This window comes from the organism of the source record quoted next, unplaced genomic scaffold, assembly GCF_019419815.1.
Source record: "Pyrus x bretschneideri cultivar Hongxiangsu unplaced genomic scaffold, Pyrus_bretschneideri_v1 Contig5, whole genome shotgun sequence".
Classification (NCBI taxonomy): domain Eukaryota; kingdom Viridiplantae; phylum Streptophyta; class Magnoliopsida; order Rosales; family Rosaceae; genus Pyrus; species Pyrus x bretschneideri.
In genome coordinates, this window is record NW_025999787.1 from 2177289 (window position 1) to 2249377 (window position 72089).

Consider the following 72089-nt stretch of genomic DNA (forward strand, 5'->3'; position numbering starts at 1 on the left):
AGTGATACTAGAGAGACCATCTTTTTAGATCATATATTATATAAACTACGTGACGTGGCGGTTGATAGTTGGATTCTTTTTTAAATCATTAAAAATGAAATCCAACCATCACCACCACATCATGTGGCTTACAAAATGTGGTTTTAAAAGATAATCTCCCTAGTTTTTTCTATGTAGAATAGTTGCAAACAACAAAAGTGAGAACCAAGATAGTTCGAATACTGCAGTAACAGTTACTGCATTGCAAAAGCAAGATTCAGTGTATTTTCTTTGAAACGATTATTTTAACTTTTGGATTTTATCCGTATGAACATCAATTATCTAAGGATAACTAGGTAATCTGGTCATATTCATGCCTATAAATAAGAAAGCTGGTAGTTTCATGCACACACAGAAGAAAACATCTTAGTGATTCTTAGATTTGGTTCAAATCTTGTTTTATCAAAATAAGACAGATTTTATTTATATGACCTTGTAAATCCTTATCAGTCAATCTCTTATATATTAGTCTCCCCTTCAGTAACTAGTGTAATCCTAGTCAGTAATACTTCTCATATGCATTTGCATATTAATAAGATCTACTTATAACTCTTTTGTTTCAAGATCTGGTAGCAAACTGTAAAACATAAATTTTAGCTCTAAAGTAAGCTTTCAGAAACATTTCAATAACGTGATTATTTCAGGCAAGGTATGGGAAAACTGCATATTCAAGGCACATAGCCTCAAATTTAAAATTCTACTCAGATTTTAGCTTTGAGTTAGCAAAAGTTATACTAATTGGGCACTATCAGAACCAATAATAGCATGTTTACGAGTATCAAAATCTCAAAATTTGTTAATCCAATCACGGCTGGAAAGGAGACGATCTAAGTCTTATGTTTTTCTTGTTTTTGCTAGTCTTATATTTGACTGGGCCTCAACTTTTCAGGACAAATACTGATGAATTCTTTTTATTTATTTATATAATATTCTAGAAATAGTTGATCATAATGAGAAGCTTTTGGAGCATCCATTACGATTTACTACCAGTATCAAATAAAATCTGGAATATTAGGAATCCAACTAACATTTGAAGCCTAAGCGTGTTCTAGTTTAGCAGCAGCATTAAGGGTAAAATGTTAATAGAACTATTCACATGAACACATTTAGACATACTTCACAATCTACGACATTAACTTATTTAAGAGACCAAGAGGGGACATGGTCCAACAAACTCACAAGAGATCCTAGATAAAATGAAAATCAACTAACAAAAGATCCTAGAGTAACAGTTACATCACTATAAAAGTTAGACAGAACCGCATATAGCTCACGGGAAAACTGCAAAAATGAATACGTCACTATAAAATTGTCGGAACCATATACATAGTTCTTGAGAGCAATTCATCAACAATTACATCACTACAAAAGTTAGGACGGTTACATTACTGCAAAAGCTAAACAAAGACACAATAGTTCACGAGACATTACAGCAACAGTTGCATCACAATAAAAGCATGACATAACTAAGACAGTTCACGCGAATACTGTTGTAACGATCTCTGTATTACGAAAGTAAGATTCTCTATATTTTGTTGGTATTGATTATTTTTTAAGCCTTGTCAACATCAATTATGGAGGATAACTTAGGTGATTTGACCATATGTTCTATGCCTATTAATAAGAGAAGAGCTTGTAGTTTCATGCATGCATAGAAGAAAACATCTCAATGATTATTATATTGTGTTCATATCTTGATTTATTAGAAGAGACGTATTTTATTTGTATGTCCTAGTATTCCCTTATAGAGATCAGGCAGAAACAAGAACAGATTAAAAAATCTAGAAAGGATCATATGAATCCATAAAAATTAGAACAATCTCTACAGCATTTATGCATAGTAAATACCCCCAAAGGAAACGGATATCCATGATACTACTCAGAGTTTGATAATGAAATACATCCATAGAAAATAAACAAACAGATTTTATTTAGTTTTCACAGTTTAATGATGGCAGGTGCTGATGCTTTCACAACATTTGGTTTTCTTTCTGAGCTAGTTTGGTGATGGTAGATCGGTTGCTTTTGAGAAGTATGTGTAGTAAGACGGTTTTCTTATTTTCACTAGGGTTTTGTTAGACTGGGTTGGTCTCTGCGGCCCTCAACTTGTTAGGATCCAATACGAACAACGTGGTCGAAGATCTTAAATATCGATAATCTATATATATATATATATATATAACGGTTTAATACGAAAAACAACATAACAAGGTAGAGAAAAATTCTTACAAGGACGATTACATCACTACAAAATTAAGCATAGAGAACTATTGAATGTTGTAAGGATGATGCTTGAAAGTTTATCTTTTTAGACCACATTTTATATAAACTACATGACGTGGCAGTTGATAATTAGATTTATTTTTTAAATCATTAAAATGGAATCCAACCATCAACTGCGGTTTACAAAATATGGTTTGAAAAAATGATTTCCCTAATTTTTTTTCTCTGTAGATTAAATGCAAACAACAAAAGCGAGACAGAACCAAAGATGATCTACTCTTCATTAACTAGTACAAACCATTACATCACTACAAATTAAGCAGAGAGAACTATGGATAGTTCACGAGAACTAATGTAGTAAGGATGATGCTGGAAAAGTCATATTCTTAGACCATATTTTATATAAACTACATGACGTGGCGGTTAATAATTAGATTCATTTTTTAAATCACTAAAAAAGGAATCTAACCATTAACTGTCAATCATGTGGTTTACAAAATATAGTTTGAAAAGATACTTTTCCTAATATTTTTTTTTTCTCTGTAGAGTAGTTGCAAACAATAAAAGCCGAGACAGAATCAAATCTAATCTCCTCTTCATTAACTAGTAACAAGGTGTAATCCTAGTCAGTATTATTCCTCATATTCATTTGCATATTCATAAGATCTGCATATAACTCTCTTGTTTGAAGATCTGTAGCAAACTGTAAAACATAAATTTTAGCTCTAAAATAAGCTTTCAGAAGCATTTCGATAACATGATTATTTCAGACAAGGTACGGGAAAACTGCATGTTCAAGTCAAATACCATTCACGGTTAAAATTCTTCTCAGATTTTAGCTTTGAGTTAGCAAAATTTATACCAATTGGGCATATTATCAGAACCAATAATAACATGTTTATGAGTATCAAAACCTCAAAATTTGTTAATCCAATCACTGCTGGAATGGAAATAATCTAAGTCTATGTTTTTCTTGTTTTTGCTAGCCTTATGTTTGACTGGGCTGGTCTCTGCGGTCCTCAACTTTTCAGCCCAAGATAAATACTGATGAATTCTTTTTATTTATTTATTATATATAATATACTAGAAATAGTTAATCACAATGAGAAGCTCTTAGAGCATCCATTCTATTTACAATTAGTATCAAATAAAATCTGGAATATTATGAATCCAACTAACATTTGAAGCCTAAGCGTGTTCTAGTTTGGCAGCCGCAATAAGGGGAAAATGATAATAAAACTACTCACAATAACACATTTAGACATCTTTACAATAAGGATGGTTCGGTATGCGATCCTAAATTGAAAATGGGATCCCGGATTCCAGAACGAAAATTTTCGAGACTGGAATTTGAAGACCAATCCCAAATCAAAATTTCGGTATTCCTAATTTTCAAGATTCCCGAAATGGTTTCAATATTTCAAGATGGATCAAGATTGGATTTTTGGTATTGGGCTTTTGGGTTAAATTTTGGAATATTTGGGTTGTGGGCTAAAATTTAGGCGTTTGGCCTAAAATTTTGTTCCCCAATTTCATATCAATTGAAATTTAGGCTTTTTACTTTATACCAATTTGAAATTTCATACTAATTCATTCATACCAAGTCAAATTGATGTTTCAAAGTTCCAAACAACTTAATTTCATACATCTATTTCTAATATAGTCTATTATCAGACTACTTAAATTCAACATTCAACATGTATGCAACCAATATATATATATATATATATATATACACACACACACACACACACATGTATGCAACCAATATATATATATATATATATATATATATATATATATATTTTTTTTTTTTTTCTGTTTTGTTCGGGATTCCCGAACCCCTGAATATGTAATCTCGATTCTCGTATCGAAAGGTGTTGGATTGGCTCGGTATGAATCCCAAAAATTTCGACATTAACTTATTTAAGAGACCAAGACGGGACATAGTCCAACAAACTCACAAGAGATCCTAGATTAACGGTTACATCACTGTAAAAGCCAGACAGGACCACATATGGTTCACGGGAAAACTGCAACAACGCTTACATCAATATGAAAGTTAGCCAAAGCTGCAGATATTTAACAAGAGTTGTGCAGCTACGGTTACATTATTATAGAAACTAGAATGGTTACATCATTGCAAAAGCTATACATAAGCACAAATAGTTCACGAGACATTACAGCAATAGTTGTATCACAACAAAAGAATGACGTGACTAAAGACAGTCACGTGAATACTATAGTAACGTTCTCTGCATTACGAGTGTAAAATTCTCTATATTCGTTGGTTTTGATTATTTTTTTAAGCCTTGTCAACATCAATTATGGAGGATAACTTAATTTGACCATATTTCCCATGCCTATCAATAAGAGAGGAGCTTGTAGTTTCATTCATGGATGGAAGAAAACATCTCAATGATTATTAAATTTTTTTCATATGTTGGTTTATTAGAAGAGACATATTTTATTTGTATGTCCTAGTATTCCCTCATACAGGCAGAAACAAAAACAGATTAAAAAAATCTAAAAAAGGATCATATGAATCCATAAAAATTAGAACAATTTCTGCAGCATTTATGCATATTAAATAGCCCCATAAGGAAACAGATAGCCATAGTACCATTCAGAGTTTGATGATTGATGACATACTTCTATGGTAAATAAACAAACAAATCAGTTTGATGATAGCAGGTGCTGATGCTGGTGCATGCATTTGGTTTTCTTTTGAGTTTGGTGATGGTAGTGATAAAATTGAGGTTTCACCATAAAAAAAATTGGCAATATGAGGAGTAACCCAAGATCATATAAGCACATAACAAACATTGCCCCTCACCAATGTGGGACAACTTTCAACACGCCTCCGCACGTGTGGCGGATTTTCAAGCATACACGTGAGCAACAACTGGATGATGTGGAGCGCATGTAACTATTGGGCTTCACACGTGAGACAACCTACTCTGATACCATGATGAAATTGAGGTTCCACCATAAAACCAATTGGCAATATGGGGAGTAGCCTAAGATCATATAAGCACATAGCAAACCTTGTCCCTTACCAATGTGAGACAACTCTCAACTGGTAGATCGGTTGCTTTGGAGAAGTATGTGACGTAAGACGTTTTTCTTGTTTTCACTAGGGTTTTGTTAGACTGGTTTGGTCTCTGCGGCCCTCAACTTCTTAGGGTCGAAGGTATTAAATATGATAATCTTTACATATATAAACGGTCTAATACAAGAAACAACATGACATGGTAGAGCAAAAATTCTAATAGCAACGATTACATCACTGCAAAAATTAAGTATAGAGAACTATACTTAGTTCACGAGAACCAATGTGGTAAGGCCATAAGGGTGATGTTAGAAATGTCATCTTTTTAGATCATATTGTATATAAATTACATGATGTGTCAGCTGATAGTTGAATTCTTTTTGCCATTTAATGATTTGTGATTATAAAGTGAATGACTTGTGAGGGTGAATTTGCCTTTCTACTTGAGATAGGTGGGATTATGCAAATACTAGTTACCTCGACGCACTAAAGCACCTTACAGATTTGAAAGAAGAAGGTTGTTGTATTACTGTTGTAACTTGAACTTAAACGTCGACTATCATTTCAAGGTTTGATTGCATTACTTCAGCTACTGGTTCGCAGGTAAAATTAAGACGGTCGCCTTAGAAAATGAGATTCCTGTCGTAAGCAATCAGGTATATTTGTTTGGAATCTTGATTGTTCTCATGGAAGTATGCTGTGCATCTCCTTGTGCTTTATAATCACGTTCATACAATGTAATCAGGTCCAACATTCTATTGTCGACATGCGACCTCAACAGAAAATGGTGGAGCTTTGTCAGCTTACGGGAGTCAAACTTATAACGTCTCACTCTCTCTCTCTCCCCCTCTCTCTCAGCCAATTTTGTTATTCTAGTACGTTCCTCAATACCAACGTATTATCGGAAAAGTTCCTCAATACCAACGTGAACATTCCTTTTGCCAGGCCTCCGTTAAATACTCCCTCCCTCTAAAAGTATAAACGGGTATGGAGTCTTGAACTCGATCAATATGTTATGCGCATTTTATCTGTTTCGATCCATTCTTACTCCATTTGTAATGTGTGACAGATGGTCGATGCCTGGGGAGGTTGGAGCCTTTTCCAAGCTCTTCTTCAGACAATCAAGGCCATTGCTACTAAACACGGGGTCTCGATCGCCAACGTTACTGTGAAATACGTTCTAGATCGGGTAAAGTTCGCCTACTAAATCAGAAGTTTTCGGGTTCTGTTTAACCTCAAAAATTGTTTTACATCAGTTGCAGTTTAAGTCATGATTTGTGTGTGTTTGGCTTGTTAAAATTGCAGCAGGCAGTGGCAGGATCAATGGTAGGTGTTAGACTCGGGTTGTCGGAACACATCCAGGACTGCAACGCATGTGTTTTCGCTTACTCTTGACGAGGAAGATAGAAGCAGCATAAAGGAAGTCACAAAGAAAGGGAAGAATCTCCTTCAAGTGATAGGCGACTGTGGAGATGAATACAGGCGTCGATGAAATTTATCAAAGTATACTCCAATCATACTGTCATACTTTACATTGTGAAAGTGGGAGTACGACGACATTTTTCGTTTGTTTGAAGAGTATCACAACGTAAATATTGAATTTCCATAAAAAAAAAAACAGACTTCTCTTAATGAACATTGATTGCAATTATGGGATTTATCCAGAGTATCTGGTTTGAAAATTCAGTACACGATTAGGTTCTGGATTGTAAGAGAAAACATTCACCCATACAAACAAAATACTCAAAAAATACCGGGAACTTGGATTTGGCTAAATCTAACGTCTTGTCAAACTCTAGGACGGTCATCAAAATTTTCACCTGCCAGAAAAAATGAAGGAGAGATTATAGTTCTAAATGTCAGAATGGTTCGTATTTGTCTCGAAAATGCTTTGGGACTTCAAAACTTACATTTAGGAGTCTTGTGTTGGCAAAGGGTTTAGGGAAAAAGGTGAACTATGGAGTATTCGAACCAACTTCTAAAAAAGAGCTAATCGTAGTTGAAGAAAGGAAACATAATAGCAGTTGGAATGAACAATACCTTAGGAATTAGACTGAATTGAAGCTGAAGGTGAATCTGATGGTACAGGAGGCTGGTAGATGCGTGCTTTGGTGAGGATTTCAGCCACAACCCAATGCTTGCGCTTGCTCAGAGGCCTCGAGGGATCCAATCGAACCTGATGAAATAGTTTGCTTATGATGAAATTAATAAGAATTAAATAATTAGAGAGACAGAGACAGGGACAGGGACATACTCGGTCGCCAATGTTGCAGTGATTGTGCTCGTCATGGGCCATGAACTTGGAGGTCCTCTTCACATATCGGTTGTAGAGCTTGTGATGGAACAGCCTGTCCACTGCCACCACCACTGATTTCTGCATCTTATTGGAAACCACCATCCCCACCACCGTTTTCATCTCTGTCAAACTCTAACAAGCAACGCTTACCGCTGACCTCTTGAGGACCTTCCTGAGCATCTCAAAACCAACATAGAATCAAACTCCAAACCAGGTCAAATCACGCATAACCCTAAACTCTACAGTCCGACTAGCATACAAGTGAACTAAAATGGTCATTACTTCTGTATCGTACTTCTCAGCATTATTCCAGAAGTCGATTCAAGTCCATGTAGTTACTTGGATGATATGTTTTACGGAACAGATGAAAATGAAGATCAAAGATATTCAAATCTAATTCACAGCGATCAAAAAATCGAACAACAATGCCGTGATCCATCCTTAAAATGGCCCATTTTAAGAAATACTTCAAGAACAAATATCCATCCCTAAATATTCATGCCAAGCCAATCCATTGAAAAAGCATGAAGCCACACCTATGAAAGAGTGGATTCTCACTTCTCTAACCCTAACCGAGATTCGAATCGCAAATGATGCTTTCCTATACAATGAGAAAGTGAAACTATGCAAACAAAAATTACAAAATTCATTGGGAAGAAATAATTCATTTATGCAAATTATAAAAACCCAGAAAGATTTTACTACAGTTTTGTATAGCACAGACATCAAATCGCCAGTGAATGCTTATAATTACAAGATTTCAGAAATATTTTGTGTTTGTCGCCAAATTTAAACCAAAGAAAAATAGAAAATTTCAAGAAATCTAAACTGTACCTGCAAAACGGCCGGAAAAGTAATGCAGCGGTGGCTCGACAGTGAAAGACGACGGAGAGAAGAGTGAAGTCGGGCTGTCGACGGCGACTTGAATGGATCGAAATTTGATAGAAATCTTTAGGGGCCGACGGAGAAAATAGAGATGAAATGAAAGAGACGGCGGGTGTCTAAAACCTTCGGCGACAAAACGATGGGTGTGTGTATGCATATTCTCTTATATATTTTATCGTTTACTTCCATTTTTTATACATGAATGGGTGAGACCTTTGGACTAAAAGCCAAATTTTTTAGTCTGAAAAATTTAACTTGTAGCTCAGAAACAGTTTTTTTACTTCAACTTTTTTGGCCTAAAATTTTAGGCCGGGATTATTAAAAAATGAACTTAGGTTAACTTTTTTCTTAAATTTTTTTTTTAAATATATAGACTATCGTAAATTAATTTTATGAACATTTTAATTTAAAAAAAATTAATTCCGATAAGTATTGAAAAATCATAAACTTAATACGACCGATAATTCATAAACCACATAATTAATAAATTACATAAACTTAATACAAACGACAATTAATAAATTTAATTAATATAGCACATAATTCATACACTACATAAACTTAATAATGATATCCATCATCTTCACTTGGTGAAGGACTTCGTGACTGAATTGGGATATAGGGTTCAGAGGATTCATCATCTTGAAACATACTCCTTGAGGTAGACTTTTGCAAAATTTCATTTTGCTTATCACGTAAGAACTTCTTCCTCTCTAGTGTGTATTTGCTGAGGTCCTCCATTATCAAATTAATTTCAAACCTATCTTGCTACCTATCTGAGATTTCCTTCATTTGCAAACGCATTCAGGGTCTTTTCTTCTTGGCGAGTGCTATGGGTTTAATTCAATTTTGCAATTCTGGTAGTAAAGTGTCCACTCATCGGATCTTGGGACTTTCCTTTTCTCTTTGCTTCCTTTTGCTTATCTCTTCCTGGAGGCCTTGCAAAAGAAGGAGATGGGGTCATTTCATCGACACCTTCATCTCCAACAATTGTCTGTGCGGCTTCACGTTGAAATAATCTTCTGCATTACTGGTCCGCATCAATTCCCCACCTCAGACAATCCTTAAAGACGTCCCAAGCATGTTGCAACTTAAAAACTTGATTTTTTTGGTGTTACTCTTATCTTGTAAATTTCCAGTGTTTTGTCACCCTATGCAAAAAATACATAAAAATAATTAGTTGCAAACTAATATTATGTACATGACAAATAAAATATCAAGAACAAAACTCACAATTTCTATGACGCTCCTTCCACTAGGCATGCCAACTACGGCTCTCTCCAAGCTTCCATTCCATAAAGTGCATACTTTGTTGATAGTCTTCTACCGATCATAAACACCACCACCATCCCGCCCATCGCCGTTGCAGTTTTCTTGAAACTTTGCAATGATTTTATCCCACAAAACTTTTTTATTTTGATCTGTGCCAACTGTATCATCTTTGCTAACAGAAACTCATGCCAAGCATAAAAGCAACATCTTCCTCACAGCTCCAATTATGACCTCTAATATGCTCTCTTGCCATGTTAAACAATTTGGAAATGGAAAGAAATGGTAGAAAGATAGATTGGAAGAATTGTAGAGAAAATTGAGTTTTGTTTGGATGTTTGAACAAATACATAGGTATTTATAGAGTTTTTGGGTGAATTTTGAGTTAAATAATTTCTTTTAATTATTTTAGTCGTTGGATTTAAATATGGGCCATTAGATCTTTTTTTTTTTACCGTTAGATTTGATTATATTCGATCTCAGCCGTTGGATTCAATAATATATAAATATAAAAACAAAAAAAAATGAATCTAGGCTATTGGATTAACCAACAGCATGTAGATCATGACCATCGGATGGAAGTACCCGTTGGAGGTGCTGCGAGACGTGGCCGACAGGCCCACATGGGCGGGGCCCTCACTGTCTGAGGGGTTGCGCATCGTGCGAGTTGGGCAATTGGGTGGGTTGCGTTTGGCGCACAAACGCCCTTTTCACTTGGTTCAATAGAGCCCACACCGATTTCTTGTGGCTAAATTTTGGGCAGAATCTAGCCTTGGTTTAGCATTTAGCATTTAGCCCAAAATTTCCCCTTGAATTGTGTTGGGTTTGGGAGAGGGTAATTTGGCTTTTAGCTCACTATTGGAGTTGGTCTTAAATACACTAATTTTTTTTTTTTTAAATTTATAGGCATTCAATATTGAAATTGTGTAAAAATAAAGTGAAAAATAAGTTTTTTGGGTGTGTAGAGTAATTTCAATGGAACAAGAGGTTAATTAACTGCACCAAGACATATGCGTTACAACAAGAAGATTAAAGTGAGACTAAAGAACAGATTAAGGGGCAAATCAGTAATAACCCATGAACAGAGAGCAAAACCCTACGAAAATTTAAAAAAAAAAAAAATTAAAGGTAAAAACCCCAAAAGCCCTCTCCTCACAGCTCTCAGCAGGCAGCATCTCTCTTCTCTGAGAAATGAATTTGCGGCACTTGATTTCCAGGCAAGCAGTAACCAATGCTTCAGTTATCAGGGGAAGGTTGCGATCGCTCTATGCTTTCACAACCATAGCAGCAGACCCAGTTCCTCTGACGTTTCGTCCACCGAGCTATGGCGGCTCTAAACCCATCAAGAACCCTAATTTCCCTAAACCCTTTTCTCCATTTCACCGATTCATACACTCTGCTCAAGCTCAGGTGGTTGATTCCGAGGATTCCGAGCAGGAGGAAGACGGAGCCGTTAACGATTTCTTGTCCCGGTTCGTGTGGATCATGCGGCAGAAGCTCTCCGAATCGTACCCGGGTTCCGATAAGGCTACCGTCGACGGCATGCTGTTGATTATTGTGGAGAGAGTTGTGGCGGAGATGGAGAAGGGCGGCATTGAGCAGATGCTGGGCACGTCAGGGTCGACGCCATTGGGTGATTTTAGTGACGATTTGTGGAAGACGGTGTGGGAGGTGAGCAATATGGTGTTGGAGGACATGAAGAGGGAAGCGAAGAAGGAGAAAATGAAGGGGTTTTTGCAGGAAGAGGAGGTGAAGGAGATGTGTAGATTCGCCGGTGAAGTCGGAATTCGAGGGGATATGCTTAGGGAGCTGAGGTTCAAGTGGGCTCAGGAGAAGATGGAGGAGGCTGAGTTTTATCAGAGCTTGGAGCGGCTTCGAGAGGAGGACAAGAAGGCGGAGGAAGCAGGGGAGCAAGTAGAGGGAATGCATGGTGAAACCACAGGGGAAGAGGTGAAGTCTGAGGTTGTTTCGCTTCCCAAGAGGCGAGGGAAGATCAAGTACAACATTTATGGTCTTGATCTGTCTGACCCCAAGTGGGTTGATGTGGCTAATAGAATCCATGAGGCTGAAGAGATCACTTGGCCTCAGGAACCGAAACCCATATCCGGAAAATGCAAATTGGTTACTGAGAATATTATTCAATCGAATGTGGCGGATGACCAGTCTCCGCTTTTAGCTGAATGGGTAGAGCTACTTCATCCTAGTCGGGTTGATTGGCTCAATTTGCTTAACAGGTTGAAAGAGCAAAACACTGCATTATACTTCAAGGTACACACTACACTCGTTTTTTGTTCTCCTTCGTTGGATATTATTTGCTATATCCGTTGCATTCGTTATCAAAATGTAGGATTTGTTATCTGCTGCTATTTTATGAAAATAATGTAAGAGGTTATATACTGTTTTGATGAAAATATTCTAGGGATATGGTGGGGTGAGTTGAGTTTATGCATGTACATGGCTTGATAAGATATATGTATTTCATTTTTAGGTGTTGAGTATATGGGAATTGTTTTGTAGGTAGCAGAACTTGTATTGGATGAGAAATCCTTCCAGACAAACATTCGTGATTACTCAATGCTCATTGATGCCCATGCAAAAGAGAACCATCTCGAAGATGCTGAGAGAATTTTGAAGAAGATGAATCAAAATGGTATCATACCTGATATTTTAACTGCCACTAGTTTGGTTCACATGTACAGCAAGGTAGGCAATCTTGACGGTGCCAAACGAGCATTCGAAAGCTTAAGGAGCCAGGGCTTCAAACCTGATGTCAAGGTCTACAATTCGATGATCATGGCATATGTAAATGCTGGCCAACCAAAATTAGGGGAGTCGTTGATGAGAGAGATGGAAGCAAGAGATATCCAACCCACAAAAGAAATCTTCATGGCATTGCTTCGGTCATTTGCACAACGTGGTGATATTGGTGGAGCTGGACGAATTGCCAATATTATGCAGTTTGCAGGGTTCCAGCCAACATTGGAGTCTTGTACACTGCTTGTCGAAGCATACGGGAAAGCTGGTGACCCTGACCAGGCAAGGAGCAACTTTGATTACATGATGAAAGTTGGGCACAGGCCTGATGACAGATGCACTGCAAGCATGCTTGCTGCTTACGAAAGAAAGAATTTACTGGATAAAGCGCTGAATCTGTTAATGCAGCTTGAAAAGGATGGATTTGAGCCTGGAGTTGCCACTTACTCCGTTCTTATAGATTGGTTGGGTAAATTGCAGCTAGTTGGTGAGGCTGAGCAGCTATTGGGAAAAATTGCCGAGCAGGGTGAGGCTCCTCCTCTGAAAGTTCATATAGGCCTTTTTGATATGTATGCTAAAGCTGGAGTCGAGAAAAAGGCACTCCAAGCTTTGGGAGTATTGGAGGCTAAGAAGGATCAATTGGGTTCAGAGGAGTTTGAGAGGATCATAAACGGGCTTATAGCTGGTGGGTTTGTGCAGGATGCTCATAGGGTACACGACCTGATGGTGGCTCAGGGTTTTACTGCGTCAGAGCCACTTAAGGTGGCACTAATGGCATCTCAAGCTTTTGGGCGCAAAAGGCCCTCAATGAGAAGATAGTTTGATGGCCATCAACAGATGCTTCACAGTATTTTGGCTGCAAGACCGCTGTTAAGATGTTTTGTAGCTTTAGGAATTCATAGCTGTTTGGCCACATTTAGTAAGATAAAAGGAGTTAGCGTATTCTGTTCGGTGCATTACAATATTATGATATTTACCTTGTTTCCCATGCTCATATGGACAGAATGCAAGTCGGGTTTTGGAGCCAGAATTGGTAATAAATTGTTTTGATGTGCTAAATGACATAAGGTGATTCAGTCTTGCAATCATCTTTATTCATCAGGTTCACCTTCACGTTCAGCTCACTAGGTTCACTATTGGGGCATTGAATAAGCATAACATTGGGTTGTTGCCGATGCATCTATCGGCCCTATCTACTATCAGGTTCACCTTCATCTTCAACTCACTACGTGATTATAACTAATGTAAAACTCATTTTCCAAATACAGATTATTATTCTAGATTTCGACTGATAGGTTTTGTTGGAACAATTATTATACACAGCATCACAACTTCTGTAAGAAGTTTAGGGTTCACAGGCTCTAGTCGTGCACTTTTTCTGCTCGACTTATTTTTCGATTTTTTTCCCTTTTACATGATCTTGTTTGTGTTTACTTTGTTGTTTATTGCAACGACAAGTTTAGCACCAGTAATTTAATCTGTTTCAGTGCTCTTACTGCAAGAAAATGTCACTGAACTTGACATAGTTCCAAGCGGTTCTAGTATTTGTGTTGGGACAGTATATCGGCTGCCATGCTCAACTTTCAAATAGTTTGGGGGTGTCCAATTGAGGGCTTGGGGTAACTTGGTTTTTGCAACGAAGGTTCCAATGTCTCAGAGATTGCTGAATTTCAGACTTCAAATACCGTTTTAAACACATATCACACACGTATTCGAGTACCTTTATAATCTTAGAAGAATGTATTGCTACAGTACAACGCTAGTATTAACCGATGATCCTAAAAAAACCTTGAGTATTGCTTGATTTGTACGCTTTAGAAGAATGTCTAACTGTTGTTACTCTCAACCAGTCTATGTTATGAAGTGTTGAGATAAACAAAGTGTGGTGCTTGTAAAATGTGTCACCTTGCTTGGAATACTAACCTGAATCCATCCGATTCTTATGTGAAATATTGGAGAAACTTAAATGCAATATTTTATCTTACGTACTAACACAGATTCCTTATATTTTATCAGCACACTTCTGTCGTAATTGATTCGTGCACCATTAGGATTAGTCTTGTCAGAAAGAGTGCCACCATTATCATGGAGAAAATCTTCTGGACAAGGCTCATAGCCATCAACAAGTCAAAGCACTCGATACTCTCGTACAAGAGAAATGAACAGAGATTTAGAGAAGACAATTCACCATGTTGAAACCATGCTATACAACTTCGGATCTGTGATTTGATTGATATTTGGATCATTATCACGATAAAGTGACGCAAGTTTTAATGAAGTAAACGAAAATGATCATAGTTGCATGTTTTGATGAGTTAAGAGACCAATGAGCACTGATCTTTAGTTGAGAGATCATTACTCCAATTGAATTAAAGTTGAGAAATCATTACTACAATTTCCTCGAAAGAATACTTGAAAGAAACTTCTCCCTTCTAGTCCACGAATAACTTTTCTTTGGTAAATAATTGCTTTTCCATTTCAATTGAATTCTTTATACCCAACGAAGCCTATCTGTTTTGGTTCATTGACGAGTATCGACAATGCGTCATGCAAAAGAAAACTTACGTTAAGAAAACAGATTGTCCTTCCCTTAGTCCCCCACTAGTCAAGAATTCATGATTATCTATCTTTAAATTTGATATCAAAGATGAAAATTAAAACATTAAAAATATATTTATTTACTTTTTTACTGTTAATATATATATTTTTAACAAACGATATTATCTTCATCGTAAAACGAGCGACGGTGGAATATTAGTTTACCAACTTTTCGTAGTGGTGCAAACCACATTTTCACGATCTTAACGGCTCTCTCCCTCCATAATATATACCAGTCTCTGGTGATTGAAGTCGCTTCACCTCCACGAGTAGCTTGATCAATCTTTGCTGTCATTTCCGCTACAACCTTCCGGTTCGTTCTTCTCTTCACATTTTCTCTACCATCTGCCTTGATTGGTTTTGGACATGACTCACAATGCCCGCAAGGTGTTTGATGAAATGCCCCACCCACGCTTCCAACAGGTATACTTTACTCAATTTTCTTTCATCTCGTTGAATTCCAGGTTGGCTGACTTGAGGCACTTAAGTCTGTATTGGGTTTCGGGTTTTGGTCGGCGAAAGTCAAAAACAAGAAAGCAGCCATGGATGGTATGTGTAAAAACTGCTACCTTGCTCTCTAGCTTATGTGTGTTCGTTGTGACAATTTTTACTTCTCATAAGCGTTAGTTTGATGAAAATTAAAACCTATTAGTGTTCTGCGGTAGCGGTCTGATTTTCCCGCATTGTCTAAAATTCCTTACACTCAAGATGATTTCTTTCTCTATTATACTTGCCTATATGTAGCAATATGCTGAAACATCAGTTTCCATAGGCTATTTGATGCTTTGAGATTTTTTGTTCCAGTGGCTTGGAAATGGAAATGGAAATTGAAAAAAGGGAACTCTTTCTTCGACAAGGGCTCGTTCCATCTTACTTTACTAATTTTTCTAATTTATTGATGGATGGTTTATAAGGGGTTGTTCCACATTATTGAATTCATTAAGAGTTAAAGAATAACCATTTCTTATAAACAGCTACTTGATGATGTTTTTTTCGAGTATCATATTATTTATTTATTGCCTGTACAATTTACAACGAGCTCTTGCTTTGAGTATCTACCTCAATCGAAACACTTCATGTCCTGAAATATCTCTTTATTTTTTGTTATTTCCTTTTTGTATTGTTTAAACGATGGTAAATTTTCAAGGCAATGATTATTGTGACTGACTTATAATCAGGATTTTGTTGTTACCTTTTTGGGCTTCAGTTGATTCACAGCCAAGTATGGAGGAAACTATTTTGGTCGGCTGATGACCTGATGACAGGCCCACCATCACCAATTATTCCACCAGAAATTGCTTCTCATGTGCTGGAAGGTGTTGACTCGTGTGATGGGGTTTTGAGGAATCTATTTTTGTGTAAGTTCTGGGTTTTTATTTCTGTTGTGAGATTGAGGAAACTGTTTTTTCCAAAATTCAGAATGAAAGTATTTCAAATTCCTAGTCTGTAGCCATCTCCATGTTAAGCATTTAAAATAATTGGAGTTGGGGATATCCATACTCCTTGTCAATAACCCCTAAATTCAGTATGTATAAGTCAACAACTTCTTCCAGTCTATGCCAATGGTGGATCTACGCATGCACATGCTAAAAGTTGATTGAATTTTTGGTGCATTTTCCCTTTTTACATCCTAAAAATTAACATAGGCTGAATCAGTTTCTTGAATGTTGGAAAAATTGACACATAGATACCTATGATGATATGGTACTTTCTTGTTGGAAATTGGAACAACTCCGCCGTAACTTGTAGATCTTATCTTGTTGACTTGGACCATAAAGTTTTGTTGGTACGTAGTATATTGTAGTGATTATGCTTCATACTGCAGGTCTGCAAATCAATGATATTGAGCCTTTCTGTCAAGATGAGCTTGTTATGTATAAACAGTGCGCTGAAAAAAGGGTGAGATATTTACTATGATTTTTATCTTCTGCATCTCTCCAATGTTCATTTCTTGTATTGAGGTAGGATTGAGAATTTGATTTTCTGCTGTTTCATTTTTGTTTGTACTGAATTGCAGGATAAAGAACTACGAAGACAACTTCAGGACAGTGAGTGCAAATTAGGGTTATCAATGCCTTTAAATGAAGCAAAGGAAGAGCTTCTCAGCTCGAAAAAGAGGTCACATCATTAGATAGGTATGTTCTCAAATGGTTAGTCAAGGGGTCCTTGCTTGGTAATCGTACTATCATGTAGTTTTTTAAACTCTAAGCAATGAGTTGTAGGCCTCACCAGTCAGCCTAGCTTCCACCTTATTTGCTTTGTTGTTAGTACTCTTACAGCCCTGTTCTGTCTTCCCCTTCTTGAAATATCGTCCCTTAGTTACATTCTAACTTCTTAATGCCTCCAAATTCTAGAGTGCATGCATAAGGTCATCTTTCGGTCCGTAGGCCCTATGACAAGATAATGGTTCCTTGATTTATTTGCATTTACACATTCATGTGCGCTGTGCATCTGCCGATGGGAATGGTTAGTTTGACTTGCTGCACTGTTTTTGCTTTAGTTATGTTTCAGGGGTTACAAAAATTTCAAATTTCCAGAGTTGTGTACAAGCTTTAGCTCCAAGTAAGATTTTCCTGGTTGTCTGCCTAAGCTATACCCTTTTTGAAGTTCTATGGACAAGCTTTGTAGAGAGCTAACTGATCTAAAAGTTGCATGTTCCGGTGTTATATTTGAAATCTTAAACAGTCTTCTGGTTACCCAGTTCCATGGGTGACACTGGTATTGTTGTCTTTTTAGCTTTAAAGAACCATAATTGTTTTAGTATGTCTTGCTTTCTCCCCAATATTTATATGAAGCTTAAGCATCAATTGACTTTCGAACTCATTGTGTTTCTATAGGCGCTTGATTCTTGCTAGTGGACTTGAAGGCATAGACGGATTTAGCCAGAGATGGAGTTTGCATGGTCGCCTTGCAGATACCAAGTAAGTTATCTTGCAAATAACTGCATTTTTGTGAGTACTCTTGAAAGGAGTTTTTGTTGACAACCAATACTTGATTGCTCTCTACTGCACATGTATCTACTGGTAAAAGATGACATTTTCTAGATTTCCTTTTTCTTTTTTTGAATGTGTAAATAATCGATTGATAGATTCGGTATTTGATGAATTATAATCCATTACTCGTTCAGTTTTGTTTTTGTTTTCATTGTAGTTAAATCTGTGTATTATCCACACGACCATGCCTATTGATTCATATTTGATGAGCCGTCACCTGTCATCATACAGTCTAACTAATGTATAGACCTCTATCCTCAATAGCATTGCAATAACTGTGCAGGAAAAGGTTGGAGTCCTTGAAGCAGGGAATGGAGACCAGGAAAACGAACTAAGCTAGCGGGGCATTTGACTATGGTAATATGGGTTTTCCGGTCAAGTTTCATGCTGCATTTGTGGAAATCGACCTGTAGATATGCTTGATGTGGGTCTGGCTAATATTTTTATCATGTACTCAGTTTCTAAGGATTCGTATTTGTCAGAAACTCTTGTGCTCTTGAATGATTGTGCAATAATGTACTTCGAAAAACCATAATGAAGATGTGAATGGCCAGCGGCCGAGCGTAGATTAGCGAGCATCTTGAATGTTACATGAAATTAATTGTTAGATTGTGACATAAAAGTTAGGCTTAATTGTTTTGCTCACTGGAGGGGCTATCATTTGAACCTCACCTTCCCACCGAGACTTACTCAACTCCACGAACTTAACTTCCGAGCCTAACATTACCAACATACGTAAAGTTTGCTGACGCGGCGCGAGAGGCCCCCTTTTTGCTTACGTGTGATCTTAGTTGGCGACACAATAGACAAACGAGTATTGAAAAATTCTCTACACAAAACTGGAATGCTAGATTTACCAACAAAGGAAAAGAAGTTTGCAGCAAGCTAAAGAAAGCCTCAGGAAGGGAGGAGGTAAATTCCCAGCTGTGCCCACTAGAAATCCATTGGTGAAAAGGCTGATTAGAGCATGTCCACGGACCTCCAAACCCGAGGGTAGCTAGTAGGATCAATGGATGGGAAGAACCAACGGAGGGAATTGTTAGTTCTAAGTCGGACATCTGAAGCATGCAGTAACGTAGAGAAATTAGCTTGAATGAAGGCTAGGCATGGATTAAGAAAGATGTATAGTGATTAGTGAGTGAGAACTATATTTGAAATTTAACATTATTTTGCCCATGTACAGTGTAATCAATTGCACATTTTATGTACAAGTGCAAGGGTAGTGTTCCCTTCCTCCTATTGGTTGTGGCATTTGACCTTAACATAAATTACTTGCACATATTGCAGTACAAATCGATAGCTTTAGTACCTCGCTGAATGCCGATCATTTCTGCGTCACACATTTCTGATCATCTTCAAACTATAAGAAATATTGGCTGCCCTCTTAAGAGTTATTTACTTCTAAAATCCATTCAGTGCACTCTTGGAGAAGTTGAAATTTCTGATGAATGGCAATCTTCCAAATTAACTCCATCTGGGTACGAAATTCAGTTGCGTTTTGCCTGCACTTATATGAGCCAGAGCATACACATTGCTCTGCTAAGCGTGCAGCTTTCACTTGGTGACACCTGAGGCATTCGAGATCTTGTAGGTGGTAAAGACGCTCTCTCTGCCGCACAATCTGAAGAAGGGCGTTCTCCATTACCTCTTTGTCATAAAGCTGCCCGCATTGTGGTACACAGCAACGCCATTCCCCAGCTAGAAGAGCTGAGTCACGGCACAAGTCCAGGTCTCTACAATCGTTGCAGTAGCTGCCAATAAGGAAAAAAGAAGGATAGATATCAAGCAGCTTGAAAATTTTGATGTTAACTAGATCCAAGAAATTAAAGCAAACTCAGAAAGATGTTAAAAGTCTCGAATTTATAAATGGGGGACAAAGTCGAGAATCACCATCTAACTGGATGTGTTTCCTCAAAACAATACCACCAAAAAACAAAATGGCAACTACCAATACCATTTGACTCAAGACATCATCACATTCATGCAATCCTCTGTGGCTCGAAAATGCATGATCCCTAAGAAACCTTATTGAGTGCAATCTGTAAATAACAATAGGCCATTGCTTTTTTACTTTTATACCTGCAAATGACATTTGGTAAAGTGAAGGTTGGGCCGGGATCATGAAACTCTGCTTCGGGGGCAAACTCCCTCACACGTACAATCTTCAACAGATTCTTTCTCATTACCTGAAGAGAAAGGACACAAAGTGAATGTTACTTCACTTGCACAGACGATTTAAAGATCAAAAGGAAATCTACAACAACAGACGAAAAAAAATTGCTTCCCTCACATGTTCAGATATACATTTGGGTCTAAGTGAGACTGCAACGTGTGACTTAGTAGCTAAATGGATGGCAAACTAATCAGTGAAAGGGGGTGCGAATAGAGTTTCCCTATAATTAAAGCATCCAATTTTGTGCAAATATGATTAAGACTACATAGCATATGATTCAGTAGAGCAGATAATACCAAAACATCATGGACAACATTTTGGTCAATGGAGAAAACACCGCAGACGTGCTTGATGAACTCCAGTGCTGCATCCCCTCGGTGGATATTACCAGCAATTTGTGGCAGCTCAAGAGATGTATCATGGTCATTCTCTGATTTTTTCAGTTCCTTCATATGAAGCATGGTATCATGAACAATTCCCAGAAGTTTATCTGTAAAATATGAGCCGATCTGTGGAACATAAATCGGAACTAATCAGACCTTAGACAGTAAACCAATAAGCTGCACAACTTTTTCAAAATAATGTCATCATTCATACCTGTCCTTTAAGGAAATCTATCATATGAGACTCAAAAGTCTCAGCATCTGCTACAGTGATTGATGGCGTGCAAATGCTGTCACTCTGTAAAGATGTTCTAACTGCTGCCTGCTTCTGTGCATAATCCCAGGGAATATACAGATACTGAGAGACAATATAAACAAAGTGGTCCTGCAAAATGAAACCTGGATATTAACCAACCACAATCTCAAGATATACTGCTTGAATTGAAACCTGGAGTATGATTATAACAATTTTTTGGTCGGTCAGCATGTATTAGGGCAAACTAATTATTTCAGTAACCAACCTGAATTTTCTTGGGCAAGTATTCAGCGATATTCCAGCTTGATACAATATCCAATTGAGCTTCACCATGCATGCTTCCTTCAGCTCTAACCGGAATTCCACCATAGTTAAACTATCATAGAAAGCCATGATGACTCAGACCAAAATGAAAGGACAAAGAAAGGCATGGTGAACACAAGAAGGTTCCAACTTATTAGTTCAACCAGTAAATGCATAAATGTCACACTTTAAAATCCACTAGTATCTTTATGCTTTCCTAGTAATTTATTCAATATTTATCTTCCAAAATGACACAATTTATGAGGTGTTAGCAGACCCCGCAAAAATTAAGTGACATTCATGGCGGAATTGAAAATCATCTATTAGTGTATCATTAAAAACTTATGTACATTAAGGAAGAATATGTCCTTATTCAAAAAATGAAGGGAGCATCTCCTGTAGCAGTAGCCCCACAATGCATTTCAAAAATTTAAATCGCCTTTATTTAGGTCCTTCAAGAGCCATCCAAGCAAAATACCAGCCATATCAGAAATTTCTTGGTCATATAATATTGTGCTGACAAAGACAGTCTGTCATGATGCTAACCAAATGATTAAACAATTTCTGGTTCATAATATTTTTCACATGGACCATCCTTGAAGGAGAATCTAAAAGTCGGATAGGTTTGCCCATTTGATTGCATGATAGAGATATGATGTTTTTTATTTTTCTAAAATGCAAACAATGTCACTCGAATCTTCCTTGTACAAAACAAAAATTGACAGTTTTGCTCTTAATGTGAGAGAGAGAGAGAGAGAGAGAGAGAGAGAGAGAGAGAGAACCTGATCCATGAAAAGCAAAGAATGCCAGAAGTGTAGTGGTTCAAGCTCTATCCACTCAAATAGTTCTCTACATTTCAATCACAAGGAATTACAACAAGAAAGATGAAGCATACCAAGAAATGTTTACTTGGCAGACAATCTGACAACATAAATTGCTTATGCTGCTAGATTGTGAATCTAAAGTCTGGACCATCGAATTGGTTGATTCTTAATTAAATCTGTGCTCTAGATTCACATTTGTCAAGAAAACATTACCCGACATAAAAACCTGAGAAAACAACTCCAAACTAATGTCTAATACCAACCTCGTTTGCAGAGTTTTAAGCAAGCTATCACAGTACGCTTTGGCAGCTGAAAGATCAAGTTTTCCTGTGTCTATAATAACCTTGTAGAAATTTGCGAATATGATCTTGGCACCCAATTTGCGGAACTCAGTCATTAAAATTGCAAGCACCTTTTTCATGACCTATTAAAATTTAACAGCAAAACCAAACCATAAACCCACTGATTAGGTCCTTTTTAAAACACAGACGGACTTGTATTCATTAAATCACCCAGCTTTAAGAAGAATAATAACTTTGACAAGGCTTCTTAACTTTTGTGAAAAGGCATACAATATTTTGTAAACATTATCTAAACCATTACACCCTAATTCATACTATAACTTCTGTACAATGTAGCAAGGTTTGTAGCTCAAGTGGTTAAAAGAAATTACCCTTGCACCCAAGGTCTGAGCTAAGTGTAACTTCCCTTTCCCCCATTTTTGCATGTTTAAAGGAAAAATATAATGTTGTAAAAAGTGGAAGTAATTTTAAAAACGATTTACCTTATGAAGTATGCGGTGAAGAGATGGATCATGAAGCTTAGACTGGGGGCTGCATTATGAAGGAACCAGCACGTATATGAGTCAGAAATAAAGGAACAAGTAAACTAAGATGAGAACAATCCTTTTTTTTTTTTTTTTTTAATTTTATTTTAATTTAAGAACAAACGATATTATCTATACTAATGGGGTGGGGGAGTGGGCTAAGCCTCACAATGGGCTAGTAATAATGTGGTAAAATGGGAACAATCCTACATATTGAAAAAAGAAAATTGAAAGCAATAATAATTATATTATTTTGATAGGAGGGGAAGTAGTAAATACATGAGACAGAAAAGAGCTATACTAAACAAGAGATGGAAACCTGCAAAGCCATCGATATAAATGTTGCAACAGTGCATCAGCGTACACATTTCCAGATGTAACTGCGTTTGAAAGACACCTCTGAATCAACTGTTTCAGGACACGGAATGTAGGAGCACATGAGGTAGCTTCATCAAAGCCAACATTTGCATCAAAAGTATGTACTCTGGAGTTCACGTCTGATTCAAATCCTAGCAAAGAACCTCCTTCCATTTCATTCACCTGGTTGCTTTTTAAAAGAGCATTTACAGCTAGATGATGTATCTACATGGAAACATCATGTGCTTTTTAGTACAACTGACTCGAATTACACAAACTTGGGATATAACGGATTGACAATATTTTAGAACCTTTAGCTCCACAGTGACCTTCCTATATGCTCCAGGGTAAGAAAAATTAAGTTCACAGACCTGTTTCATGAAAGCCACAAATAAGTAAAGAACACGGAATCAAAATATTTGCTTCCGGAGAGACATTTAGTACTTGAATATTAGTTATAGACAATATTAGAAGGGATGGATCCCATTTTCTTTTCTTAACACCTTAATGCCCTTTTATATCTATTTTGAGACTAACCTCATCAGCAAAACATGAATCTTCTTCATTAATGCCTCCTAGATCTGGAATACCATCATCAGACATCCAAAGCACCTGTAAACTCAATATTCAAGATTCTACAGATGAGGAAAAGTTTCAAAGAACAAAGAAAGCAGTTCAAAGACATGCATTATATAACCAAAATCCTCACGCTAGCATGTATTAGACAACCACTAGACTCCAAAAACTAACTAGCACTTTATCAACGGGGAATATATGTTAAACTAACACTCTCAAAGTCGCACATGGAGAGACAGGTGCAACCACAGCCTGCACCTTAAAGTTCAAAAGAAAAAAGAAAAATGGAAAGTGGAATTGGACATTTGAATCCAGAACCTCCGGCAAACCAAAGGTTTGATAGTATGTTACGATGGGATACCACAATATTAATTGCTTGAGAATAAATCAGTAACTTATATCAAACTGTCAAAGGATTTAAACCAATGATCTCATATTGGATACATCTACAGTATAATGTTCCAGTGGAGAAGAATACAGCCCAAGTTTATTAGACCATCCAAATAACTTTAAAGAGCTTCAGTCTTACTGCTACGAAATCAAGTAGTACGTTTGAAAACTTCAAGATAATGTATAAGATATTGGATTAAAAAAATACCTGTTGTTGATCACGTAGTGCTCTTGAAAAGAAGATATCTGCTGTATGTAAAAGCCAGTCAACTTCGAAATTTCCCAATGGAACCTGCCAAAATAAGTTTGAGAAATTTATTTATCCACTATAAACAAAGAAGTTAAGAGAAAACTAATTTCCTTTTTTACAGAACTATAGTTATTACATGGGCATATCTTGAGAGTGAAATTCTCTCATTCAACCACTGAGGTGATGCAGCACAACGCTGCATTCCAATTTTTGCAGCCACTTGCTGCCACCCAAGAACCTGTATGAAGCAATAAAATGCTTTCAGTCCAATGCATATAAAAAATGCACTTGAAGAGTGAATCTCTTTAGATCGAATAAATTACCTGATAGAGACTATCACGAGCATTAGAGGGAATGCTCACACACGGAAAATCATCAAGAGCTCCTATACCTGACTTCATCATTTGAAAATTTGGGCATTCGATAACAGCAATTGTAGGTCCAGGATATTCATGTCTGCCAGACATCAAATCCACATAAGGAATTAACCGAGCTTCTATATAAAATTCCAGAATGCAATGCAAGAAAATTGGCAACCTACTCAGTCGAATGGCATATCAATAAAGCTCCAAGTAGAAATCATAAAATATAACGTCTAAACAGTAGGTGAAAGATAATTAACATATGCTTCAAACAATGAGAACTAACATACATTCTCTGACCAAGGAGCTTGCATGCAACTTGAATTGTAGTTCACCAATGTCTTATGGAATCATGGATACATTTTTTTTTTTTGGGTCAACTATGAAGACATGTTTACACCCACATATATTGGTAAATTAGCAAGATTGTAACTGTAATTGAGAAATATTATTATCCATTTACTTCGAGCCCAATAAGAGCATCTCACAAATCTATAGATGCTGGAAAATCTATCCTTATGATCAGGCAGAAACTCTGATAGGATGCGATTATCGTGGAAAACAATAAGAATTCTCCCTTCCCTTTAGATAGCCTCCTTGCAACAATGAAAATTCGTATGGAGTCAAACCTGTACTCATTAATTGAACGGTGCAAAACTGTTTCAGCATCCTTGACGAATCCAACATAGTCCACCTAAAATTAGCTCACAAGATAAAGAGGACAAATATAAGAGCCATTGAAAGTTAAAAATAATAATAACAATAATACAAAAACCAAGAAACCTTCACCTGAAGAAATCAGCAAGTTTACCTTTATAATGATACCATTCCTAGGAGGTGGCTGAACTGATACTGCTTGGCAAGCATCACGAAATAATTTTTCCAGAAAAGATGGTGACAAATCTTTATTTTGATAAGGATTTACCACCACAACCTTTATTGTTGTTGATGCAGGAAAATAGGCAATATATATAGCTCGCCCTTCAGATGTGCTGACATTAATAAGATTAACATTAATTGCTATATATTTCTCAAAAGAAGATGAAAGCACAGAATAGATATGGATTTGGAAGAGCAGACAAATTATGATCAAAAGGTATCAAGTCTGATTAGTAAAGAATGTAAATGGTCAACATAGAAGATAACAAAGCAAGTTGTTCATGATATGAGAAAACAAATGCAAGGGAAGCCGGAGTGCAACTAATAAAATAAAGGACTTCTGTAGTCTGACTAAAGAGACATTGACTTCTAATACTAGAAATTAATCCTATATGATACATGGGATGTCAATTATTGATGCATCTTTGAAAGCAGTAAAAAGAACTAAACAAAATCCTCCAATGTATATCATATTATTATTAATACTAACATTTTCTTCAATGTATTTCTATTAAAAAAAAAAAAATCCAAATCCACAGGAGAATTGGCTACTGTCTAAGGACCCTAGGATGGTCGCTGGAATTTTCCAAAACTTACGCAAGTTCTGCCTCTGATATGATACAGCAAATTAAGGCTATTAATGCACCACTGATTCCAATATCAGATACATTTGTGTGGGAAAACCTCCATGAGATGTTTTTACAGTCACCTGGAACCAGTTCCCTCAAGTGGATAAAACACCCAAGGCAATGGCTCCATTTATTTGTTTAAGAATGGAAAACATAATCATTATTATTTTTTTTGAACTGACATAATGATTATGCGTACAAAGGAAGCATAATCAAATGTGGACCAGCAATCCACAAAAAACTACAAACTACAAACAGTCAGCCTAAAGAAAGAAAAACCACTACAACCAGGGTAAACGACAAATAAGCATGTCTAAGAAACAGCTGAAAACAAAAAATGGTCCCGAACTTAAAACAAAACAGTCCCCCAATCTACATAAATCAAATTAACTGTGAAGCTCCGAAAGTATGTTTGGTCGAAGACTCCCACAAAGGATTGAAATAAATTTTATAAAAGATAAAAACCTTGCTGTCCTTGAAGGTATAACTGCACAGCAAATAATAAATAACTCATATCAAATATCTAGAGCATATTAAATATAGATAAATTAAGAATAAAATGTATAAGAGAATTTTATTCCGGTAAGAGAGAGAGAGAGAGAGAGAGAGAGAGAGAGAGAGAGTAAAACTAAATAAATGAGATCAAATAAAAATGCCTCCCATATTTAAAATAAATAACAAACACTAATGGAAAAAACAAGGGATAATATCAAGTGAAATATAAACACAGAAAAAATTATAGAAGTCCTTATTTCCAAAATGTAACATGCATTGCATTGGATGAGTGAAGTGGAATTTCTCTTTCTGAATTGAGAATGACACTTAATACAATTTTAACTAGAACTGTTATAATTTTACAATTCAGGTCTTGAAAGACTTAATTCAACCTCTCAGATGAGATATAGCAAACGATGACCCTTTTATTTTATTGTTTTGAACTGTATAATCAATATGGAAAATAAACTCTCCTGGCCCCCTCCAACAAAAAATTGATAAGGAGGGAGTGGTAAGATGAGCTGCCTTGTTAGTGATATAGAAAGTATGTTATGGTACCAAGTGAAATCAGAATTTCAACATGGAAACATTGCTTCACAATATCATATAATCAAGAAACTAACTTACAATTAACCTATAAAAACCCACCTCTGATACAGGTAAAAGAAAGAGATGGATTGATCCAGATATGAGCACTCTGTAGTTGTCTTCATGTGCAGTTCACTCACACTCCAACCATCTTGGACATTTCTTTTCTTAGCAGTTTTATCCACTTTGCAAACACAACCAATCTGAATGATTGCATTGAACTCCAAGGGTACCCTTGTTTCATATATTCCCTGGACAAAAAATTGAATTTCAATCAAACTGAAATCTATCAAGGGATATCACTATGACAGCTACCTCAAATGAATAGCCTTGAGTGTCATTGGTTGCCAAGAAGAGAGAATTCTAATTCAGAACTACAGAAGATAATCTTAACAAACTTAGAAGGCAAAATCATAAAACTATTCAGAATTATAGAAGAGAAATCTTGACCAAATTTGGTTTTAATCAGACTGAAAGAAAATTGAGAACTTGAAGTCAATAACAAAGTAATCCATCACCGATCCCAAAATCATAAGCTTAAGAAAAGTGAGAAGGGGATAGTTGATATGAAAATCATGTACTGACCTCAACTTCTGGATCGCCAAGAAGAGCTGCAAGCTTTTTTCTAATTGTCCTAAACTGACCCTCATCAATTGTAGCCTATTAATATTCGTACCGGAAAAAACGGATATTAAACCTCAGTAGAAAACAAGTAAAGAACCGCATTTTAGCAACCAGAAGTACCTCATATAGGTTGTAGATATGCCTTCCATGAGGAAGAGCCTTTTTGACATCCTTTACTGGAGGTATTTCTTCAGATATTTTATTAAATATTTTTTCAATAGGTGCTTTAGAATTAATGTAAAAAACTCTTGGAACAGTAACAGGGATCTTAAGCATGATTCCTTCAATAACCACCCAAGCGTAAAATTGGTCACCCTGAGAACCGGGCACTAGTTGTAGTATCTGAAGCACAGAAATTAAGCAGTGATTAGGTAATTATTCAGGGATTTCCAGCCAAACTGATGAATCAAATGAGAAATACCTGCCAATGACAGCGTGTTAGGGCTTCTTCATGCCTCCTAAAATATGAATTCACACCTATTTTTCCCTGAGTTCCTTTCTTATTTCTACCACCACCAAGCAGCTCATTATTATCATGGTGAGCAGACCTTGCATCATTCAATCTGTCAAATTGGATGGCAATTTTCCTAAATGTTACTTCGTCAACACCATTAAGAAAATATGATCTAAGCTCAATGTAAGTACAGCTCACACCTATGAACGCAAAATAACACATGATGTTTTCATTGGAAGATCTGGATCAAGTTGGAAGAGTTAGGGCTGACAAGTACCTATCACATTACCAAGGGTGATAATAGAGATGGCGACGGTTAAAGCTACCTTAAACTGAAATCAAGACAGAAATCATCTAACGGGTTGAAATTATAGTATCTGGTTCCAATCGAATTTTGAATGGTGGCATTCATACTTAAATCACACACTCATCGTCTTAAATGAGGCAACCAAGTGTAGTTTTTCTGAACCTCTTAGATCTTTGATGGACTGTGAGATATGCAAACCTAGGAAGCTAATATGCAATAATATGATGGAAAAAAAAAACACACACACACAAAAAACACAAAGAACTGTTATCGAGGGTCGGCTAGCATTGCTTGCGTCTCTGTTTGATCCTTGGGAAATCCAAAGCACTATGTAGAATCGCACAGATTACATGAACTTGTTGAAACCCTGGATAAAACTCCAAAATCCTGCTTAAGATTTTTCTCTCAAACTTTAGCTCTCAAACCCATGTATGACTAGGATTATTAAACCTAGTAGAACTGGGGTAGTACTCCTTTCCTAAGTCGACTCCTAAACCAACTAGAAAATCAAAAGAACATAGGCTCGTAAAACCAATAGAAACGTTAGGCGCCAATTGTTTTTCCTGTTAGATTTTTTCTAATAAATGATTTTAATGAGCGAATCACAACACCAATTCCAAGTATCTCCATAAATGATTGAATAGCATGTACAATGAAACAGGTCTGACTTGGTTTCCATTGGTGAGCCACCTCAGAGCCAATGGAATTCTGAGGGTCCTTTGTATGACAAGTATCCCCTATAGCAACCCCTCAAGACTGACAAACAGGATTTAACATTATGAGATCCAACAAATAATGATAAAATGAGGGAGCCCAAGTAAAGTAGTGATCAACATGCTAGATATAACTCAAAGCCTTAATGAACTATAGGATGCATTCATATATGTAAAAATCATCATGGTTTGCACCTGAAAATAAGATAATTGACTTTACCTTTCTACTGTTAAGAAGATGCGTCTCATTCCAGGGAGGCATTAAGAAAATTTCTAGATGTTTGTGAACCTTTAGCAGATGTCGATTTGCACTTGTAATCTCCCTAGGCTTTATACATATCTAATATGTAGGTAAAGACAAGAAAGTACCTTTGCTTTTTCCTCCTGTCAAGAGTATCTTTCCATTTTCTCTTCTTCGTTTCAAGCCAACCATGATAATCCATATTTCTATCAATGCACTGTAAAGGGACACCATTTTGCTCTTGACGCTCATTTTCATTATTATTAGTTTGTTGTTGCTGTGAATCTATTTGGCAAGTTGTTTCAATTGAATTTTTCTTGTGATTGACTTCATAACAGCGAACAATTGGTCTGGGTCCATTTATGGAACTGTTTTTTTTGTTGAAGTCTTCCAAATCATCAACAATCTCTTGATCAAGCACATGACTAGAGTCAATAGCATCACTGCTCTTTTCTAGCATATGATCCCTGTTCAATGACTTGAAGATATCAACCAACTTGCGCTGGCGAAATTTGTCCTCCTTCTCACGAACCTTCTTATGCAGCCAATCAGGATGAGCTACTCTAGGAACTGGATTTGCAACCTGAAGAAAATTCAATTGATTCAAGTAAAGTTACAGAGAGAGAGAGAGAGAGAGAGAGAGAGAGAGAGAGGTTCAGAAGCAATAACCTTTTGCATTGCAGCCGGAATAGTGACAATTTTCTGAATTGCTGAACCAAGGCGTTGTTTGTAATAGGACCAGTCAATAATGGATCGAATGCCAACATCTGATGAAACCTTGCACCACCTCCGTACATAAAACTTCATAATTTCTGATAAGTTGAAATACAATCTCTCTTTAGAATATTAACAAAAAAAAAAATGCAATAAAAGAAATAATAGCAGAAGTTTTACCGGCATCTGTTTCAAATATTGCAACTGGAACAGCACGCTCACTAACAGGTGTGCCCTATTCAAGTTAACATCACAAAAAACTTTTAGATTTGCATGACCAAGAGTTGAAAAGAGATTCAAAAACCAGTATAATCGTAATACCATTTGCTTTCTCCAAGTCATTAGAGAGATCTATCTACAATGGGAAAGAGAACCATACAACCCCGAGTAAACTAAATTGCAAAGATAGTAAAAATTTCAATGTTGCAAGAAAGCAAGTACAAACTGAAGAGTCCATAAAACCCTTGACTGAAAAAAATCAAAATTACAATCAATTCAAAACTTTCACCAAATTAAAATGAGTCACTCTAAAAGGATATAAAAATGCTCACTCTCTCTCTCCATCTTCTCTTATTAAGATATTTGGGTAGTTGAATTTGATGAAATTACCGTTCCAGGTTGCCAATGTGCCACGAATTGGTATGTGTGACCCGGTTCGGAATTCGGAGGAGGTGAGCAAATTGAGTAATTCAATAAGATATAAGTAATCTTAGATAATATTGAATTCCTATCATTCATATTCCTTGTAAAGGTTAAGCTCCAAGAATTCAGGTGAGGAATGAGGATAAGGAAGTTAAGGAGACACGTCCTGACCCAATTGCATTCTCTTTCTTTCTTTCTTTCTTTTTGGTTCTCCTTTTTTATTTTTTGTTAAACAATACCTGAACTGAGGGCGTACCAATGCATTAATAGCAGTTCTCTCAATTTCATGAAGATGATTATCCAATGAAAGAAGTTTCCAACTTATGTACCTTTGGTTCACATGCAACTATATACTGGCAACGCAGTCCTTTCTCTTTGACCATCGTATCACCAAGAAAATCAGCAAGGCGTCTTGCAGTGGTCACTGCACATGACTTTTGCTCTCCATAGTCTACTAAAGACTTGCTCATGGTGCTTGACTCTGATATATAATCCAGCAATTCACTGTCTGCAATATCCTTTCCTTGATTCTGAGAGAATGGAGGATTAAAAACTTCACTTTAAACTACACATTTTTTCAATCTTGAATTAATCAAACTATTAGCATCCTTGAGTAATACAATATAAAAAAAAGAAAGTCCCTCAGCACATGCTGGGGAATGTTTCGACTTTTAAACAAAACTTTGAAGATTAAAGACAAAACACTAAGAGTTTACATACATCAAGGAGATCAAGCCAACGGTTGGCAACAGAAGCAACTGCAGAATAGCATTCCTCTAAAGTAGAACCGTGAAGGAACTTATCAAAAAGCTCAGCCTGAAAACAAGAAAGGTATTTTACATGTTGGCAATTACTAGCCTCATGAATTTTTAAAAGAACAAATATGTAATACTAAGAAATTAAGCAATAGGAACGTCCAAGCTATTACTTAAGTTCCACCATAGAAGAGGTTTAACAATAAAGGCGTCAGTTTGATGACAGGTTAAGAATAGAAATGCTATCTGTTGCAGCTTTATCAGATGGCTCATTTGAAGACCTTTTTTTTTTTTTTTTTTTTTTTTTTTTTCTGTTTTTAATCGTCTCCTACGTATTCATAGAATGTTACAAGTAAAAGAGATACCTGGAAAACTTTGATGAGCTTCAGCTCACCCCTACGCTTGATCTCAAAACCTTTAAGTTCAGCAAGGGTCCCATCATCATTAAAAACAGCATATCGCTTCTTAATTAGAATGCCTTCTTCTTTAGAAGCAGGAAGAATCATTGCCTGCATGAGAGCAATAGTTTAGATTCAAATTACATGAACAGGAAAAGTCAAAACAAAATAAAAACATACTATTCTGTGTTACCTTGTATGGTCCATCCACTTCAAATTCAATTGAACACTCACTATGAGTTGTGTAAGTATTCTTATAAGGATCTGTAAGAGTCTGGTAAAAATGGTGGTAAGAAATTGGAAGAAATGTTATAGTTAAGCAAACAAGAGAAACCAAATTACATATTCTAAACATTTTGGCAGTGTCATTCACAACACAGTAAATATAATCAACATAGAACCATGTTCCAAGCTGACCTGGTATTGGTCATTTGTATTGTTTCTTGCCACATCAACGTTAAGCATTACACAGGGATATGAGATAGTCAGCTTCTTCTTTGTGTCTCTGAATATGAATTTCCCATATTAGTGAGCAAAGTTGGAGGAACAATATAAACACTTACCTAGTAGAAAGGAAACTAGCATCACAAATGAAATGACCAGAGAACACCAAAACTATTTTTTTTTTAGTGAAATCAATGGTTATACACATACCAAAGATGGGTGCCATTATGGTATCCATATAACCAAGTGAATTAAGAAGAGAAAAATCATACTTTGTTTTGAATATAAAGTTCTCCGGAAAAGATCCAGGAAGCGCACACCAGATACCATCTGTGTCTAACTCAAGAGGTTTTCCAATTTTCTCAACCAGCAAGCGAGCATTTTGAATAATTTTGGCTCCGGTATATGTAACTACTCCAGCCATTTCCATAGAATACCATCTCGCACCCCTGAATTAACATACAAAAGCATCAGCAAATGATAACTAGAAGAGAAAACCAAGTTAAAAACAAATATGTCCTAAAAGAATACAAAATAGAAAAAGATATTCAACTCACTTGCGCATGACATATCCATAAAAGGAATTAAGTATACACTTATGTGCAAGTTGTAATGAATCGTAAAGCACTACCATATCCTGCCAATAGAAACATGGGATCAGTTTAAATAAAATAAGCTTTTTTTTTAACGTAAAATTTCAAAAACAGAAAAGGACAGAGGGGAGAGAGAGAGAGATAGGCTTAAGAATTTCATACTTGTGCTTCCTGGATTTTTATAGAATTTCCACTAGCCTTGGCTTCAGAAAGCTTCCCCTTCCAAACCTTATTAAGTCCTTTGTACTCATACCTTCTATCTCGAAAGCTTGAAGAAGATCAAAAGAGCATAAAATTCAGCACAAAAGAGAAAAGAGACATTTATAAAATCAATTATGTTTCAAAATTTGAGTAGATTCGATATATTTCTGAAGGAGTTTTCTTCCTTTTTGTTAGTATTTGAAGACGAAAATGGTTGCCCTTCATAAGATACAAATAGAGTATTTAAAATACAACAAAATCAAGCTGCTCACCTACGAACTGTATCAACATAAAATGAATTTTCCCTCATGCAGATCCCTGCTTCCCGAACTTCACTGACTGGCTTGTCCACTACTCGTCTATACGCCTATCCAAAATTAAAATGTTAGGTATTACTTGGGAAAATATTGTGCAGTGTAAAGAATATACCTTCTGACAGTATTTTTTAAGGCGCTCTTTGAGCCTTGATTGTTGTTCCATTTTAGGCAACTCAAGAAAAGATTTTGACGGCTTGGAATTGCCACCATCAACAAACTCAGACTCAATTTGCTTCTTCAAATGATAATAGTCACTGCAATTGTTCAAAATGATTTTCATACACAATAATTAGTAACTCAGTTAAAAACCCAAAAGTATAGACAGAGGGAGAAGAAAAATAGAAGGAAAATATTAAAAGAAAATACCTTTTCTTTGCCATGAATATTTCTCCACGCCAAACCCATTCAAGCTTGCGAAGACATGTTTTACCGGACGATTGAAATCACAAGCAGTGCAAATCTCGTCTGTAACTATTGATGATGGCTGGAAATAAACAACTGTCGTTACTATTTTACATTTATGGAATCTTCAAACATGCAAAAGGAACAGCTACAACAACAATCTGACAATGCAAATGGGAGAGAGTGCAATCTTGCTGACAATATTGGTGATGATCATCAGAGCTGGACTACTAAAAAAGGAACTTTCTATACAGAAACAAGATAACCAGATATGAACAACCTAAATCAATGACCCTTCTAGTGGACGCTTTCCTACCGATGTTAAACTGAACAAAGATAGAAAGGCATGAATCATATAAATGAGATATGAAATTGCTGAAAGTAATTTATTAACCAGCACACCTGAAGTCTGTTTGTCAAAATGATATTGGGATACATTGCAGCAACATCCAGATGATAAATAAGGGGGCACTCTTCACGTATAGGTTCATCTCGCAACCCCACAAGCTACAAATAAGGAAAGGAAGTCATTGATGAGAAATTATTGAAAAGATATATTACGACCGTAAGCATACCTCAATGAACATTCACTCTTGAAAACTAGGTGAACGACTGATTAGTAAAGGATTCAAATTCAGGGCAATAAAAAGCTAGGGGTATTCAATATCAAATCCAATCAAATTTGATCCATTTCAATGAATTTCACAGATTGGATTGGATCCCTGAAATGAAAACTTAACATGATTGCATTGGATGACGGATTTCCCTATGAAATCCAACTCAATATAGTCTGCTACTTCTTTGGTCTTATAGCTTTTGAAACTAAGAAATGATGAAGGTTTTGAGCCATATGATGGAATACAACATCTGCTTAGAGAAAAAAAAAATTGAACAGTACCTTTTCCAATATAGAACTCTTTACTTCTTCATAATTGGATACTGAATCAACGTCCATCTTACCCTCTACTCTTATAGCATATTGAAGATCTCGATCAAGATTGTTGATCAATTGCTGTAAACCAGAATTCCCAAACCGTATATTAAATACAAATGTATAACGCATTTTTTAGCATTTGTAGTTAATACCCTTTCTAGCATTACAAATAGCAATGGAAATCAAGAAAAAGCTATCCTACAAATAACTGTAGAAACAATCAATGACATTTCCTTACAAACTTTTTGCAAAAAAAAAAAATTGAGATTCAGACCATGATACACTCATATAAGCCAAAATTACATGCGGAACCCACAGATTATGCACACTACAACCACCGAAAAACTGTTTGAATTATATACAATCCTTTGGAAAAATACAGAACACTTCATACGGATGTGATTGCTTCCATAAACAATGTACCTAGAATTCCACAAGTTTTCAAATGGAAATTAAACATTAAAATAGTTTGCCACACACATTGATACATGGATTCTAAATGTAGTGCATCTAGGGTTTATTTACTCTTTTTTTTCTCATAAATTTCTCTTCCCTTAACATTTTCAGTTTAAAACGAAAGACTGTTTAGACTGATAGGTGATACTGAAATATGATTAGTGCAAAACATTCTAAGTTCCACACGAGGCAAAAAGGGATAATGCAGTGAAGACTTAGCATGTGTTTCCACATTTTCCACCCCAGACGTAGTTCAGAATAGATTGGTTCTAAGAAGTATATTGTATGCTAAATGTGTCGAGATATTCTGCCGTTCACCCCAATTGGGTTTTGATTATCATCTTGATAGTTTAACAAATTCTTTACTAGTGAGTAAATAATGTATAGCCACCTGTTTCCTGGAGAAAAATAGAAAATTCAATTTCAATAAAGAGATACATTTGATTATTGTGCTCTGTAGACAAATCCAATATGGCTTCACAGAAAATGGCCAGTTTTTAGCACATAGCTGTTTCCGGTTCCGAAAATTGAGTCAATGAAAATAAATCAAATTCAGTAGATGTCAATGTGGTTATGAATGTTATATAGAGCATAACAAACATAACAAAGACGTGCTTCTAGTCATGTAATGCATCAATATGCAAAGATGATGCATCAATCGTTAATACGAAATGATGTCAAACAAATGATAGTGCACAATGAAAATTAGAAATGATGGCAAACCAATCAATGAAACCAGAACTTACAAAACAATGGAAAGAAATTTTTGTACTGAATGATGAAACATACCTCATAGGCAGAGCCATCAAGCTTAAAGCTAGTTGGAATATCAGATCTAAAAACACCACTTTCAAGGCATTCAACATGGCCACCTATATAAGTCTCACTCTCTAAAAGGTGATTTTTATAGAACTTTTCGGGATCAGATTGATGTTTGTTAGGGCAGATAACATTTGCCTTGTATGCCTGCATAAAATGCAAAAAAATTTTGTCGAAGAGAGATAAAGATAATAGCTGAAATATCAAAGATTATTTTTTTTTGGGTAGAGAACTATAGAAAGTTTGCTTGAAAAGGACATAGAGTAGCACACCTGGACCATGAGAAGCATTTCACAAAGAGTTCCACTACCCTTGCGCAAAACCTCGTCCGGAGACATTGGAATAATAGTTGCGAGAGAGAAAATGAATGGATGCACATAAGTCATATACAAGTAATAAGTCGCAACAGCATCAGAAACAGAATAGGATGCCATCATCTGTGATTACATGTTCAACCAAATAGAAAAAGATTATCAGAAATATTCCTGTTACAAGAATGTGCAAAGGAAACACACTTCAATTGAGTATGTACATACACACACATATCCACCAGCATGTAATGGAAGGAAAAGATGAATACAAACTGGAAACCTAAAACAATCCCAAATCTTGCAGAAAATAATCAATCGACCCGGTATAGGAGCCAGATACCATCATACCAATGTTCAAGCACGAGGGAATTTGATAATTTATCAACCAGAAACTAAGAGTATGTCCATACAGAATTACAGATGCACACACCAACAATTTGATTAATCAACAAATTTTGTTCAGTGAGCTTTTTTACACTTGTCCAGTCATCAGTATGCAACCATTGACTGAGGACTGAATCTACAAAGAAACAAAAGAAGAACAATGCCAAGGTAATCAAAGGACATTATCATGCAAGCTGCAATATCATCTAGGGGACTTAATTTATTTCTTCCAGCTCATATACACGTCACCATTGCCAATTATTCAACCTTTCCTATCTCAAATACACCATGCCAAAACATTCCTGAAAACCAAAACAAACAAACAAACAAAATCATTTGCACTCATCCACACCTGAGGTTTCTCCTTTGCAAAGCGAACCATATCCTCAGGATTCACCTCCAGGGGATGATAACCTAACTTTGCCTTTGTAACAGCCTGAAATAAAATTTAAATTATACACAATCAAACTTTCAAGCCACAAAACAAATACTTGGAAACAAATGAACATACTACTTTTTCATCTGGTTTACACAAGCATAATTGAAGTTCAAAGATTAATTCTTTTTATATCCTACAGAGTTATTATTTGTACTGGGCGGGAGCTGATTTCCAAATCCAAAGAAGATGGGGGACTGGGAATTGGAAATTTTCTGGTCAGAAACAGTGATCTTTTAGCTCAGGGGTTGTGTAGGTTCCTCCGAGAGAGGAGTTTTTAATGGCATTCAGTAATTTTTAGCAAACAGAGGTTCACCAATGGGTGGGACTCCAAGACTGTTGTGAGGGGCTCCAGCCGGTTCTCCTGGAATGATATTTCTGGAAGTTACAAGTTACAACTCTTTCTTGAGCTGCTGCGTATTTGTGTTGGGGAATGGTGAGGATATTAAATTTTGAAAGGACAAATGGAGGGGGGAGAATATCTTCGTGGCCTTGTTTCCTAGACCATATAATTTGTCCAGACATAGGAATCGGTTCACCTCAAGCATTGTTGTCTCTAAGAATGGTGTGCAGAAATGGGATCTGGAATTTAGGAGAAATTTGAATGATGCTAAAGCGGATGATTTGTCCTCAATGCTTTCTATCTTGAAGAAGAAAACAATGAGGTCAAATTGGACAATCATACCTTAAGGCCCTGGCTCCCCTGAGGAAGATAACTATCACGTTTGACCCATGCAAAACAGTCAAGATGGCAAGCAAATTTAGCTCGGCACTCCCCCTGATTCTTGTCACATTGAAATCCAACCTCCTGCAAGCACAAGGGCAGGGGAGAGGTAAAATAGAAGAAATAATTAGTGGAAATCTGAAATCACAATACATAGGAAACACGAGAAAAATGATAATATCAATGTCACACAAGCCTTTATGCTGTGAAATTTGTCAATTGTAAAAAGCACAAGTATCTTAGATAATGAGGTTTTTGAGAGTTAATTCAAGATTTTCATTTCAGCATGATACCTGAAATAATTTAAACTGAGTGATGTTTAATTGTTTATACACTCTGTCCCTGAAATTTCATACAGAAAGCTTCTACCAAACCGTACCAATCTGATTGTGGTTCATGTATATACTTTTACATTAAAAGCACTGATAAATGAAAATAAATCAATCAGTATGATATTCATGTCCATAAGTTTTCTGATTGGGCAGTAAAGGAGTTTTGCTAAAAGTTACAAGCCATAGCCCACTCCATTCTTTACATAATATCAAAGAATAAGCAACTTCTGCAAGCACTGAAGATGAAAAATTTAAGTTCTAATCTCCTTGGTAATTATTTCAAATTTTCAGTCTAGAAGTTTTGAATTCTATTGTTGTTTTGTTTAAGAAAGTAACTCAAAAAGTAGCAACATACATCATTCAGTTTAAACCCATGATACGCGGCTCTGGTTTCCAGGAAAGGCCAGTCGAAAAAATCACCATTGTATGTGACATAAATTCCAGGCTTCACCTCCCGCATATGGCAAAACCATTTTCTTAGAAGTTCTAACTGCAACAATGACCATACCATTTACAATCATATCAATTGCAAAAATTACATGTAATTAGAATTGTAAAACCCCTTATACAAACCAAACTAATTAAAATGACATTTAAGGGAAGGTAGGTGGGTGTTTCCATGGATACCAATACCTCATTCTTCACATTTGTCACCTTGAAAAACCCTTCAAATTCTGGTTTTGGAGTGTACTCCAAATCCTCTATATCATCCCCAACACACTGCAGATAACAAAGAAATTCAACCTATCATTACATACATCTAATGATATTTTTATTGGAAACTTAAACCTATCAACCTTCAAAGTTAAATCTTAATATCCCAACAGATTGCAGATAACAAGAAAATTAAGCGTATAACTACATACATATTAATTCTTTTTCCTTTTATAGGAAACTTAAACCTATCAACCCTTTAAAGTTCAAGCTTATTGCACCCATTTAAATTACAAGAACACGAAAAGAATAATGGTGCCTATGGTAGGAAAAGACAAGAGTGAAATTTTTTAATTAAAAAAATGCAAAACCTTGATGGAACTCTTTTTAAAGAAGGATTTCTAATATTATTACATATCCTTGGCAAATGGGAACACAAACTGTTTGTTGAATAAAGTCGAAGATAATTAATTAAGCAGCTCCAAAACCGAGGATGTTAAAATGGAGTATTTAAACAGAAAAATATAGCGGCTGCAAACATTCCTTATGACTATGCACTCTTATTTGTGGCCACATACAAGAGGCATCCCAAATGCTAAACATGGACAAGGGAAGAAATTACCTATAAGGATGTGAATCTTACCTCTCTGTTAATAATCAAGTAACCTTGTCCGTCAACCATGTATGAAATCATCATTATTAAATCATATTCAGCATCTGGAAATTTCAAAGGTAGCTTCGTCGTCTCAATATCAAATGCACAGACATGAACTTCAGCACGCTGGAGAAGATCTGTCCTCATCTTAAGCACAGAACCACTACTGGATACACTAACATCGTACCACTGCCCACATCGTACATCTGAGTGGCAAGAAATTTGAAAAGGGATGAACTTCAGAAACTAAAGCAAACAAAAAAGTCAAGAAAGCAGCAGGATGTAGTGTAAATCACCATTGTCAATGGCAAAGCGGACATGGTAAGGAACATCATATTCACGAAGATCAACAATACAATCTAAAAAATCTTGAGTCCTTTGTTCTCTACAAAACCAGCACCAAGAGGATCAGAAAACAAAACAAGCAGTTCAATTGAGCAGCAAACCGAAAGCTACCAAAAGAAAATGGCAAGGTACCATTCTGACCAAATAAGGTATCTAAACAAAGTGAGCTCCACATCCAAAAGGAACAAGAATCAAGACAACGTCACCTCACCGTTTCCCAATCAATATTGACTCATAAGCTTCTGCAGCATCAAATTTGGCGCGGTTTCGTTCGACGACATGTAGCAAGTCACTCTTGATGTTCATTAGTTGTTGAACATTATCAAACGATAGCTTTAGGTAGGACTTGCGAAGGCCAGACAAATGATTTTTCTGTGAAGTACAGAAACATATTAGACTACACACATTTGGAGATATATAAGTGAAAGAAATAATGAAGCGCAATGAGCTCTACAATAGCAGCATATATAGAAAAATTTGAATATCCAATCTATGTTTTTGTATGCTGCATGCCTCAAATAAGTTAATGTTACAATGCACAAGAGGAGCCATATCATAGAAATTGTCTGTAAGTGTAGAAAACTCCTAACATATTGAAGACCGGAATTAAACAATTATCCATTTACCTTGAAATACTTGCATGCAATGCCATAGCAAAACAAAAGAACCAACCCAATACAACTAAATCAATCAGCTGTAATCTCTTAGATGAGATAAAAAAATTAAAAAAAATAAAAAAAATAAATCCTCTTTCAGAAACAAGAAGATTTATGCCCGAGGGCTTGAGGAGAGTGTTTGGAATTACTTCAAAAGGTGAAGTTGTTGAAAGATTAAGCCACCTAGGCATATCAAGAAAGGAAGAAGTAAGACAGGGACATGTCAGCTTGGAAGTTTTAGAGTCCATGGTTTCCACATATGAATTGATTGCAAAAGCTTTGTTGAAAAAGAAAACAAATCGATCGTGTACATCAATCACCATAAAATGGAAAATTTTTACAGAAAAGACAGACACTTATCATGAATACATAGTACTTCCAACTAGATAATGAATAGAAAATGATTTCAAAGTAGACAGAATGTCAAAATCAAACTCAAACTTGCCTAAGCAAAACATGCCTAGGGTCTACCAGGCATAGGTCAATTCAACTCAAACTAGTCATAATTGAATGTCAAAATAGTTATAAAAAGGGAAAATAAGTACCAAAGACTAATAAACTTGGTCAAGTTTTATAAGGTTACTTACGAGATCAAGATCTTCTTTCTGCACTATTTGAACATTAGCAATTTGATTTTGATAACGCCGTCTCAAATATGCTTCAACGTCCATTTCCATTTTCTCCTAAAATGAAAAGGTCATCATCATTGTCAAGATAACTAATGATCGAAGAAACTTTGCAGAATCAAACATATAAGTTTGGTAGAAACCTTTGTGGCTGCATAGAAATAAGGGCGAAACTTGTATTTTGACTTAAAAGTAGAACCATCCTGCAATTAAGTTAGAAAGCAGCTAAGTGATTCGCCAAAACAATTAACCACCATAAAACATAACAAATTATACCAAAACTTCTTTACAGAATGTCTTACCTGAGAAACGAAATACAAATCGACACAACTATATACTTTACGGGTGTCTTGATCCTCCCAAGATGACTGCAAAATTACAAGGAAGCATCTATAATTCCCAAATGACAATACTTTAAGATAATTGAACTCAAATATCCATCATGTGGTTGCACCAAATTACAATAAATAAGTAAAAACCGAGTAATTGTAAACGAGCTTTTCAATTCATCCCATTTCCATAATCAAATCACTTCGAAACAGAGCTTAAACCTTAAAAATCTCAAATTGACACTTTCCCATTTGCTATTTCAGCAACCAAACAGACCCAAATGAAAAAAACAGATTTCTGAAATGGAAGATCAAATGGGGCAAAATTCGACTGGTAGAGAATCAGCTTACGGTGGCGAAATTGAGCAACCAGCCGAGCCTGGTATCGCCTTCGGAGAACAGATCGAACCCTAGCTTGGACTCCAGCTCCTCCTCGGCGGTCCGCATGACCTTCTGCTTCCTGGGGACCCATGAGTCGCCACGGTCCCGCTTTCTGCTCTGGTAGCCACTCATTGCTTTGGGCTGTTGTAATGGATATCCGTCTGAGATTTTGGGGTTCAGACTTCTGAGAGACAAAGCTGAGAGAGAGAGAGAGAGAGAGAGAGAGAGAGAGAGGAGGAGGGTTTTGGAGGGATGAAAGCGTTTTCCCGCCCTTTGTACCTACTGTATTTATTTTTATTTTATTTCGGTTCAATGACGTAAGTAACCCTTAAGATAAGAAAATTTATGAACAGTGCCACTCTTTGATATTACCCTCGTATATAAGTCGTAGGCCAATACCCCGTTTACACATCAGTCCATTTTTTCTACAAGACGTAGAAGATAGATAATTCAGATCGTTAAATTGGATATAGAGTGAGTGTCATAACTATTCTCCATTTACATTCAAAGTGCATATTTAAATTACACATCTAAATTAGATTTGTTAGATCTTGTTATGGTAAATTATTTAACGACTTTTGTTAAGTGAAATTCAATCGTGTACATTTGATGTGCACAAGAGAAAGCCTCATATTTCTTGAGAGAATGGGCCTGAATAAAAGAATTGATAAATGAGGAGTGGAGTTATTTAGTACTATATTGGTTCATTATGGCTCGCCAATTGTGTAATTTAATGAAAAACTAAGATACATGTGGTGCAAGTAATTTGGTGTTTTACCAATTAACAAACAAAATATAGTCACATAATTAATAATAGGAATTTAGGGGTGGTATGGATTGTGATAGACTTTGTTTGACTGTCAAATTCAAATGTATTCAATACAGACTTTTAAAGGGTCAATAAAAGTTACCCTATATTGAATAAATATTTTTTATGATTTATAAAAACCCTATCAAAATATGTTGATATTCAATTATAACTTTTTGTGAGTCTACAAAAGTCTTAAGTGTATACAAAACTCATTTATCTAAAAAATTTAACAAGTTTTGTTCAACAAAAAAAATTAAAGTTACGGATTTGAGTGCTTTTATCGTAAGTTTTTTGACATAGCAAATCCAACCTTTCCTAAGATTTTGATGGATTTCATTTTTCTCAATTCTATGATGATGTTAACACTCAAAATTTGCAAGTTAACAAATTAAATACTAAATCCTTAATGGGATTGGAATATGGATTAAAATTAGATCTGGCAAATTCTTACACGACACGTTACATACATAACACGTAAACGACACGAAAATAACAGGTTTTGAGTCAACATGATAACTAATCGGGTCGTTGTCGAATCACACTATAAGAACCCATTAATAATAGGCTTACACGAAGATGACATGCGGGTAATCCGTTTCGACACGTTAAGAAAAGAGTTACTTTGATGATTTTAATTTTTTATACTAAAAAAACTTACTATAAAATACAATAGCCATAAAGTATGCAAGAATTTGTACCCGTGCGTTGCTGCATGGTTGAAAATTATATGAAAGATTATGCAACTGCAATCTTCATAAACAATGTTCAAGTAAAAAATTGAGTTACGAACTCTAATACAATTTATACACAACATCATCATGAATGAAATAAATTTAAATATCTAAAGAGAATTCTATTTCTTCAAAGTAGAAAGGGGAAAATAATTGTTCACTTAAAAAGTTGGAGCAACGATAACTGCATCAAGTACAAATGTAATATTTGAGGAGATACCGGCCAAATAAAGTTTACTACATTCTTAGCCTTTTCAAGTTCTACATGCAACGAACGTAAATAGATACCAGACTTGCTCCGAGGTTGAGCTGTATCCAAAGAAGGGAAAATTGACATTATTTTGCAATAAATTGCAAAAAACGCCTTGCACAACCCTCCATGCTGCAGAAGAAAACAAAGACAGCCAACCAACGATGTACGATGATAAAACCATAAGACAAAGTCTAAAGGTGACAGTGATCCGAAAAAAAAATATGCACAATAACTTCAAAATTGAGTTTTGGAGAGAGAGAGGGAGAGGTGAAGTCATCTTGTAACCAGAGACCAAATCTTTTTTTTTTCTTTTCTGATTACCCTGGTGGCAATTTGACTTGAGGAATCCTAAAATCAAACCATATAAAGTTCAATCAAATTTCAGCACAAAATATTAATTAGAAAAGCCCTAAAGTGGGAGCGAAAAACATTGAAACTTACCTAGTGTGATGTGTAAAGTTTCAGCATCTGCTTGTGAAAAATATATTGTTGTGACATGTCATATGCTAATCTCAGCTTCTCAGAAGTGACATCAGCAATTGACCGTTAGGTAGGTAAAATTCATACGATATCTTACAAACCATGAGATAAATTATTGCATCAACATTGTATGCTAAAAGAAAACTCATGTTTCTATACAAACCCAAAGTATGATTTTTGCATACACCTTCCTGGATTCATTCTTCGGATGAGTGTCTCGTACTGATCATCCATGTTATGTGAAAAGCTAATTCTAACTTCTGCACTAAGTCACAAAAAACCCAAAAAAAAAAAAAAAAAAATTTAGACAAAAAGGTTGGAAAGGATAAAAAAGAACAAATTGGAGAGATGAAAAAATTCTAACCAATCGAGAAAAGATACTTTTAAATCCCAGAAAAAAAAAAACTTAAGAGAAATTTGAAAAAAATAAAGAAAAAGAAAGAGAACATAATTTTAATCATTTTCCAGTCTTTCAATTGGAATTACATAGAAAATTTACTAAAAATCCTAGATTCCATCACGAAAATGAATTACAAAGTAACGCAGAAGCAAACAGACAACAGAAATCAAAGAAAGGAACACGTAAGAACCGAAACGATAAAAACAACACATACTCATTTCAAAGCCCCAAAATCTGCAAAGACCAAAATTCCATTCCTTGCAAAACCCCAAAATTAGAAAATTAGAAAAATCGTATTTGATAACAATGAAGAAACCCCCAAATTTCTAGTTAAAACAAAATTAATACAACCACTGCAAAAAATAATCAGACAATAAAAACTGAAATTCATAAAACATTTATGTAAGTAGAGAAACTATCTGCGAAAAAAGAGCAGAGGAAAAGTACGAGTGGAATCCGTTAAAAAACCACATTTAAAGATAATGGTGTTAACATACATCAAAATTTCATGCTGCAACGCTTTGCACTCTTTATTGTTAACACCTAAAGTGGTGGCAATGTATTTGTAAACACGAAAATTTTGTAACAAATGAAACGAGAACACGTGCACAAAGTAGATTGATATTGATGAATTTGTAGGGTTACAATCTCTGTTTACAATTTTCCTCTGATTCATTCTTTAAATTTGATGTAGATGTGTAGGTTGTTGATCCAAGGGTCGCAATAATTTGATCTTGGACAAACGATTGAACGATTCTTTCAAGTTTTGAGCTTGAAACAATGCATGGATAGTCTTCACCTCAGGTTTAGGGTTGCAGCAAAGGTAGCATTGATCTAGGATTTCGTTGATTTAAGGATCTTGGCAACTTGATCTTGAATCGAACGTCGTTACAAGTTTTGAGCTTGTAACAAAGTCTTGAAGGAATCAGCACAAGTGCTTATTGATTCTTCAAGGGTGTGCTTTAGCTTTGGTCGAAAGAAAGTTTCGGCTTTGGTTGTGCGTTATTTGAAGAGAGTTTTGGCAGCATATTAGTCTTCAAATATTTGACAGAGGTTCTCATTTTGTGGGAATTTCAACCCTTCAATCTAGAAATTATCGACCTTAAATGTAGAAATTGTCGACCTTATGCTTGTCTGAGAACCTTGTATTTATAAACTTTTCAAAGTTTGCCTTTGGATGGATTTGGCTTTGATTTGTGCCTTGATTCTTCCATGGGAGAATTTAGGCATGTTTTGTGTCTTAATTTCCCCTTGCTTGGTCGAATTATATGGCTTTCTTGCCTATTTTGTGAGCACTCTTCAATTTTTGCTTGTTTTGTGAAGATGCTTTAGCTTTCTTTCCCGTTTTGAGACCAATTTGGGTCCCTTGCTGATTTTAAGGAGATTTCTTCCCCTTTTGCTGACTTTTGGGAAGGTTTTGAGCTTCCTTTGCTTGATTTGTGCCACATGTCATTAATGACTTATCTATTTGTGATGAGTCATATGCCATGTAAAGCTTTGTGATGCATCATTTGAAGTAAATTGGTATCTGGATTTGTTATTTTTGGTTAAGTTTTAGTAATTTGTGTGCACCATCCATTTGTATTTATAGTAATTACCTGCACAAACCTCAATCACCTTACAATATATCACTATTCACATATAGTTCATACAAAATGGCACATTGTGACCTCTCTTTGGCCAGCAACAGTTTTCCGAAAAGAAATCAACTATTACTATTGTTAATTATCAATCTGTTTGGCCAATTCATTGAATACACTACACCAAAAATTTCACAATTCATTGAATTTACATACAATTGGGAGAAGTACAAAAACAAAGACAACGGCAAAAATTATCACCATAAGAATTACACTATGAAAATCTAGAGACCAAAATCCTTGTGACCAGAATTTAATCACATTAAGAGATACACTTTCGGTTCCAAAACAAATTTTCCTAAGCAAATTAAACGCAAAAGAAAGGGGATAAAAGAATTATCCAGAAAATACAGGAAATGGTTCAATTTTTATAGGAAACAAGTCTCCGATAAACAAAATTAAATTAAATCATGGCAATTGAAAACCCCAACAAAGAAAAAAGGAAAAAGCAAACGAAACGATCATTTTTCTAAACGGGAAATCAAAATTGAAGAGAAATCCAACACAACAAACCAACAAATTCAAGAATTTTCACACACAAATTGCAGAAAATAAAAACGAAAAAAAAAATTAAAAGAGAGGGAGAAATAATGCATACCAAGGAAGAGAAAAAGCTAGAACCGACCATGCCATGGTATACATTGTATGATATCTCAATTTTCAATACCAATTGCTTTTCTCAAATCCAAACGTCTCTCTCTGGTCCTCCCTCCAATCCCAAAGTCCTCTCACCAGCACAGCACATGGTAACACGAAATTAATTTATTCATGATTACTCAAGGGTAAATTATATTTTACCCTCTTAGGTTTAGGATTAATTTCAATTTTTAACATCTTTAAAACATTTCAATTTCATACATTTACTTATCATTTTATTTCAATTTCATACAACCGTTAGAAAATATGTTAAATTAATCGTTAAATGATGACGTGGTTGTCACGAGGCTAAACACTTAATAAAAAATAAATTAAAATATAAACATAATTAACTAAAGAAAAGAAAATAAAATTAAAAAAAAAAAACATGAAATTGTCTTCTCCGACCCACCCCCTTCTCCCATCCCATCACCCCTCCCAAAAATCCCCCATCACCCACCCCCAAAAATCCCACCCAAGCCCACCCCCTCCGTCGGTGGGACCTAGACCTGACGGGCTAGAGTTTGAACTTGACTCCTTCGTCGTCGTCTTCTGCAGCAAAACCATTGGCGATGTCGATTTTCCCCAATACTTGAAGTTGGTGCAGAGGGACCCGCAAAACAGCCTCTTCCACTTCAAGACCAACTCCTTCAAACGATCGCAGAGCGTCCGATACCCACTCATGCAAACTGGTTGTTGCTGCCTTCCCAATGGGGGTAAGCCGACAAGAGCCTGCTTCGGCCTGTCAGGTCTAGGTCCCACCTCGGGAGCGCGCTGGTTAAGAAGAAGATAGAGAAGTGCATGAGATTAAGGTTAGGGTTAGAGAGAGAGAGAGAGAAAAAAAAAAAAAAAAAAAAAAAAAAAAAGAAGAGTAGAGGAAGAAGCTTGGGTGGGCTCAGTTGGGATTTTTGGGGGTGGGCTCGGGTGGGATTTTGGGGTGATAAGTAAATGTATGAGATTGAATATGTTTTAAAATGTTATAAGAAATTGAAATTGACCCTAAACCTAAAGGAGTAAAATATAATTTTCCCTTACTCAAATCCCAAGTTGGGTAAGTGACTATAAATTCTTGAGGCATCTAGTGACGAAGAGAAAGACGATCGCTCTTACCTTCAAAATAGCCATGTTAGGTCATTGTCAAAATTATATCCACTTTTATCATATTTATAAAACTCTAAATAAAAGATTATGAAACATTATGTTATTTACATGCACCAACATGCAGGAAAAACATATGGTTTCATATTCCAAGAGAAAAATAAGTCAAGGAAAAGCCTCAATACCTAACCTTGATGGTAGCTGCTCAGTATAGCATCTGATCGTCTCAAGGACCTCTTTGAAACCGTCGTGGAAACATGTAGTTGGGAATCTGGATGACAGCCTAGAACAGTATTGTATCTCAAAGCCTGATATTCCTAAAACCTGTGTCAGCTTTAAAAAATCTAACTATTTCTTGAATCACCAGCTACCATTCTTTAAAAACAGTTTCCTGGAAACCAAGATCATTCAAACGTCACTATTATTAAACCTATTAGCAAGAACAAAGATTCTTAAACTTCCTATTTCCATATATGAATTTAAGGAGGAGAGGAAAACAGAGTTATGCATTAATGTACTAAATGGAAACTAAACAAAGTGTTGTATTCAACTTTCACAATTATAAAAATTAAAAATTTGGTTCCACAATAGCCCCGAAGAGAGAAGCTGAAATTGCTCACCTTGAGTTACAAAAGCCCCAAAAAAAGGAAAATCCAGGGCCACCTAAAACCGAAAATAAAACCAAATTAAACATCCATATGCAGCCGAATTAAGCACCCACATGCAGAATCCGAGGGTACAAACAAAACCCCCAAAATCACAAAAAAGAAATTTGAATAGAACACCCATATGCAAATCCAAAATCACAGAAAAGAAATTGAAACATCTATATTGAGAAAGCCGTAAAACTCACCAGGAAACGCTAGCTTTTCTGGGTACAAAATTTCTCCGAATCCAACTAAAGAACCGAAGAAACTTCTACAGATTGGGTGGTTTTTCAGCAAGAAAGTGTGGTTGGTAATTTGTGAGACAAAGATCGCAAGGTCGGAGAGGGAGAGAACGTGGCATTTGAGAGCGAAAGAAATCGAGGATCGAGATCGAGGGCGACATAAGCAGGGAATTGCGAGGGAAAAAGTGGAAACGGAAGGAAAAGTTGAGAAGTAGTTGATGCAGTGCGATGAGCAACACGTGGACAAACACGTAATGGAGAAGAAACGGAGGGCATTTACGCCAATGAAAATGACAGAAGCTGAAACTGATCAACAAGTGGAGAAGAAGGGCAAAGCTGTCTTTTTACTGTTAAAAAAAAGAAAAAAGGGCAGATAACAAAGGAATTGGAAGGCTTTTTCACCCGTTTACTGTTAATAAATAGTGATTTTGTATTGAGTTTTAGTATACGGATGATATAATGTATATATTGTATATTAAATATGTATTATTACCTATTTATATAAATTTAAAAAGAAGTTTAATTAATTTATTTATTTTATAGTATACTATAGGCAAAGAGTGAAATAATAAAAAAAATTAGAAAACACATTAAAGCCTAACGAAAATATTGTCAATATAACTCCTGAAGATAATATCCCAAGCCAAAATTCTAATACTATTTCCCTTGGTGATTGGTGAAAATTGAAGGGTTTTGAAAAATGTGCAAGGTTCCACAACCTTGATACGCAACTCCCTTCATTTCACATATCCTTCAGCATTTGGTATTTTATAGTAATGTACTAATGTTTTTTTCATTAGGCTCTTATTAATTTTAATTTTTTATGTTTTGAAGTAATATTTATGTGACAATAAGGTATGCGTATACTAATTTAGTATTATGCTTTCCATTTTTCTTGGGTCAAATTATGTTTTTCATTTTCATTATTTATTGATTTAAAATATATTTTCTTTAATAGGTAACGTGTCGGGTCATATTACCCGTTTACTTTAACGGATGCAACGTCTAATTGGAATGAAATGGACTCAAAGATTTAAGTGGGTCTCCCTCAAAATTGGGGCACTATGTGCTCGGATTATATTGATTTCATGACTAAAAATAGCGTTCGGCTAGTACATAAACTTTTTTTTTTAGTCGTCTGACCGCAATACAAGAGGTTCCAACCCTTTTATATAAGTCATCAATGAACCCCCCAACCTTGGGTTCTCCCAACTCGGTATTTTATACGCCACCTATGTAGACTAGCATACTTAAACATTTCCACCTACCAACCAAACATTTGGTGGTGGAATCACATGTGTTTAGTCGAAATGGCGGGTGCGAGCTGAGCGGCACTCGGCCTTAGTTTTCCAACCCTATCCATCTAAGTGTCTTTCTAACCACCTTTACATCCCATCTTAGGTCTCGACCAGTAACAGGAAGTTGCCATGTAGCCTGATTGACATCTGGGTAGCTTTGTTCTTAAAGACTTATGCCAAAAAGCTTTCTGATTGCTCACATGTCTCTGGAATCATAAAGCTCTTTACATATGCTAGTTGGGCTAAGCTCATAACTAGTAGGCTATAGCGCTCGAGGGTATCCTCTTCAAGGCCCTTAGGCCTACGTCTACCCAATCTCCTTGGGCTTTTCGTGGCTTTCCTCTTAGCATGCACCATGGGCCTAAAAGAGCCAACTTTAACAGATGATATACTCCACCACCTTCAATCATAATTGAGATAATAATACCATAAACACCGAACTTTTTCATAAGTTTAGAAATAAACGATACTACATTGAAGTTGAACAAGCATTATAGATCATGGCTCAAAAATGCAAATGTGTGAAATTTTTTTTCTTTTCAATATAAACTTTTAAACAACACCATGCATGCAAAATGGTGATTTAACTACATCGTGCTCAATGGAAAGCACACAAACAGAAATTAAAGAATAACAAACACAAGCTAAAACATACAAAATAAAGAAAATGATGGAGGCGCCAAGGTCTATCCTTGTCCTCATGTCTGCCACTAGAATAAACTCACCAACCTGCGCTACCAAAACTGATATTGTAAACTAGGCTCCCTCGAATCCCTCTTGATTAAATGTTTATAAAGCTGTGCCTATCTTTTGTATTCCTCGCTGCTAACTCAAGAGTGACTCGAGCAAGCTCTTCGTAATCATATGCTGACCATGTTCCAGGATTTTGCATTCTTGAAATGAATGTCATTAGTCAAAGGAGGCAGTCTTAGAAGACTATTGAATTATTTTGGATTGTCTAAGGAAAGGTCATGAAACAAAGTGGGCTATATGACAGACATGGGTGCATAGAACAAAAAATTGGATGCGCATTAGTTGTTCACTTCCAAATGCTTAAAAATGCTTGAAGTTCAAATCCTCCCACCCATTGAATAAAGAAACACAAGTTGCATGTATCGAATGGTGAATGAAATAAGTTAGAGCCTGCATTTGGACTGATACGGGGATGTCAAGTTTTAATGAAAATACATGTCCCATAATTTCATCTTCGTTAAAGCCAATGCATAGTAAAGTGAAAGCATGATAAGAAATCCAAACTAAAGAAGAACACAACAATGACAGAAAACGGTTGATATTCGTTATTCATATCAAATTTTTTTCATTTCTTCAACTTTCTGTCCTTTTTATTTATAGTAATCATAGATACATTTCTTTGGTACGTATGTATTTTTAAATTTTAATACATTATTCCCTTATCTTTTTCTAGATATTGAATAACTGGGAAGTAACAAGGAATGCAACATCCCTATATAACATGACCCAAAAGTTAGTTGTCGATACTGGCATAGGAAGCGGAACTTCAACAGAGGCCAATGCTCTTTGGCAACGAACAAGGTCATCTTGGGCCTGCGTGAGGATTTCGGTGACCGATTTGTCACCGTCATTGACCCCTCGCACTGCGAAAACGAATGCTCCTAACGCAAAATCATACGAATCTACACACTGCTTTATAGCTGTCGTGCCATTAGCATTCTTGTCGGTGGCGTTGAAAGCTTTTTCAAACGTAGCTTTGGTTTGTGCTGCATTTGCTGCTGCTAATTTAAGAACGGCTATATCAAGATCTTTGAGATTAGTTGCCGATCTAATTGGAATATCTTTCCAAAGAGCTTTTACGCACTGCCTATAGTTGTAGCCGAATTGTTCTTGGGTTTGCTTGCAAACACTCCTAACTAATTGGGACGCTCTTGCATTTGCAAATGATGCCGGAGACGACGAGAGACATAAGAGCAAGGAGGCAATGAACACTGCATAACTGATTGAGGGGGCCATTGCTCAAGATGTATGTTTTTAAATTGAAGCTAACGTGATTACAAATTCTTTGCTTGGGTTAAGAAATGAATGAATGGAGTATGATATATATGCGCAACCCAAGAAGGGTATAGGTCTAAATTTAGGGGCCCAGTCTTCTGTACCTTTTGTTTTTGTTTTTCTGTTACGTAATAAACCATTGGATGGAAATTACTTGCTTTAACCCATTCTTCTTGTGATTTTTGTTTGAACTAAAACACAACAAAAGCTGGACTTCATGGTTTCTAGAATTCCAATCCCAACGACACAATTGGACATTGTGGTTTTTGGTGCATATATCTTGTAATTTGATCTATTTAGACCTCAACGCAGTTTGACCGTTACTCGCATCGTTGCCCACAATTTTGAATTTAAATTTGGCCGTCACAGGATGCTCGTAGTTTGTCATCACATTTAGTTGGCGGAGCCAAAAATTGAAGTTAGGAGGATCCTCTAGGCCATGTGACAAAAATTAGATTAAAAATAATACGATCAATGGGAGAAGATTTGAGGGTTAACTTTTGTGTAGGAATGCAAATTTGAATCAAAGGAGAGCAACGGAGTCACGAAAATAATAATTTAACACTGAGATAATAATATCATAAGCACCGAACTTGTTCAAAAATTCTGCTAAAAAGAAACGATTACTACACCGAAGTTGAACAAGCATTATAAATCACGGCTCAAAAATGCAAATGTGATTCTTTTTTTCAATATAAACTTTTTAAACAACACTATCCATGCAAAATGGTGATTTAACAACATCGTGCTCAATGGAAAGTACACAAACAGAAATTAAAGAAGGGGTGTGATATCCACACACTTCTTTTTACTTCTCACACACCTTTTTAATTTTCGGCCGTTGGATCGGATGAAGTGAAGAAGATTAATGAACAAAAATTAAAAAGGATGTATGAGAAGTAAAAAGGTGTGTGTCGATAACATGCCCCTTAAAGAATAACAAACACAAGCTAAAGCATACAAAATAAAGAAAATGATGGAGAGGCCCAGGCCTATCCTTGTCCTCATGCATGCCAATAAAACCACCACCGCGCGGTACCAAAACTGATATTGTTAAATAGGCTCTCTCGAATCCCTCTTGATTAAATGTTTATAAAGTTGTGCCTATCTTTTGTATTCGTTGCTGCTAACTCAAGAGCGACTCGAGCAAGCTCTTCGTAATCATATGCTGACCATGATCCAGGATTTTGCATTCTTGAAATGAATGTCATTAGTCAAAGGAGGCAGTCTCAGAAGACTATTGAATATTTTGGATTGTCTAAGGAAAGGTCATAGAACAAAGTGGGCTATATGACAGACATGGGTGCATAGAACAAAAAATTGGATGCGCATTAGTTGTTCTCTTCCAAATGCTTAAAAATGTTTCAAGTTGAATGCATCGAATGGTGAATGAAATAAGTTAGAGCCTGCATTTGGACTGATACGGGGATGTCAAGTTTTAATGAAAATACATGTCCCATAATTTCATCTTCGTTAAAGCCAATGCATAGTAAAGTGAAAGCATGATAAGAAATCCAAACTAAAGAAGAACACAACAATGATAGAAAACGGTCGATATTCGTTATTCATATCAAATTTTTTTCATTTCTTCAACTGTCTGTTTATTTATAGTAATCATAGATACATTTCTTTGGTACGTGTGTATTTTTAAATTTTAATACATTATTCTCTTATCTTTTTCTAGATATTGAATAACTGGGAAGTAACAAGGAATGCAACATCCCTATATAACATGACCCAAAAGTTCGTCGTCGTTACTGGCATAGGAAGCGGAACTTCAACAGAGGCCAATGCTCTTTGGCAACGAACAAGGTCATCTTGGGCCTGCGTGAGGATTTCGGTGACCGATTTGTCACCGTCATTGACCCCTCACACTGCGAAAACGAATGCTCCTAACGCAAAATCATACGAATCTACACACTGCTTTATAGCTGTCGTGCCATTAGCATTCTTGTCGGTGGCGTTGAAAGCTTTTTCAAATGTAGCTTTGGTTTGTGCTGCATTTGCTGCTGCTAATTTAAGAACGGCTATATCAAGATCTTTGAGATTAGTTGCCGATCTAATTGGAATATCTTTCCAAAGAGCTTTTACGCACTGCCTATAGTTGTAGCCGAATTGTTCTTGGGTTTGCTTGCAAACACTCCTAACTAATTGAGACGCTCTTGCATTTGCAAATGGTGCTGGAGACGACAAGAGACATAAGAGCAAGGAAGCAATGAACACTGCATAACTGATTGAGGGGGACATTGCTCAAGATGTCTGTTTTTAAATTGAAGCTAATGTGATTACAAATTCGTTGCTTGGGTTAAGAAATGAATGAATGGAGTATGATATATATAAGCAACCCAAGAAGGGTATATGTCTAAATTTAAGGGCCTAGTCTTCTGTACCTTTTGTTTTTGTTTTGCTGTTACGTAATAAACCATTGGATGGAAATTACTTGCTTTAACCCATTCTTCTATTGATTTTTGTTTGAACTAAAACACAACAAAAGGTGGACCTCATGGTTTCTAGAATTCGAATCCTAACGATACAATTGGACATTGTGGTTTTTGGTGCATATATCTTGTAATTTAACCTCTCTAGACCTCAACGCAGTTTGACCATTACTTGCATCGTCGCCTGCAATTTTGACTTTAAATTTGGCCGTCATAGGATGTTCGTAGTTTGTCTTCATATTTAGCTATTTAATGAAGCTGTGGTGGAGCCAAAAATCGAAGTTAGGAGGATCCTCTAGGCCATGTGACAAAAATTAGATAAAAAATAATACAATCAACGAGAGAAGATTTGAGGGTTAAGTTTTTGTGTAGGAATGGAAATTTGAATCAAAGGAGAGCAACGGAGTCACGAAAATAATAATTTAACACTGAGCACTGGCGGAGCCAACCACAAGGCTATGGTGGACTGTAGCCTAGGGAGGTTTTTTTTTTAAGTGTAGTGCTATTTACACTCTTTTTTATTTCACACACATCCCTCTTTGTTTTCGTCCTTCAGATGGAATGAATTAATGAAGATAAATAACAAAAAATGAATTAAGGTGTGTGAATAGCACTATCATTTTTTAAACTCATGCTTTAATGACTTATGTTAATGTATTTAGCATATATAGCGTACTCAATTCCAAAACAGGTTAGTATTAATAAATAGGGATAACTTGATATAGATCCAATTTTGTGAGCCATTAGTAGAATTAGTCCACTTCATTGAAAGAGGTCCAATAATTGATATTCCATGTATGTTTATTTGTGATTTGTACCATATTTACCCCTTAGGCTTATGAATTGTAGTAAATATACAAAATTTCTTAATTATGAGATAATTTGTGGTTTAACTAATCCCTTAATTGTAGGATTAGTTATAGCCAAATAATCACCTCAACCCCCAGTCGTTTCATCCCTCCTTTTTTCCTTCTTCCAAACAATTCCCTCTATCAATCCTCCTCTTTTTTGTCTCTTCTTTTCATGGGTGATATTTTGTGTTCTTCTCTCCAAATTCGTTCCTTTAATGGAGGTATATTATATCATATTTATATTTTTATGTTCCACCATGTAGGTTCCAAGCATTTTTCTTCCAATACAATAGGTAGTTTATTTTTATTTTGCAGGTAGATTATATCTGCTTTGTAGGTATAAAGCATTTTCTTCCTATACAATAGGTAGGTAGTTACTAGATTATATCGGTCTTGTTTTCTTCATAAATAGTAGGTAGTTACTAGATAATATTTTAGTATGAGTATTTAAATATTCAAAATTTAAAAACTAAATAAATGATAAAAAATTAAAGAATTTAAATATTTTTATCTGAATGGGCAAAATTGATATCAAAATATGTAATTGGATAACTGGACTCGGTCCCAAAAACTACCTAAGTTTTTGGACCTAGATCCAAAAGCCCCTAATAAATAATACTTTTTCTGCTAAAAATAATAAAATTTGTTCTATCTCATGTCCGCCTTTCTATCCTATTCGTAAAAAAAAAGAGACCATTTACCCTGTGCGGATTAGCCTCTGTACTTCTTACTCAAGAAAAGAAAAAGAATTTTCGTATAGTTCACAAGTAAATCCCTATATCCGCAATTCCTTACTTTTCCTTACGATTTTCCAATGAATGTAGGATTTGGTACATTCTTAATCGCTTTATTTACTTATTCTTGATTTATTTAGTAGGTTAATTATTTATATGATCCTTAAAATTGTTAGCTAGGGTTATGATTTCAAGAATTATTTAAATTCTATTGTTGTTTTCATATTGATTATTATATAATTTTATATAAGAAAAAAAAAATAAACATATGATTTTATGGTACTAATTTTAGTTAGCCCATCCAAGAAAAAAATCTTTGCTCCGCTCTTAACACTGAGATAATAATACCATAAGCACTGAACTTGTTCAAAACTTCTGCTAAAATGAAACGATTACTACATTGAAGTTGAACAAGCATTATAGATCTTGGCTCCAAAATGCAAATGTGATTCTTTTTTTCAATATAAACTTTTTAAACAACACTATGCATGCAAAATGGTGATTTAATTACATCGTGCTCAATGGAAAGCACACAAACAGAAATTAAAGAATAACAAACACAAGCTAAAGCATACAAAATAAAGAAAATGATGGAGAGGCCCAGGCCTTTCCTTGTCCTACCTAATGTATGCCACTAGAATAAAACCACCACCGTGCGGTACCAAAACTGATATTGTTAAATAGGCTCCCTTGAAGCCCTCTTGATTAAATGTTTATAAAGTTGTGCCTGTCTTTTGTATTCATTGCTGCTAACTCAAGAGCAACTCGAGCAAGCTCTTCATAATCATATGCTGACCATGATAGAGGATTTTGCATTCTTGAAAAGAATGTCATTAGTCAAAGGAGGCAGTCTTAGAAGACTATTGAATTATTTTGGATTGTCTAAGGAAAGGTCATAAAACAAAGTGGGCTATAAGACAGACATGGGTCCATAGGAGAAAAAATTGGATGCGCAATAGTTGTTCACTTCGAAATGCTTAAAAAGGTTTCAAGTTCAAATCTACCCATCCATTTAATAAAGAAACACAAGTTGCATGATAGAGCCTGTATTTGGATTGATATGGAGATCTCAAGTTTTAATGAAAATATGTATACCATAATTTCATCTTCGTTAAAGCCAATGCATAGTAAAGTGAATGCATGATAAGAAATTCAATCTAAAGAGGAACACAACAATGACAGTAAACGGTTGATATTCGTTATTCATATAAATTTTTTTTTTCATTTCTTCAACTTACTATCATTTTTATTTATAGTAATCACAGATACATTTCTTTGGTCACTTGTATTTTGAAAATTTAATACATTATTCTCTTATCTTTTTCTAGATATTGAATAACTGGGAAGTAACAAGGAATACAACATCCTTATATGACATGATCCAAAAGTTCATCGTCGATACTGGCATAAGAACGTGGAACTTCAACAGAGGCTAATGCTCTTTGGCAATGAATAAGGTCATCTTGGGCCTCTGTGAGGATTTCGCTGACCGATTTATCATCGTCATTGACCCCTCGCACTGCGAAAATGAATGCTCCTAACGCAGAATCATACGAATCTACACACTGCTTTATAGCTGTCGTGCCATTAGCATTCTTTTCGGTGGCGTTGAAAGCTTTTTCAAACGTAGCTTTGGCTTGTGCTGCATTTGATGCAGCTAATTTTGAGAACGGCTATATCAAGATCCTTGAGATTAGTTGCCGATCTAATTGGAATATCTTTCCAAAGAGATTTACGCACTGCCTATAGTTGTAGCCGAATTGTTCTTGGGTTTGCTTGCAAACACTCCTAACGTAATTGAGACGCTCTTGCATTTGCAAATGGTGCTGGAGACGACGAGAGACATAAGAGCATGGAAGCAATGAACACTGCATAAGTGATTGAGGGGGCCATTGCTGAAGATGTATGTTTTTAAATTGAAGTTAACGTGATTACAAATTATTTGCTTGGGTTAAGAAATGAATGAATGGAGTATGATATATATAAGCAACCCAAGAAGGGTGTAGGTCTAAATTTAGGAGCCCAGTCTTCGGTACCTTTTGTTTGTTAAGTAATTCGGACCTTATTGGCTTGGCAACATGAGGAATTCTTGAAAAAATAGCGTTGAGAAAGGTTGACTATGCGACAAATCAAGAAACTAAGCAAGAAGAAATTTCTAGAATGGTTCAAGCAATATAATAGTCACATTATTTACTTTATTTTTTATTTTTATTTTTTTACATTTTAATTATGACGTGTTTATAGTTGTCCTATTAATTTTTATCTTGTACTTATTACAGATTAATTCAAGATGTCATGCTAATGACATGTTGATATCTAAAGACTTGCATAGGCTAGCTAATTCCCCTAGTAGAGTTGTGACTAAATATAAAAGTCATATTATTCATGGGTTCATATTTCGTACAAAATTTGTGGATGACAAGCAGAAAAATCAAAATTGTGATGTCTTTGTACCTGCAAATGTCCATGGTGCAATTGGGCAAGTGAATTGTTGCTGTTGGTTTCTATCCGACATAAATAAGGATTCGTGCAGTTTTTTAATTCTATCTGACGACATTGGGAGATTTTGTCAATTATAACCAACACCACTTAATATTCCTAGCATTTTAAACCGACACAAGGTTTTAATTCTGGTTAAAAGGCCTTCTCTTCCCCTATTTACTATGTGTGCCACTTCTCCCCCCACGTTTCCTTCTCCTTCCCGCTGCAACTCTTCCTCTTTTCTTCTCCATTTTCCCCTTCCTCCTTTTCTTCTCCTTCGCGCTACTTTCTTTTTCAATCTCCATAGATGGACAATTTGAAGAGCAACAATTTGAGGTGCAACATTCCCAAACTGGTGCATTGTATTATATTCAGTTTGTGTTTTATATTTTGATTATGTTGTTAAATTGAGTTTGTGTTCTGAATTTTGACTAGAGATACCTTATAAAATATCATGCACAAATTGAAAATTGGTCTTGGTTTAGGGCCTTTACGTATCCTTTGTAATTTTAAATATGCATCACAAATGTTTGTTTTTTATTTTTATTTTTATTTTTTATTTTATTAATAAGGAACTATATAATGGAGATCTTGCGGATTTAGAATCATAAAATGGACAGGAAAACAACCTTGTGCATTTGATTTAGTTGGAAAATGCATTAGTTCGAATTGTGATGATTTTTCAAAGTTATCGCGTCTGGGGTTAAGGATCCCTAAAATCTTCCTTTGAAGAGGGACTAGCACTTGATTTTGGAAAATGACAACGATGTTTTGTGGAAAAGAATATAGTTATATATTTCTTTTTCTTAAAAATAGTATAATTAGTAAATGACTATAGACATAATTCACTAACTTGTATTTTTTTTGAATTTAGGGTACTATTCTTTTTCAAGATGAAGATATAGATAAAATGCGTTTAATCTGTAATATGATGCTGGCTATTGCGAAGCACGCATATAAAGATTACAAGAATGGCTTAAAAGAAAATTATTATCTCAAAGAGTAAAGGATGAGCACTTACAACCTCCTCCTTATGTGGATTATACTCCATAGGCAGAGATGGTGAAATCTTGGGCTAACCTCCTCCCATTATGGATTTACCCAATTAATGAACTCAATAGACAACAGTAATGCTTCATAAAAGGAGCATCTTCCACGCCAATTTTCATTGTTAAGTACCCGATCATCCAAATTAGGCATGGCATAGCATAATTATCTATTGCTTCCTTATCCTCCAATACGTCAAACAAATCCCTCGGCTACGTTCAAACAACTACGTGCCAATCTTTTTCAATTGTGTCCTCCACATAAAATAATTGTAATGCTTGTGAAGTTAATATGAAAGGATCCTCTTCAAATCCCAATTGATTGAAGTTCACCAAAGTAAATCCATATTGATCCATCTTTATACCTCTTGGATTTCACTATTAACCCATTCGCACTTAAACAACATCACAGCTCGACCCCTAGCTCCTGTCTCGGTAGGACCACAATATCTAATCTCAAACATATAATAACGATTCACTTGCCCAATTGCACTAGGGACATTTGCAAGTACAAAGATACCATAATTTTGATTTAGCTTTTGTACGAAATCTGAACCCATGAATAATGTGACTTTTATATCTAGTCACTACCCTAGTAGGATAATTAGCTAGTCAATGCAAGTCTTCAAATATCAACATGTCATTAACATGACATCTTGAATTAATTTGTAATAACAAAGATAAAAATTGACAAGACAAATATTTACACGTCATAATTAAAATGTAAAAAAATAAGTAAATAATGTGATTGTTATATCAACTCACATGTCGCATGAACCATTCTGGAAATTCCTTCTTGCTTAACTACTTGATTTGTCGCATAGTCAACCTTTCTCAACGATGTTTAGTTTTCAAGAAGTCCTCATGTTGCCTAGCCAATTAGGTCCAAAGTACTTAATTCATTTTTCAAAGTTAAGAAAATTGATAAAGCATTAAGACATATGACTAGACGTTTTTACCTTCTAAATGGGTTGACTTTCACCACAATTATTTAGAATGTATTTGTGGCATGGATCAAGAACATTTAAATTGAGCTCCACATTTTCTCCTGAACCCATATAACATCCTTTGGAGTCAAAAATTGATAGTCCACCAGATACTCCACGTCCAATACCATCTTCATTTTGACCTCTATGAGTGCGATGAGACTAGACATCTCTAAGATACATGAAACAAAAGGACAAGCTCTCATCCACCAAATACGCTGCAGCAATAGAACCTTTAGGACGACCCTTATTATGAACATAATGCTTTAGTGTTTGCAAATGCTTCCATGCTTCAGAGTCTGAAGGATGTCTCAAAAACCCATCCTTAGGACAATCAGTTGTGTGCAACCTCATATGCTTATATGTTCAACCATATGCTTCGACATATAAACCGCTGCACTTGTGATTTTAAAGGAAAATACCACATAACCTTAGCTGTAGTTTTTTTCCTAGAGTTATCATCTTCATTGGCATTTTTATATCTTGATTTAGCACACCCCGAGCATGCAGTTAACTCCAAAGTGTCTTTCCAATGGATCATACAATTATTAGGACGCGCATCAATCTTCATATACATGAAATCCAAGTCATTTATAAGTTTTTTTTACTTATAACAAGATTTAGGCAAACAATCCCTTTTAGACAGCATTCTTTTAATTAACTCGAGTAATGTGGTGAAGATCCCATCCGACATTCCTGTTAAACACTTGATCTGATACAATCTTACAACAACCTCTAATTTCTTAAACTCTTTACAACCTAGCCACAGATCTTGATCTGCCTCTTCAAGCAACTTAAAAAAAGTCTTGACCTCTTCTGGACGCCTTTCCCCAAGTGGGGGTTCAATAGGCGGGCCAACAACTTCTTCTGTTAATGGTTGGACAAATACATTATTAAGAAAATCATGAATACCAGTCACCTCAATCTCCTATTTCATCTTCTCTAATTGCCACATTTTGCTCTCCAATGTTAGGCTTCCCATGATGTCGCCACCAAGTTCTTTTATAATGTCTATTCATATCATACAACACAAGGTGTTCAACAATAGTTCTCCTAACAAAAGTATATCGATTACAACATCTTTTACAAGGACATCTAAACTTTTCGAGGCCACCAACATTCACAACCGCTTGCTCCAAAAAAAAATTAATTCCATCTGTATATGCTTCCTGTCACATCCCAGTCACAGCTTCGCCGTAGCACCATATTATCCGCTTTGGGCCCTGGCCACGGCCTTACGATTTTGTTTATGGGAACTCACACAAGAACTTCCTAGTGGGTCATCTATCCTAGGAATGCTCTCGCCTGAACTCGCTTAACTTCGTAGTTCCGATGGAATCGACGAAACGCAAAGCCAGTGAGTTCCCAAAATGTCTCGTGCTATATGGAGGTAGGCATGTACATATAAGATGTGGGATGTCACATTTCCAAATTTCCTGGTACTGTCAACCAACTCTTTCCCATGTTTTACCACTTTACGGGGGCAAAATATTATGTTGACACTTAGATCTATACAACCTTTCAATCCCTATCAAAAAGGCATAACTATTGAATTTTCAATTCCTATCTTTCAACCCTTGAACTCTATCACAATTGCAATCCTTTATTTCCAACACCTATTATAGTAAAAACAAATTAAAAATAAAATAAAATAAAAGGTTATCAAAATTATGCTTATCTAATCTTGATATCTATTAAATTCAAGTTTTGTATATCCTCATAACAATTAGTGTGCAAAGAAAATATTTAACATAATATATACCTACATTACTAAATATTACCAATTTATGTTATATTTAATATTGTTAATTTACATAAATATTTATAAATATTATTAATTTGAATTTTCTCATAACAATTTATGTGAAAAAAATCAATTAATTTAATTAAATATTTATGAATTTAACATAATATTACTAATTTATCTAATTACTTAAATTAAAATTTTTAAATAAATAAACTTGTGTGTCATAAGTGAACAATTTAAAAATCAAGGAATGTAGTAATAGAAACCTAAATTATTGAAGAATTCGGTCGTTGATACTATTCTTTATGTACTTAGCCAGCTCCAATAAAGCCCCTACAAAATCAAATTGGAAACAAAATTTAAATACAAAAAGAGAAGATGAAAATAATAGAAGAAAGACGAAGAAGAACTTACTGTGAAGAAGAATGAATATATGAAGATGAAGAAAAAGAAAGAAGAAAGATGTGCGAGGAGGAAGAAGAAGATGCGGCGTAAGATATATAAAGAGCACCAACATTTCAGATACAACTAACAGAAAGTGACACACCCCAACCAGGAATGTCTGGCTGGACACTCGAATCGAGATGTGTTGGCCGACACCGGAGGCTGACGAAGTCATAAAGTGTAGCGATGTAGCAAATGTGAATAAATTAAAACCTAAAAGTGACTAATACAAGAGTGTGCATATGAAGGGGACCGATTATTTCACACAAGTGATGTTCAGAGCATGAATAAATTACAATAAAATTATACTAAGGACATTTATACAGAAAGGAAAAGTCTCCTACATGATAGCTTTTACTAGCAATTTTTGTCGTCACGAAACCTCTACTACTAAAATCTTGGAGGGCAAAAAAACAAGGGTGAGTTGGCATGAAAAAAAAGTTTTGTAAAACTTTTTTGAAAAGTATAACTCCTTGCTGTAAAACAAGTATATAATTTTGCAAAAATATTATAAAATAGTTCGTAAGAGGTACCGTGCAACACAAGTGAGTCAAAGGATGTAGTGTACTACAACAAGGTATCTCAACATCAAATCTCAATTCGTTATCACAAGAAATCAATGCTCATTAATTTATGTAGGCACACAAGTTCATTGCAGAGATATTTAGACAATCGAGCAAGCTTGGTGTAGGTTTTACATTTTGGTATTACATCACGTGAGTTGCGCTAGTCGCATCACATATGAGTCTAAAACATCTCACTCAATGACAGGTTGGCACTTAACTCTAGATACAAAGTGAATGTAAACGGTGCCTGTAAACCATACGTGAAGCTGGTCATTGACCCAGACAATACAAATAACTGAGAGACATCGTGCAAACATATAATAATGAGAAGATAAGATGCATTATGCTCATAAATAATATTACAAAATATAATATATACGAAGAGTCTATTTGTAAAGCTAAACATGGCGTGTCACATCAACTATGCATAATCAATTATCGAGAAAAATCATATATGTATAAGACTCATCAAGACCAAAAGACCCACTCATAGTCACAAATAATCGTAGCTGCTTAACCTATTCAGTCTGCTGTACTCTTATGGGTGGTCTTCTTCTATTTGGGAAATTATTACAATAATCATTAAGCTAATAATAATGAATGTAATAAACCTAATTTCCCCTAGTTTGTTCAAGATTGAGATTTTTGCCGGAGATTTCTAAATTAACACATTAGAGTCATTTTGTGACATCCTACATCACCCAGGGGAGTGATCCTTAAATGTATATTCTCATCCCTACCTAGCACGAGGCCTTTTGGGAGCTCACTGGCTTCGGGTTCCGTAGGAACTCCGAAGTTAAGTGAGAAGGGGGCTAGAGCAATCCCATGATGGGTGACCCATGGGGAAGTTGCTCGTGAGTTCCTAAAAACAAAACCGTGAGGGAATGGTAAGCCCAAAGCGGACAATATCGTGCTACGGTGGTGGAATAGGCCCGGGAAGTGATCCGCCCCGGGGCGGGATGTGACAATTTGGTATCAGAGCCTAACCCTGGCCGTGGTGTGCCGACGAGGACGTCGGGCCCCTAAGGGGGGTTGATTGTGACATCCCACATCACCTAGGGGAGTGATCCTTAAATGTATATTCCCATCCCTACCTATCACGAGGCCTTTTAGGAGCTCACTGGCTTCTGGTTCCGTAGGAACTCCGAAGTTAAGTGAGAAGGGGGCTAGAGCAATCCCATGATGGTTGACCCACTGGGAAGTTGCTCGTGAGTTCTCAAAAACAAAACCGTGAGGGAATGGTAAGCCCAAAGCAGACAATATCGTGCTACGGTGGTGGAATAGGCCCGAAAAGTGATCCGTCCCGGGCCGGGATGTGACACATTTCTCAACCATTTTATGCACAAGAGGTATCAACATGAAGCTTAGGACGAGGAGAACATTTTATACCTCTCTGGGGACGATAGGACAAAAAATTTCTACGATTATAAACAAAAAATCACGATTTAATAGTTATTTTAGCTCCGATTTTGATGTTTTTTTTACGGTTACACTCCTCAACCCTATAGGAATACAATGAATGAATTCAATCTTTGGACTAAAATAGGATAAACCGGCTATGCACAAAATTTGCACACCATGCACAAAAACGAAATGACGAATATACGCACATATAAATTGTAAAAACTCACAGCTCATTATGTCATATTTCTGATTTTGAAGAGAGAGTTGTGAGCTTTGGATGTTTAGGTCGAGATCGAATTTGTAAGCATATCTTGTGCATGTTGTGTATGTACTACATACATACAGTGAGTTTGACGACCAAACTGGCTCTTCTTCTTCGCTTCTCAGACCGCCGCCCTCTATCTTCCCTAATCTCTCTCCCATGGCAAAATCCGACTCCGAAACTCAAAACCCCATTTTCTAGGTGTTGGTGGTAGACAAAGGCATGCGATTCCAAAAACCAATTTCCAGGTTTGAGGCAATTTTGATCTAATTTTTTAGGGCTTTTGGGTGGTAGACAAAGGCATGTGATTCCAAAAACCAATTATAAGGTTTGATGCAATTTTGATTGAATTTTTTAGAGGTTTTGGGTGGTAGACAAAGGCATGTGATTCCAAACCGTCGACGACGAGCCCGAACCCGACAAAATCGACGAAGAAAATGGGGAGAATAATGCATACCATGACCATGGACTAGAAGCATTATTATATTAAATAGGGGGCTTCGAATGCATTAGACTTTCAGGAGCTGCTGACAGTGGACGAGAGAGAGGGAGAGGGAGAGAGAGAGAGAGCCCGTAGGATTGCTTCCTTAAAAGCATCATTGAGTTTGGTGCACCCTTCCAACTCAAGTACTCCAACTCCCCAATCAAATAAGAAGAAAACCCAGATTGCTACTTCTGCTATCAAGGCCCCACACAGGAAATGGATTGATCATCATCTGGGGTTTTGGGTCGATGCTGCTGCCCATCCCCTCTTTCGCAATAACCCATTTGGGGGTTAGGGTGCGAGAGAGATTTTTGAAGAAATGTGTAAATGCGGGCTAAGTTACGGGAAATAACTCATTTATATATGAGGGTAATTAGGTTATTTTCAGTTTTAGAAAAAATTATATTTCTGTCGTATTGTTATGTATGTCATGTGCATGTACTAAATTGTCCTATTTTAGTAAAAAAAAAAAAAAAAAAAAAGGGTCATTTTTGACAATTTCTCTAGTAACTATTGGCTCAACACCTCGTGCTGTCTGGTATAAGGGTTTGGTTTGGTAAGTCGGGCCATTCTTGTCTCCATATGCCTCAGCATCATTCACCATGTTTGGCTTGCAACAAGTGTTTTGTTCATTGTGTCCGGCTTTAGCTATACTATCAATTTGACGGACAATTATTAGGAATTTTGTCAAATAATGTTTTTGATAAAAGTATTGTAATTATGTTTATGATAAAAAGAAAAATTTGAGAACCAAATACAAACATTTGACTTGAGATATCCACTCGAAGCAAGTTCGGTTCCACGAAAAATATGCCCAAGTTGTCTATCTGCATAGCATTAGAAGGTTCTTTGATGTCCTGGATCAGGGAAGCAAGGTTCCACGGACGGTTTTATGTTCATAAAGAAGCCCTAGAAGTCTCCTTCAACCTTGCATATTACGTAGACCTAAACAGTGTGCCCATATCACCCCATTTTTACAACGACTGCTTCAAACTTCAAGGATTAAAATAAAACCAATAGAAATTAGGTAGTCTTCAGTTATGGAAGGCTAAACGTATCTTTTGATTATGTTTTAGCCCCCTATAATATAAAATTTTAAAGACACTTTAGGGCTAAATTTTTCAATCTCCAACCATGTTGGCTATATTTTACTTTCCTTCATTATTACTTTTTGAGGCCATGCCAAACTTAATCTGATTCTTTTAGTCCGATTCCCTTTAACCTTTTAGTTGGAGACTAATTTTGTCAATTTAAAGGCTAAATGTGCCTTTTAACCCCTGGCTAGTTCCAACAGCCTTTTCATAATCATTATGATGACGAATAATAAATTTAATAACAGTTTTTACTTAGACCATCTTCAACTTGTAGAGTAAAACCTAAAATTTTTAACCCAAAAAATTTAGGTTTTAACCTATAAACAACTTTTTTGCTCTAACCCTTATGGCCTAAAATTTTAGCTTAAAATTATTAAAGAATAAATCTCATCCGTTAGATTTAAAGAAGATGGAAATCTATGCCGTCTGATAGAAATAAAGGAGATGAGATTGCATATGGGTGGCCAACAACTCCATCAGGTGGGCCCCACTTCCCCTCAAAGTGTCCCCTTTTCCTTGCTTTTTGGCATGTTGACATGCTTTTAGCCCGTTAACTAGCTTGCTTTCTCTTTTTTCACAGCGTGTCTATGCGCACAATGGGCCAGGATATTTGGTTCAGGCTGGTTTCTTGGCTGGTATTTGAGTTTTTTTTTTAAATTCTATCACTTAACCCAATTTTAAAACGAGGGTTGGAATGAAATTGGGAGGGGGGCTAGAAGGGAAATTAGTTGGCCTTAAGAGAGAGTAGTGATCCATCAAAATTCAATTTCGAATATGAAAAATATAGAGGTTCATGCCTTTTAATGTTTTTGACAATTTTATGTTTCCTCTATTCTCTCCAAATCTTTGTTTTATGAATATTCCAAAATTCGAGAAGAAGCAGACAAATACAATTAATGCTCTACGCGAAAAGCCTCACTTTACGCGAAACTTTTCTTACAACCCTGAGAAAAATACTATTTACACTAACCCTCTCGTCAACACAACTTATATTTTGGATTAAAGAGATTTTGTTGACAATTGGAGACACCTTCACTTTTGATTAACAACACTGAAGTTGTAGAATCATGTGATTTAGAAGTATATTCAGTTTGGATTAATAACACCGCTTCTGGTTCCAAGTCTCAGCTGGCATTTTCAATTCTTTCGCCTAAAGAGGTTATGAAATTTCTAGATGCATACTAATTTAACCTAGATGGGGATGAATAGGTTCCAACTTAATAATTGAATACAATTTCAATTTTCAATTTAATTTTCACATCCAAATTACATACTAAACTATCCTACAAAAATGCAATTACAATAAATAAAATGTGCACACATGATGTAAGATTTAATGAGGCAAAACCCACAGCTAGAAAAATCCTCGGGCTTCCAAGCCAAGACAAATACTAAGAGAAATGAGTACAGAGAGACTTATAAAACTCATGAACTAGACACACATACTAGTAGGCAGTTTTGTCTCCACTCTTTGATACTTGATCTCTCTTCAGCCTTCGGGTAAAAGTAGCATAACATTAACACGGTTGTCAATCACCTTCTCCTTGAACTTTGCAGTATACTAACGTGATCATACAGAATGAATACATGATGAAATAATTTTTGAAAAAAAATCAATTATGCAAATCTTAATGCACATTTTCTTAATTGATCCTTGTTTCAAGCACAATGAAAATCTATGAAGAAAAACTGAATTTTGTCCTTTAAGACCATACAATTGAAAACTCTTCTTTCTTCCTCACACACTATTGCCGCAACACTCAAATAATATTCTCTGTCCAAAGACTGTTATGTGAGTCTATATATCAAACTCATCTAAACTACGGGGAGTGTCTGGAATTCAAGCCCAAGAATTCAATCGCAATACATCGAAAGTTTTAAGAAGAATGCAAGTGCTTATTAGAAAAGCACTTGATGGAAGCACAAAACACATGCTTCTTTCAAAAAGCACTTCAAGTGTTTTTTTTTTATAACCAAAATCACTTTTAATTTTTGAATCATTTTTTTTTTCAAACAGTATGAGATACGCTTTTAGTGATTGCATAGATTCTTTCCTAATACTAACCCTTATCATTTTTGGAATATGATGAAGAAGATCAATAACATCTATTTGTTAATTGCAACTTCTCTCAGCATGTATAGGGGAACTCCAATGACCCAATGCCTGTGAATGGTAGTTCATATTTGATTTCTTGGCTAGCTAAATGTGGATGATGAGTCTAATCCTTCTTATATAAGTAAGGCTCTTCTAATTTGTTGGCAAGTGTGGAATGATAAAAATATGGGAGTTTAAATGAAAAAGGTTGGGTAAATTACACAAAACTACCTTAACTATGGGTAGAACGACACTTTCATACCTCATCTTTTTAAAATGACAATGTCATACCTCATCTTACGAATTTGTGACAATGTCGAACCTTCATCAGTTTTTCTATTAATTTTTCCGTTAAATGCTAACATGGCTAGAAACGGGACCCACTTTCTATTAAAAAATTAATTAAATATTAAAAAAAAAAAAAAAAAACCCAAAACCAAAAAAGCTCAACCCACACCCAGATGTTGCCTATTGACCCGTGTCCCCCCCCACTACCCTACAGACTCGAACTTCGTCGCACATCAGACCGATTCCCAGTCCGAGTTCAGGTCGACGCCGTCGTTTTGGGCGTCCAGGTGCAGATCAGGGTTTTGGACGACCCAATGCCTTCAGCTTTAACTCTCTCTTCGTTTTTCAGCAACATCGACGGTGGCGCAACAAATCGACGCTGCTAGCGATGGAGACTTCGTCTGTGATGGGACCAAAGTTGTTGAAAGACGGATGGGGCCGCGAGCTCCAGTCGATTTGGAACTGCGGGTTGGAGATCGTGACTAGATTGGGAGAAGGGATCCAGAGATGCAATATCGGGTTCTCTGTTTTGGGGTTTTCGAATTGCAACAACAATTGCTACAATGGGAAGATGGGTTTTGTTCCTCCGAGGTCTGGGTCTTCTGTGGTGGTGGATTTCGTCGAAGTTTCAACTTCGCGTCTTCTGTCGAGTTTAAGTCTTGAGCTTCTTTATTTTTGTTTTTGCCAAATTTTATTTTTCTTTGGTTTTTTTTGGTGGGGTGGTGAAGATAGGTGGTGGTGGGGTGGTGAGGATGGAGGAAGAGAGGTGGCGATCGGGTGGTGAAGGAAGGTTTTTTTTTTTTTTGGGGGGGGGGGGGGGGGAAGGACACGAGTCGATGGGGAAGAGTTTGGTGGATGTCGAAGAGAAGAAGAAGGTTGGTGCGGGTGAAGGAAAGGGGAGGCCCGTGCCCCTAGGCCATTTTAAATTTTTATTTTTATTTTATTCTTAATTTTTATTTTTATTATTAAAAATATATTTAATTATTTTTTAATTCAGTTGGTTTAGTGAGTGGATCCCATCTCTAGCCACGTCAGCATTTAACAGAGAAATTAATAGAAAAACTGACGGAGGTTTGACATTGTCACAAATTTATAAGATGAGGTATGACATTGTCACTTTTAAAAGATGAAGTATGAAAATGTCGTCAAACCAATAGTTAAGGTAGTTTTTTATCATTTACCCAAAAAAGTTTGAGCCAACCTTTTCTTAACCAAAAACCATCTACAACTTTTATTTAATAAAAGGGGCTGGGAATTTAATGAGAAAGGACAAAAGTTACATAAGACAGGCCGAAATCAATTAAATCCCACGGGCTGAAAAAAAGAGCAACATGCAGCATTAAATCTTTCTTCCAGCTTTGGCCCTGACAGAAGTTAACCCATTTCTGATAATACAACTTCGCATTATTTACGAAATTGCCATTGAGCCCATAAAGTGAACTAAGACCAAAATTAATTTAATTTTCAATTTTTTTTCCGGCAGCAAACCATTCTCCCAATTAAAACCCATGTCATTCAACTTCCATTTTTCCTCTCTCGCGTCCACCATCCCTACTTCCATTTTTCCTCTTCACATTTCCCACAAACTAAAAATATTACTTTTCAAATTCAATTTAATAAACAAGAAACTTATCCCATTTGAAGCTTTCAATAGTCTAGTGTGGAAAATATGGAAGAGAATGCTTTTTCTCATTATGTTTCTCTACAAGATTACAAGGATTTATATACATGATACAAGTGTGTAGGTAGGACAAGGTAGGACGGCTGTAGGACGGCTAGGATGGCTGTAGGACGGCTTATTCTTCCAATACTCCCCCTCAAGCTGGATCAAGGAGGTTAATTGATCCAAGCTTGGAGAGCAGACTTTGAAACTGAGGAGAAGCAAGAGACTTCGTGAAAATATCAGCAAGTTGATCTTGGCTTCGAGTGAATGTGGTTTGAATTACCTTGGACTGGACTTGTTCCCGAACGTAGTGACAGTCAACTTCAATGTGTTTGGTGCGTTCATGGAACACCGGATTGGAGGCAATATGCATAGCTGCTTGATTGTCACAGACAAGAGACATAGGTGTGTTGATTGAGAACCCCAAGTCCGAGAGAAGGCCCTTGAGCCAAATGAGTTCACATGCAGTGGAAGCCATGGCTCTATACTCAGCTTCGGCACTTGAGCGAGCAATTACATTTTGTTTTTTGTTCTTCCATGTCACGAGGTTTCCTCCAACCAACGTGCAGTAGCCAGTAGTGGATTTTCTATCAATAGCATTCCCTGCCCAGTCAGCATCGGTGTAGGCAATGATTTGAGTATGACCATTGTTTTTCATGACGATTCCCCGACCAATGGAGCCTTTGAGGTATCTGAGAATTCTTTTAACAACATTTAAATGAGCTTCAGTCGGTGCATGCATGAATTGGCTTACAAGACTGACGGCGTAAGTTATATCCGGTCTGGTGATGGTGAGATATATAAGCTTACCCACCAATCGTTGATAGTAACTGATATCACTGAGAGGTTCTCTTGTCAAGTCCAACTTCAATTTGCTATCAAGAGGAGTACGAGTTGGTTTGCAATCCATCATCTTCACTTCTTGAAGTAAGTCAATCACATATTTCCTTTGACTCAAAAAAAGTCCCTTGGGGGAAGTGGCCAGTTCAATCCCA

At 36.0% G+C, this 72089-nt stretch overlaps 3 protein-coding genes, 2 long non-coding RNA genes and 2 pseudogenes across 8 annotated transcripts; 3 read left to right on the forward strand and 4 right to left on the reverse strand.

The window, feature by feature from the left end:
- Positions 1–5597: 5597 nt before the first annotated feature.
- On the forward strand, positions 5598–6806 carry LOC103954237 (annotated as a pseudogene).
- Positions 6807–6937: 131 nt separating this feature from the next.
- On the reverse strand, positions 6938–8641 carry LOC103954207 (30S ribosomal protein S17-like). 2 transcript variants are annotated; one of them, XM_048569430.1, is made up of 4 exons: positions 8445–8641; positions 7569–7778; positions 7355–7490; positions 6938–7134 (listed from the first exon to the last, which is right to left on the reverse strand). In XM_048569430.1, the coding sequence occupies exons 2-3, from the start codon at positions 7728–7730 to the stop codon at positions 7356–7358; spliced, it is 297 nt and encodes a 98-aa protein (XP_048425387.1). In that variant the 5' UTR covers positions 7731–7778; positions 8445–8641; the 3' UTR covers positions 6938–7134; position 7355. The 2 variants fall into 2 exon arrangements, with proteins under 2 accessions (XP_048425387.1, XP_009364285.1); XM_009366010.3 differs by having other exon boundaries at positions 7569–7782; positions 8445–8640.
- A 2243-nt stretch (positions 8642–10884) lies between these two features.
- LOC103954206 (pentatricopeptide repeat-containing protein At5g39710) lies at positions 10885–13577 on the forward strand. The gene is made up of 2 exons (XM_009366009.3): positions 10885–12032; positions 12282–13577. The coding sequence occupies exons 1-2, from the start codon at positions 10956–10958 to the stop codon at positions 13335–13337; spliced, it is 2133 nt and encodes a 710-aa protein (XP_009364284.2). The 5' UTR covers positions 10885–10955; the 3' UTR covers positions 13338–13577.
- A 1415-nt stretch (positions 13578–14992) lies between these two features.
- On the forward strand, positions 14993–18687 carry LOC103954204 (annotated as a pseudogene).
- Positions 18688–19493: 806 nt separating this feature from the next.
- On the reverse strand, positions 19494–42491 carry LOC103954203 (DNA polymerase epsilon catalytic subunit A-like). Its single transcript, XM_009366004.2, is given in 50 exon segments — positions 19494–19860; positions 20189–20295; positions 20579–20791; positions 20880–21050; positions 21187–21297; positions 22007–22073; positions 22312–22472; positions 22833–22881; positions 23194–23456; positions 23543–23602; positions 23769–23843; positions 24406–24489; positions 24584–24685; positions 24771–24903; positions 25439–25503; positions 25621–25801; positions 27461–27651; positions 27986–28060; positions 28145–28366; positions 28446–28587; positions 29868–30322; positions 30409–30551; positions 30634–30688; positions 31425–31625; positions 31816–31911; positions 32216–32359; positions 32442–32522; positions 32666–32753; positions 32965–33141; positions 33250–33329; positions 33448–33553; positions 33759–33853; positions 33916–34057; positions 34170–34233; positions 34236–34287; positions 34608–34712; positions 35104–35217; positions 36385–36561; positions 36687–36851; positions 37462–37545; positions 38231–38353; positions 38957–39091; positions 39235–39321; positions 39899–40116; positions 40207–40295; positions 40467–40627; positions 41499–41594; positions 41681–41740; positions 41840–41905; positions 42218–42491. Coding segments are annotated over 50 exon segments (6660 nt in total). The 5' UTR covers positions 42380–42491.
- Positions 42492–43881: 1390 nt separating this feature from the next.
- On the reverse strand, positions 43882–47465 carry LOC103954202. Its single transcript, XR_007252736.1, has 3 exons — positions 47161–47465; positions 44710–44782; positions 43882–44390 (listed from the first exon to the last, which is right to left on the reverse strand). It is a non-coding gene; the product is annotated as an uncharacterized LOC103954202 (long non-coding RNA).
- Positions 47466–47668: 203 nt separating this feature from the next.
- LOC125470441 lies at positions 47669–49444 on the reverse strand. 3 transcript variants are annotated; one of them, XR_007252693.1, is made up of 5 exons: positions 49150–49444; positions 48917–48959; positions 48482–48687; positions 48234–48308; positions 47669–47972 (listed from the first exon to the last, which is right to left on the reverse strand). It is a non-coding gene; the product is annotated as an uncharacterized LOC125470441 (long non-coding RNA). The 3 variants fall into 3 exon arrangements; XR_007252694.1 differs by lacking the exon at positions 48234–48308; XR_007252692.1 differs by lacking the exon at positions 47669–47972 and having other exon boundaries at positions 48098–48308.
- Between the last annotated feature and the right edge of the window lie 22645 nt (positions 49445–72089).

Coding starts and splice junctions, on each gene's coding strand:
- LOC103954207 (XM_048569430.1), bottom strand. CDS start 7,730: ATGAAAACGGTGGTGGGGATGGTGGTTTCCAATAAGATGCAGAAATCA. Junction 7,491..7,568: donor ACTGCAACATTGGCGACCGA/GTATGTCCCTGT, acceptor CTATTTCATCAG/GTTCGATTGGATCCCTCGAG.
- LOC103954206 (XM_009366009.3), top strand. CDS start 10,956: ATGAATTTGCGGCACTTGATTTCCAGGCAAGCAGTAACCAATGCTTCA. Junction 12,033..12,281: donor ACACTGCATTATACTTCAAG/GTACACACTACA, acceptor ATTGTTTTGTAG/GTAGCAGAACTTGTATTGGA.